This window comes from Microcaecilia unicolor, chromosome 5 (genome assembly GCF_901765095.1).
Source record: "Microcaecilia unicolor chromosome 5, aMicUni1.1, whole genome shotgun sequence".
Lineage (NCBI taxonomy): Eukaryota > Metazoa > Chordata > Amphibia > Gymnophiona > Siphonopidae > Microcaecilia > Microcaecilia unicolor.
The window spans coordinates 114,747,566-114,819,654 of NC_044035.1; the positions used below are offsets into that span (position 1 = coordinate 114,747,566).

At 43.7% G+C, this 72,089-nt stretch overlaps 1 protein-coding gene across 1 annotated transcript; it reads right to left on the reverse strand.

The window, feature by feature from the left end:
- Window positions 1–1,139: 1,139 nt before the first annotated feature.
- LOC115471275 (dual specificity protein phosphatase 13-like) lies at window positions 1,140–31,710 on the reverse strand. The gene is made up of 5 exons (XM_030204976.1): window positions 31,605–31,710; window positions 28,976–29,136; window positions 6,192–6,400; window positions 3,199–3,419; window positions 1,140–1,357 (listed from the first exon to the last, which is right to left on the reverse strand). The coding sequence occupies exons 1-5, from the start codon at window positions 31,708–31,710 to the stop codon at window positions 1,140–1,142; spliced, it is 915 nt and encodes a 304-aa protein (XP_030060836.1).
- Window positions 31,711–72,089: the final 40,379 nt, after the last annotated feature.

Sequence of the window (72,089 nt, forward strand, 5' to 3'; positions counted from 1 at the left end):
CATAGAGTGGTATGCACAAGTTCCTGCTTTTTGATATAATTTATCATTTACGACTATAGCTTAAGGAAATATGTCAGTTGTTATATATCATTTTGTTGCAAATATCACAATGCATTCATATAAATTCAATCTATATTCATTTAAGTCACGATCTTGCTTTGTTTTGGTAGACTTGTGGGTAACTACATAATGTTAATGGCAAAAGAACATAAGAATAGCCAGACTGGGTCAGACCAATGGTCCATCTAGCCCAGGATCCTGCTTTTAGCAGTGGCCAATTCAGGCCACAAGTAGCTGGGCAGAAACCCAATTAGTAGCAACATTCCATGCTACCAATCCCAGGGCAAGCAGTGGCTTCCCCATGTCTATCTCGATAGCAGGCTATGAACGTTTCCTTCAAGAAGTTGTCCAAACGTTTTGTAAAACCAGATATGGTAGCCACTGTTACCACATCCTCCAGCAATGAGTTCCAGAACTTAACTATTCTTTGAGTGAAACATTTTTTCCTCTTATTTGTTTTAAAATTTTTTCCATGTAATCTCATTGAGTGTCCCCTAGTCTTTGTACTTTTTGAAAGAGTGAAAAATCGATTCACTTTTAACCATTCTACACCATGAAGAGCCCTAACCTCTGTAACCTTTCCTTATATGGGAGGAGTTCCATACCCTTTATCATTTTGTTCACTTTTCTTTGAACCTTTTCTAGTTCTGCTATATCTTTTTTTGATAGATGGCTACCAGAATTAAACACCCCAAATTTTGGGCATGAGGATTTACATCAACTAAACCCAGGTATAAATCCCCATGCCTCAATTAGGAATGGATCCCTAGAATTCTATAACATTGCACACAAATCCTAGAACTGCCCACGCCCCTCCCATGGCCAAGCTTTCTTTTTGGATCCATGTAGAAAACTTTACGTGCACTTCTTTATAGAATAGCGACTATAAAGATGCACACATAAATTCCAATTGTTACCAATTAGCGCTGATAATTGATAGAGCCAAATTAGCACGTATTTTTGAGTGCTATATATAGAATTAGGGGGATTGCCTATATAAGAAGTTGAACACATGATTAAAACAAACATTTCCTCTTGGTACAACGGATGCACATTTTACTGCAGTGTGTCAGACAGTGTTATGGTTCCATGCTGTCAAAGGTGTTCCTTTCTTCATTTAAGCTGATGTCAAGATCACGCAGCTGTCTTAGGAATCCCATATTGGGGCAGATGTCTCGGTGAGAATTTACTATCTTGATGGCATTCACTAATGTTAAGTGTTCATGAATCATTAAATAGGCCAGTACCAAAGCTGCAGACCGACTCACTCCCATAGCACAGTGAACTAGGACTCTACCTGCAAAAATTCAGTAAGAAAAATCGTCAGTGTTTCATCTCTAACAAATGAAGTAAGATCAAGTCTGCACTGACTGCATGAGCTAAATCCAAAGAAAGAAAGGGTTTTCCATGGGTTAGGCCAGTTTTGCCCACTGCTTATATTTATTGCATGCAGGTACTTTCTCTGGCTCTAGTGGGATCACAATCCTTAAGTATTGTACCTGAGGCAATGGGAGGGTTAAGTGACTTGCCCAGAGTCACAAGGAGCTGCAGAGGGAATTGAACTGAGTGCCAACTAAGCGCTTGTTAACTCTAATAAACAAATCATTGGAGCCCATTAACTAATTATTTTGGGCACCAATTTTGGGTGTTCTTTACAGAATCCAGAGGTAAGTGGTTAGTTGTACAACAGGCCAGCTTATGGAACCTATTCTGTAGAGAAAAGTAGGCGACTACTTATCTTAACATAACAGTTCCACAAGTAACAGTGAACACGCATATATATGGGTACAAGCACTTACACCAGCCCTATAGTTGGTGGCAAAGGCTCATGCCTAGATATATGCATGAATGTGCATAAATTGTAGTATTCTATAATTTATGCACATACATATGTGTTCCATCCAAACTCTACCCAAGTCATGCTTTCTAACAAAGTAGGCACCATCAAAGCATGGTGTACTCTTACATTAGCTGGTATTCTATAAGAAGTCATTCACAGCTATCTAAAACTGAGGGTTATAGAATTACCCCCTAAGGGGGGAATTCTATAAATAGTGCTCAAAAATGGATGCCAGAAAAATCGGTGCTAAGCACTATTCTATACAGAGCTAGAGTTCTCTTACCACATGGCCTTGTTTGTCTGGGGTCTCTTTACCCACCGCAGTAAAAAGGGCCCTGGCGCATGGGGAAAACGGCTCCTGCCTCTAGCTCAGGGCCTTTTTTCCTGCAGCTTAGTAAAAGGACTCCATAGGTAGCAGTGACAAGTGCTGCCTATCCATATAGTAATGTTGAATATAAGTACTTTTTAAAATGGCGTGGCTGGTATTTTAAAAAAATGCTCATTGTCACAGCTGAATATTGACCTATATATTATCACAACTCAGTCCTCTCACAATCTAATTGCTTGGCCATGCTATTCTTTTTATAACTTCCTTCTATTGCAGCACCTGTTATTATTAGTTCAAGAAGTCCTTTTGGAAACATGCAAGCTCAGGGGCCCTTTTACTAAGCCGTGTAAGCGTCTACGTGTGCCCAACGCACACCAAAATGGAGATAGCTCCTGACTACAGCGTGGCTCTTGCGGTAATTTCATTTTTGGCATACGTCTGAAAAATAATTTTTATTTTCTGGTGCGCATCCGCTACGTGTGCCAAGTGGCATTTGATGCGCATAGGTCATTACTGCCCGGCTACCATGTGAGACTTTACCGCTAGGTCAATGGCTGGCTGTAAGGTCTCAGACCCAAAATGGACGTGCGCCAATTTTGATTTTGTCGCACATCCATTTTTGCCCCCAATTTTAAAAAGGCATTTTTTTTGCAGGCACGCTGAAAAATGGATCTGCATGTGCCCAAAACACGTGCCTACACTACCACGGGCCATTTTTCAGCACACCTTAGTAAAAGGACCCCTCAGTTTTGTAAATTTTAAGGCATCCTACTCTCAAATTTCAAATTCATCGAAATAAGGGAAACTTTTATGATAGATAAAATAGAACATTTTGTTCATTTATGAAAAAGATATTCTATTCTGTAACTTTTTAGGACAGTCATGAAACACTAATGAGATCATTTAGGCTTGTCGGTTCAGCTATAGTTCTTCGGTACCAGAAGTTCCTATTCGTTATAAAGTTCTTTACCTCCAGGTGTATCTAAGCCACGTTTTATAAAATTAGCAGCCTGGTAAAAGAAGACACTTATTTTAAATGATGGCTCATCATAAGCTTCGATTCCATAATAAGAAATGCAAAGGTCTTGATAGTATTGTGCTCCCGTGTTAACATTAAATCGCCCATCTGCTGCATTAACAATATGAGTAATTCCCAGATCTTGGAGAAGAAGTTTATTTTTAGCAGCCCACCTGTTGAAACAGAACATAATGTTTAATTATAAAATGGTTTTATTTTGAGTTACTCATTACCTAAGGAAAATCTTCCCAAACATGTCCTGGTGATGTCACAGTCAATCAGGTTCACGGGATATTCACAATTTTATTTGTTTGTTTATTTATTTATTTATTGCATTTGTATGCCACATTTTCCCACCCCTTTGGTAGGTTCAATGTGGCTTACATGTTTTTCAAGAGAGACTGTTACAGATTAACAGTTACAGATTAATGTGAAGAAGAGCACTTAGTACAAGAGATCAGCAATTGCGTAATCTGCATTTACAGTATATATGGGGCGGAATGGACATAATTGGCGAGATTGAGGCTTGCATTGTTGTTGTCCGTTTATGGGGTATTTCGGATATGTTTCGTTGCTCTCGAAAATTAGGCTGATGCTGAGGGAAAGAACTTCCTGAAAAGGCGTGTCTTTAGGTTTTTTCGGAAGTTCAGGTAGTTCGAGAGTTTCAGGTCTTTTGGCAATGAGTTCCAGAGTTGAATATGCATGAGGAAATTTGCATATATTGGGTCTCACTGTGGATATCCTGAAAATGTGACTGACTGTGGGGTCACATGAACAGCTCTGTAAAGCTCTCTTTAAAGCCAAAGGCATAACAAAGTGATTTACAACAGATATTTAAAATAAGCAGCTTGGACTGCTAAGGGGAAAGAGGATTAGTGGACAGGGCAAAAAAGGAGGGAGAGGGAACTCAAAGAGTGGTAGCGGGAGTGAAATATGACATAGTATTCAAACGATACAACAGGAGCAACTATAAGCAGCGAAATGCTTCCGTTTTGAAGATCTAATACTGAAGTGAGACGTAACTAAGACCATCAACAGCATGCAAATTAAACAAGTTTTGGTTCTGTTTTCAATGGATATTTGATAAAGACCTGCTTAGCGATGAGGGTGTCGGCACTGAATATTGCCAGTCCCCATATAACCACAGGCTCCTCCCCAACACCGTCACCAATACCACCCCTGACCTCCCCACCTTTTTTGTGAGCGGTCAGAGGCGATATTCAGCAGTACTGCCCGGTTTAGTACCGCTAAATATTATCAGGGGTTAAGTGGCCCCAGGGGATTGAAGTGGGCATTAGCCTCTCCTGCCTGCTTAAATTGCTTTGAATATCGGCCCCTGTCAGTGGCGTTCCGAGGGGTGCTGACACCCGGGGCGAATCGCCGATGCTCCCCGCCCCCCCGGGTGCAGCACCCCCGCGTTCAGCGTGACCCCCCTGGCAAAGGGACACCCCCCCTACCCCGGCGAAAGAACCCCCCCGGGTGCACGCCGCTGGGGGGGTGCCGCGCGCCGGTCAGTGTCGTTGGTTTCCATGCTCCCTCTGCCCCGGAACAGGAAGTAACCTGTTCCGGGGCAGAGGGAGTACATAAGTACATAAGTAGTGCCATACTGGGAAAGACCAAAGGTCCATCTAGCCCAGCATCCTGTCACCGACAGTGGCCAATCCAGGTCAAGGGCACCTGGCACGCTCCCCCAAACGTAAAAACATTCCAGACAAGTTATACCTAAAAATGCGGAATTTTTCCAAGTCCATTTAATAGCGGTCTATGGACTTGTCCTTTAGGAATCTATCTAACCCCTTTTTAAACTCCGTCAAGCTAACCGCCCGTACCACGTTCTCCGGCAACGAATTCCAGAGTCTAATTACACGTTGGGTGAAGAAAAATTTTCTCCGATTCGTTTTAAATTTACCACACTGTAGCTTCAACTCATGCCCTCTAGTCCTAGTATTTTTGGATAGCGTGAACAGTCGCTTCACATCCACCCGATCCATTCCACTCATTATTTTATACACTTCTATCATATCTCCCCTCAGCCGTCTCTTCTCCAAGCTAAAAAGCCCTAGCCTTCTCAGCCTCTCTTCATAGGAAAGTCGTCCCATCCCCACTATCATTTTCGTCGCCCTTCGCTGTACCTTTTCCAATTCTACTATATCTTTTTTGAGATACGGAGACCAGTACTGAGCATGGAAACCAATGACGCTGACCGGCGCGCGGCACCCCCCCAGCGGCGTGCACCCGGGGCGGACCGCCCCCCCACCCCCTTGGTACGCCTCTGGCCCCTGTATATTTTCCCTTACTGTTTCAGACGCTCATTCTGGACTTTGTGTGGACTTTTACAAGAGAGTAATTCTAAAAGTGTCAGTTTACACCAATGCCATATATATATATATGCAAAAGAATCCTTTCTCCTCATAGTCAAGGAGAAGAGGGAGGGCAAAGCAGAAATATTATCTGAGTAGCAGTGGTTTTCAGCCACTATCCAGACAATCTGTATGTTTAGTTCAGGCTTGCTGAGCGACAGGCTACAATGTATATTCAGTCCCATTATAATTTAAGCACTGGCATTTAAATTAAAACATTGACTACAGTGCTGAATGTTACCCCTCCTCCCCCAATGCCTGATAACATTCCAGATGTGCAGTTGCAATAAACAGAAACTTACTTTTCTGTTATTCTTTATTGATAGTGGGGTCCTTTTACAAAGGCTTGCTAGCATTTTTAGCGTGCTCTAAAAATAAGCGAGCGCTAAATGCTAGAGACGCCCATATATTCTTATGGGCATCTCTATTGTTTAGTGTGCACTAATCATTAGCGCATGCTAAAAACGCTAGTGCGCCTTTGTTAAAGACCCCCCCCCCTGTATATATTATTTTACAGTATCACAGAATTACTCTACATAGCCTAAACTCTCCTTGAAATCTTTGAAAGTGAATAATGGATCTTACGCATCTCCCACATAGAGGTTAGGCCAGACTTGGTCCACATGGTTATCAGAACCTCCTTTTTGCCAGAAAAGGCGCTGAAGCTCACACATCATTGGCGTCATGTAGTCTGCAACAGCTTTTCTTTTGCATAATCGTGAGCAGCAGTCCCTGGTTCTAAACATTCTTCTTTTTATTGGTGTGCTGAAAATGTCTTCGAAATGAAATATTTTCTAGAATACAAAGTTCTATAGATAAATAATCCTGCACAGCATGGATTTCTAATTAATAAGGCTACATATTACAGAGTCTTAGGAAATAAAATAGTGCTGGTTAGCCACCAACTAGATTCAGCACAGTAACTGACCATAGAAGCCTGCTGAATCCAGGGGCATAGAAAGCAGTCCATTTGGTGGGGGGGGGGGGGGGGGGGCAAAGTAGATTGGAGGGACCTTGCATTTTCTCTCTGCTATCCCCACCATCCTGTGCGGGTCCAGCAATGATCTCTGCTGCTCCTTCCCCCCCCCCCCCCCCCTATGTGGACTCTCAGTGTCTATCTGCTCCCCCCACCTCGGTAGTCCTCCAGTTCTGGCATGTGACCAGCAGAGGCAGTGAAACGGTCTGCCTATGACCACTCCTGCTGGGGCCTTTCCTCTGTCATGTCCCATCTCCTGTGATGCAACTTCCTGTGGGTGGACATGACAGAGGAAAGACCCCCTGCAGAACCATTCACAGGCAGTCTGTTTCACTGCCTCTGCTGGTCACATGCCTTGACTGGAGGAGCAACTTCCGGGGGAAGAGCAGAGAGAAACGCTGGATCCACTCTGGGAAGGAAGGGGGGAGCAAGCAGAAGTGAGCAGCTGTAGAGATCAATGCCAGACCTACATGGTGGGCGTAAGGGAGGAACTGCTATTTTAGCTACACCACTGACTGAATCTGGCATGGATGTGGGCACACAAATAAAAGTTTAGCCATGGTTATTTTCAACATAAAGGCCTTCCTTTGTGTGATGTACCCACTTCAAGTTTTTCCTGATGTTGCTCAGGCAACACTTTCTTCACCTTAAAATCATGGGTCCTTGCTCTGGAAACTTACTTTTTTTTTTAAGTTTCCATGCAAGCATCTTGTGACTTTTGAGGGTAATCATATATTTTTTAAATTCCATACATTTGGAACAATTTCTTTTGGGTAAATCTGGTGGTGTTAAGTAGGATATGATGGAAATATAATAGGTTGAATTATGAAACATATTATTCCTATTTCTTTTTTTTATTAATTTTAATTCCTTCTTCCTTTCCCCATACTATTTCCTGTTAATTTTGGGTGTTAATGTCATCTTTTTCTGTTTCTATTTTTGGAAAAATGTTTGGAAATTGAAAAATAAAAATAATATTTAGCCATGGTGAAATGGGAAATATAAATTGCTTTTATTTTCCATGCCTCCTCTTTCAGGTTTATGCCTGCAAGTACATTAATCCTCATAAGGTAGATAATTAAATTATTGGTGGTTTGACAGACCCCTTTGGGTGGATTTGCTTTGATTATTGCCCCCCTCAAAAATTTTCACATATTTTTTTTCAGATACTTTAAGACAAAGCAGTGAACATAATTGCCTTCCCTGACCAAATTCGGCTCCTAGAGGGCTTCCAAAAATACACAGATAAAAGTACAGATGTTGTTCACATGTAGATATATTTTTACCTGCATATGTCAGGGCCAGCAAGGGCCTGGTAATAGACATGTGCCATGCTGGACATGAGCCTCCCTTCCTCTTGGAGTATGTTCCCATTCCATACCATACCATACCAATACATGTCATATATTCCTCTATATCTCCATAGGATTCATTACAGATTACAAAGAAGAAAGCATCTTATTCAGATGGAATTACAAAAAAAAAAAACTACATTGATTCTAAAGGCCCTGTTTACTAAGCCACGTTATAGGCACATTAACCATGTACGCATGTTAGCGTATGCGCCTACAATATCTTTATAGTTGTCTACACAGTTAGCATGCGGGCTAATTGTAGGTGCATTAAAAACATTAATGTGCCTTAGTAAACAGGGTCCTAAATTTGTAAATCATAAAGTCTTCAGTTTTCTAAAAACAAAAAAAGACCATATATAGTTCTAAGTTGATATGGCAAATCATTCCAAATTTTAACTGCCAAATATTGGAAAGAATATATTAGAATTTTTTGAAAAGTTTACCATTTTTAAAAGAAGGAAACAACAAAAGATTAGTATTGATCCCCATGGGAAGTACATCTGGTAGATAATAACCTCAAATATTTTGACCAGCCAAATCTTTAAAAAAACATACAAATCATTTTAAACTTAATTAGTAAATTAACCGAAAGCCAGTGCAGCTTTCTGAAAAAAGGAGTCACTCTTTCAGATCTGCCAGTTCCTTCTGTGTCTTTGTGGGAAGGTTATGTCCTTTTTTGTCTTCCCTGCTTTGTCTGTCTGTTAAATATGTCCTGTCTGATTTACTCTGCTAGGGGGTTTATATGTTCTGTTTCTGGGCTGGTCCAGCACCGGGTCATTATAAGTGCATTGCTGCTTCTTGTTTCCATGTTTCTGTTCTGTGCCTTGGATTCCAGGTGCCCTTGAATCTCTTCTCTGTGTCTTAGATTCCCACTGACCATGTTTGTTGTTTTCCTTGAAATCTTGTCCTGTGCTTAGTCTCCTATGTAATCATGTTCCATACTTATATATCATTGATGGGCTAAATGGACTCCATTATAGGTAAGTGAAGTGTAGGGTGGCTGGAATCTTGCAGTAGGATGTGCATGCACAGATTCTCAGTGCCTCTACTGTAAGCAATGCAAATTTGTCTGTTGTCTGACATCAGTAGCTGCCAGGTAGAGCAAAACATGATCTTTGGACCTTTTAGTCTCTTCCAGAAAGAGAGAGAGTAGCTACTAGTACCCTATTATAATCAGAGGGAGGGAATAGTTTTGTTAGGAGTATAAAAGCCTATCTTAAATGTGAATAACTGTCTTTGGCTTTCTGCCTTCCCGGCCTCTGATCATACATGGGTGTAGTTTGGGGGGGCAAAGGGGGCAGTGCCCCCCAAACAGCTTGCCACCTCCTGACCCGAGTGCTGCGCCATCTCCCTCTCTCCATCCACCCTCTTCCCATAGCACTCCCACTCCTGTCCTCTCCTCTCCCCTACCTCTCCTCCGATCTGCAGTCTTCAAGGTGTCCGAACCAGTTCAGGGCCACCGGCAGTGTTAGTGATGTAAGCATGCTGCCTTCAGCCTACCCTGGAAGCCTTCTCTCTGCAGCATTCTGCCTAAGCGGGAACAGGAAGTTGTTGCAGAGAGAAAGCTTCCAGGCAGGCTGATGGCAGCGTGCTTACATCGCTAACGCTGCCAGCGGCCCTGAACCGGTCTGGACACCTTGAAGACTGCAGACCAGAGAAGGGTATGTTTTTTTAATATATTTGATTTTTATATGTGTTGAGTCTGATGGAAGAGACCTTGGGGTGTTGGTGTCGGACGATATGAAGGTGAAGAAGCAATGTGACAAGGCGATGACCGTGGCTAGAAGGATGCTAGGCTGCATAGAGAGGGGTATAACCAGCAAAAGAAAGGAGGTGTTGATGCCCCTCTCTGCAAGTCATTATTGAGGCCCCACTTGGAGTATTGTGTTCAGTTTTGGAGACCGTATCTGGCTAAAGATGTAAAAAGACTGAAAGCAGTGCAAAGAAAAGCTATGAAAATGGTATAGGATTTGCGTTGCAAGCCATACAAGGAGAGACTTGCCGACCTGAACATGTATATCTTGGAGGAAAGGAGAAACAGGGGTGACATGATACAGACGTTCAAATATTTGAAAGGCATTAATCCGCATACGAACCTTTTCCAGAGACGGGAAGGTGGTAGAACTAGAGGACATGAATTGAGGTTGCTGGGGGACAGACTCAGGAATAATGTCAGGAAGTATTTTTTCACGGAGAGGGTGGTGGATACATGGAATGCCCTCCCACGGGAGGTGGTGGAGATGAAAACGGTAATGGAATTCAAACATGCGTGGGATATACACAAAGGAATCCTGTTTAGAAGGAATGGATCTATGGAATCTTAGCGGACATTGAGTGGTGACACCGGTATTTGGAGAATAAAACCGGTGCAGGGCGGACTTCTATGGTCTGTACCCTGAGAAAGGCAGGGACAAATCAAACTCGGATATACATATAAAGTATTACATACCATGTAAAATGAGTTTACCTTGTTGGGCAGACTGGATGGACCGTTCAGGTCTTTATCTGCCGTCATTTACTATGTTACTATGTAAGAGGATTATTAAAGTTATCTTTGCACCATTGCTATTGTTGCATTTCTTTGGTTATCTCGACTGTTGTCTGTGCCATATCGTGTGCTGTGGAGGTTGGTTCTTCTGGTTTGTTATACATTTGATGGTATTGAGCGAATGTAGGGTAGTTCTAGCAGCTCCATTGTTTGACATTTTCAGTGGTTCTTTAGCGATAAGAGAGGTCCTGAAGGACTAGATATAGGTGAGTGTGGTTCCTCTTCTCAAAATGGAAATGTGGAACAAGCTGGAAACTAAAGACCTCAATGGGAAGCTAATTATTGGAATTCTTGCTAAAACAACACAGTTTTGCATTCCAGCAGCCAAGGCAGTATGGTTTTACTAGAGGTAGGTCTTATCAGATATGGATCTGACCAGTTTCTTTGACTGTGTAACAAGATCTGGATTGTGAAAAAGCATTAGATATGGTGTACTTCAACAAGACTTTTGACATGGTTCTAAATAGACAATCCATAAATAAACTATGGTGTGCTACAGGGATTGGTCCCTTGGGGGTTTTTTTTCCAACTTTTTTATAAGTGATATTGTGGAAGGGCAGTTAAGAACAGTTTGCTTCTTTATGGATAACATTAGAATCTGCAACAGAGTAAATACCCTGGAACGTGGAGATTAGATGAGGATGGATCTAGAGAAGACCGAGGAATGGTCTTGAGTCTAGCAGCCAAGATTTAAATGCTAAAAAATGCAGGGTCATACATTTGACCCCCAAAACCGTGAGGGTATATAGTACAGTATGGTAGTCACTTTAGAAGCTCTGTTCGCAGTTTATCTGTGTAAATACAGACATTTACATCTGTATCTTGGATACATATAGAAAACATAGTTTTAGAAAGCAAGTATTAATACGTGCAAAGGAAAGGAAGAAGACAAGAGAAGAGAGAAGAAATGGAAAAGCCAGCCTGGAAAAGAATTTAGGAGATGACTGACACATGGAAAGTGGAAAAGAGACTGGAACCACAATTAGAAAATTAAAATGCTCAGACAAGAAAAGAAAGCATTTTTATTTAATGCTTTTTAAGGACTTAATGTGCTTGCTTTGTGAAATGTACATTATTTTCTACTTTTGTATTTTGCAGCATGCAGGAAAAATACATTTCTGTTTCTCTTTTACCAATATTTGCACTGCTTAAAGAGTCTGACTTTCTTGAGGGAATCACTATCAGTTTTTGTGGGCTACTATTTTGTATCATGTGAGGGTCTGTCTACTTTAGCCTAGTGCGTGTGTGTTGTTCTTGTTGTTTTTTTAATAACCATAATGAATATTTATGAGATGTATGCAAATGAATATGCTAATTTGCCAAGCCACACCCTTTGCCCCCCCCCCCCTGAAATGGTCAAACTATGCCCATGACCCAAGGGAAGAGCTCTTCCCGCTTAAACCTTAGCCATATAGATTCCAGCAGTCTACAGACTTTATATTGTGCTATTGTAACTGGTATAAGAAAGTCAAGGAGTGAACGAGGAGCACATAAGTGGCAGAAACCACTTAGACATCTGCCCTGTTGGATGCCTAAGGAAATGGGAAACCCTCTATACTCCTTTCGAGAAAACGAGAAGAAAGGACAGACTGAGTTATAATGGGCAGTTCTATAAATTTTGCTTCAGTCACCTTAGTCTGGGAGCCCCAGAGCCAATTCTATAACGGCATCTTGGGGTCAAGATTTGGTTACGGAATACTAGAGTATATTGGCATTGGTGCACCTTCTTATGTCACATCAATGGCAGACGTAAACTGGCATGCCTAAGGGGGTCTTTAACAAAGGCACTGTTCCCCTGACAGCATTACAGGTATACAATTTATTTATTTATTTATTTGCATTTCTATCCCACATTTTCCCACCTATTTGCGGGCTCAGTGTGGCTTACAATACATTGTGAATGATGGAAGTACAATTGGTTGCGGTACGATTATGGGTTACATTATGAAGAGTTATGTAAAACAGAGTAAATTCAGGATATCATTTAGGAATAGAACAGCGGAATAAACCAGTGGTGAATTGAGAGGGGGACAGAACAGTATCGAGGGAACATAAAGGTCTAACATTTTTATCTGTGGGTAGGGTTTTAAGAATGGTGAGGATACGGGAGAAGAGACTTCAGAAGGGAGTGTATTGGTGCGTATCTATTAGTTTGTATGGACTTCATGTGTTTTGATCCTTGCCGTAGATTTTCTCAAAGAGATAAGTCTTCAGTAGTTAATAATCAAAGAACTCTGTTCTGGCCACAGAAATAGCTTCTGCTATTACCCTCCTTAAAGCTTCAACAGATCATATGTGCACCCACATACTGGACAGCAGTTAGACCTTTTACTGGTCTAATGGTGGAAAGCACTAATTAAGCAAGAGGCCATAAACATTAAAAAGTAATAACTTACATAACTTATTTTGCTAGGTACAAGAAATTCTACAAAGCTACAATGAATTCTTAGCATCAAGAGCTTAGGAGAAAATCTATAACTGTGCACATCCATTTAGGTCCCCTGAGGATGCATAGTGAAAGCCTATTCTATAACATAAGGCTCCAGTCCTGGGTTTACCCCTGTGCATGCTGGGAATTGTAGTCTTGTTTTTCTGAGGGAATGCAATGGGGAAATCTGAACTTCAAAGTCTGTGCATGCAATGGGGTAGACCTCGGACTGAATCAACCCTGTTCTGTGAATCTGGATCCAGTTGGCAGCCTTTCTATAATAGAATCTGGGCACCCAGAATCCATTGTAAAATATTAACATAACCTGGAATCAGCTTAGTTTACATTTACATGCTCACAGTTATACTGACCAAAGACGTGGTGGTGTAACTGGAGTCACAAAAATGTGGCAGGGACATGCACAACTTACAGCAAGCCTCGACAAATTTTCACTAAATCTAAGAGCCAGGAGCCAGAAGCTGAGACCTCTCTCACGTTTCCTTCCCCACCCTCAACATTGTCCACAGTGAATTTTATGTTTCTTGGGGGGTGGGGGTGGGAGAGAAGAGAGATGGGAATCCCCTGCCAGATCAGCAGTAGCTTTTTCAGAAACTGATTTACTAAGGATCTTTTCCTATTCTATGTCCCTGGGCACCAGAGTGCAAGTTCTAAGCGTCATGATGACCGGGCACCTGGGATTTGTCGATTGTCGAGTTGCATGTGTAAATGGAAGCCCTGCCCATTATCTGCCCTGCTCCACCCATATACACGCCCCCCTTGTATTTACACACTATGTCAGGTGAGCCATTACAGAAGAGTGCTTAGGCACCTTCCTAGCACTTTTGCGGGTAAGTGTACATTTACACATGTATGCTGGTAGTCTCTAAAGTTATGCACACAAGGGACGTGTAAATGTGGGCACCCAGTGTTAGAAATGCCCTTTTACCCTGAATTCTATATAGCGTGGCTAAAATTGCGCATGCAAATCCAGTTGTATTCTGGATTTCCGCATGCAATTTAATTGCTTTAGAAGCCAATCAGTGCCAATAATTGCCACTTAACAAGCAATTATTGACTAATTGGCGTTAATTAGAATTTATATGCACAACTTGCTAGGCATATTCTGTAAAGTGCAACGTGTAAATTCTAATGTGCACTGCCAAAAAGGGGGCATGGCCATGGGTATGGAATGGGCAGACCGTGGGCATTCTGCAAATCTACACGCAGGGTTATAGAATACACCTGCTGTACATCTAACTTAGGTGCCAGTATTTATACAAAGATTTATCTGGTATAAATGGACGTGTCTAGAGTTAGGCACAAACAAGGTCACTAAGCGTATTATATCAAGGCATGGTTTACAGTATACACCTAGGCGAAAATAATTTCGGCGACAATTTTTCAGGTGCCGTATGTAGAATCTAGTCCTTACTGTCTAAGTTGGTGCTTTGAGGCAAATGGCAGATAAAGGGAAGTGGCAAAGGTCACAGCAGTGGTACAAGCATGGCTTAGACTCATATATCCTGGTTCCTAGCACTTTAATCTTAGATATAAATGGAGACGCTTGTACAATCAGAAATCAGGAAGAAGCAACAGGTGTTTAATCACCAATCATTTCATATACATCAGTTGTGATATTTATATGCAGTAACCATACCTTCCATGTGCTAATCCCTTCCTTTTGAATGGCTGCAGATAATAACTCGGACGCATTCCTTTAGCATGCAATCATAACGGTGGCTCCAATTCCCCAGCTGGATTCCTGACTTTTGAGCAGTTTTGGTGTCCTCAGCATCGTGTAGGTGATTGGTCAATCGCATTATTCCTCTTTCTGAGATGTTACTAGCCTCTCATGAGGTCCTATTGTCTCGAAAAAAAGCTCCTTAATCTCTTTCTTTGAATGATCATCACAGTCGTGCTTTTTGATACAGTACATTCCGTGTGTATATTCCAAGAATGACACAGTGAGAAACATACAACCTAAATTTTAAAAAAGAAAAAAGAAAGAAAGAGAGGGAGATAGAAGCAAGAAAAGTCCTTTCCTAAAACACTAAACATAAAATGACTGAAGCAAGGTGTAAAGTTGAAGCTACAGGTGACATCACTCCTGTTTTGTCAGTGTCACAATTGGGCAAGCTTCAGGGAGCAAGTGCCACACAGAGGGAGTGGTACAGGAAATTACAGGACTCAGTACCTGGGTAGTGAGAAATAAAAGGACGCAGAACTCAGAGTGTGGCATGAACAGGGTTGAATGTGGCGTTGAGAAAGATTCTGGAATGAGAATGCATGCATCTGTGTTTAGTTCATATCCTCAGTAACTAAGTGAGAATGTGCTCTATTTCTCATGGATTGCCATGCAGATAAACATGATAAAGGGTCATACTGAGATAGCAATATGTGAATAGTGACGCCTTTCAAGAGTTTAATCAAGGTGCCTTAAAAACGAGATATATTTACTACATGGAAATCTTAGCAGTATAAAAGCAGACTTCAGTTTCACAGATAAATGTATTTTAATAGATACATCTCTCTTTTTTAACCACCTTTATTTTTCTACTTAATTTGGTATTGGCCTCTACTGTGGTGCCATGACATATATTTATTCTGATTTTACCCCACTTTTAATTCTCTCTTCATCCATTGCAGCGATGGTTTTGTATCAGGGGACCACAGAACATAGTTCCTTTCCTAAATCTGATGCATATCTGCCCTGTGACTACTCACTAGATGTCACCATTGCAAGATGACTGGGACTCATTTCCCCCTGAGACTGGGACTGCATATTACCTCTCAATATCTTGCACATTAGTTGGCGACAGCATAAGAAGCAGAAGCCAGTTTGGAGAATCAAACCCATTTCTTTTGCCTGGCAAAATGTAATACTGCTCATTGGGTCAGCCCCTTATTTCTTTTTAAAATTAATTTTTGCAACTTGCAAACTTAAATAAATTTGCCAAATAAATACCAAATTAAAGGGGTCCTTTTACTAAGGTGCGCTAACAGATTTAGAGCACGCTAAATGATAAGACACCCTTAGGAATATAATGGGCTTCTTATCAAACAGCTTGAAAAATCAAGGAGGCTTTGTACAGCAAAGAAGATCCTGCTTAAAAAGATGCCCTTTTCTGTGTCCTTTTGTTGGAAAACAAATGCCTACTTTCTTTCCTGTGAGAAAAAGGTGAAGAAACAGCTTTTAAAGCTTTTGAAAGAAAAAAAATTATAAGAAAAAGAAAAAATGTCTATTTTCTTTCCTGTGAGAAAAAAAGGTTAAGGTGCGCATGTGCGACTAAATTCTGCCGAGGCTGTAGGGACAGTGTTGGGATATTTTTGACATCACTTCCTATCATGTGAACCCATCCAATATGGCAGCTAGTAATGCAAACAGGAAGTGACGTGATGCATTCGTGGTGGCTGCCATCTTGAAAAAGGGGTATGACTATGATGTCACTTCTTGTGACATCACCAAAAGGGTGGATGTTGGGGCGGGGCTATGCAAATACGGCAGTGCAAGGGGTGTCTTTATGCAAAAAGGGCAGGGTTTGGGCGGGGTCATCATATCCGGTGACATCATCCCTGGCATGGGGTCTGGGCAGTGGCGTAGCAAGGGCGGGGCGGAGGGGGCAGTCCGCCCCGGGTGTCATCGGGTGGGGGGGTGCTCCGCTCCTGCTGCTCCGCCTTTAAAAATTTTTTTTCGAATCGCCGGAGAGTGGCAGGCACCTCACGTCTGCCCTGCTAGTAAAGAAGATCTCGTCAACGTCGTCGCCCTTCCCACATTGAGTCCCGCCCCCCTCTGAGGCAACTTCCTATTAACACGAGGGCGGGCGGAACTCAGTGTGGGAAGGACGACGACAACAATGAGATCTTCTTTACTAGCAGGGCAGACACGAGGCGCGCTGCCTGCCACTCTCCGGCGCTTCGAAAAAATTTTTTTAAGGCAGGACAGGGTAGGAGCAGCAGGAGAACGGATCTCAGCTGTCGGGTCGGGGGGGACTCAGAGGGGAGAAGGGGATTGGGGAGGGGTGGGGAGCTCAGAGGGGTGCTTAAAGGGGATTAGGGAGGGTGGGGGAGCTCAGAGAGGGGAGAAGGGGATTGGGGAAGGGTGGGGGAGCTCAGAGAGGTGCTTAAAGGGGCTTAGGGAGAGTGGGGAGCTCAGAGAAGGGAGAAGGGGATTGGGGAAGGGTGGGGGAGCTCAGTGGGGTGCTTAAAGGGGATTAGAGAGGGTGGGGAGCTCAGAGAGGGGAGAAGGGGATGGGGAGGAGTGGGGGAGCTCAGAGGGGTGCTTAAAGGGGATTAGGGAGGGTGGGGGAGCTCAGATGGGTGCTCAAAGAGGGGAGAAGGGGAGGGGGGAGGGGAGTGCTAAGAGGGAGAAGGGGTCTGAAGCTGGAACTGGGGTCTGACAAGGGGGCAGGAGGGAAAATGGGTCCATGCCTGGGGCAGGTGGGAGAATGGGTCTGGGGCTGAAAAGGGGGGATGCAAGGCATGTGGTGGATGAAGGGGGCTGAAACTGTGGGGACTAGGGGCTTTATAGGGGACAGGCAGAACTGGCTGGGGCTGAAGCTTGGGACTGGTGAGAGAAAAGGGCTGGGGTTGAAACTAGGGGCTGAAAATAGGACAGGGAGAAGTGGCTGGGGCTGAAGCTCGGGACTGATGGGAGAAAAGGGCTGGGGACTGGTGGGATAGTGGGACTGAAAAGGGGGGCAGGTGGGAGATGTGGGCTGGGGCTGGAACTAGGGGCAGGTGGAATAAGGGGGCTGGAACTGGGGGCTGAAAAAAGGGGGCAGAGAGAGAGGGGATAGAAGGGGGGAGCGTGAGGGAGGGCAGACCCTGGATAGATGGTAGAGGGAGGGCAGACGGTGGGTGGAAGGGGAGAGAGAAAGGGCAGACTGGGGCAAATGGTGGATGGAAGGGGCAGAGATAGAGGGCAGATGTTGATGGAAGGGGGAGAGAGAGATGGCAGACTGGGGCAGATGGTGCATGGAAGGGGCAGAATTGGATGGAAGGGAGAGAGGGCAGACAGTAGATGGAAGGGGCAGAGAGAGAGGGCAGACACTGGATGGAAGGGGCAGAGAGAGAGGGCAGACACTGGTTGGCAGAGAGAGAGCGAAGACAGATGCTGGATAGAAGGAAGACAGTGAAAAGATGAGGAAAGCAGAAACCAGAGACAACGAACTGTAAATATATATTTTTATTTTTTGTTTGCTTTAGGATAAAGTAGTATTGTAGCTGTGTTAATAAATGTTTATAATAGAACATGTAAATAAGGTAATCTTTTATTGGACTAATTTTAATACATTTTACTTTTTCGGAGAACAAAACCCCCTTCCTCAGGTCAGGATAGGACACTGTAACAGTACTATACTGAATTAACCTGAGGAAGGAGGTTTTGGCCTCTGAAAGCTAAATGTATTAGTCCAATAAAATGATATTATTTGTTTTATTTCTATTTGTTAGTTTGTAAAGTGGTGATTGGTATTTGTTAGTTTTTTCAAATTTACATCTGCTGTCTTTATATTTTGCACAGTACTAGAGGACATTTTCTGTTTCTGTGGTGTTGCATTGTATGCAGAGTCTGGCATCGGGGGTTCAGTTTAATTTTTGTCTAAATAGAAAGTTTATGATTACTTATTCTATAGTGGATTAGGGTGTATCTGTATTTGTGAAAAAGACATGGCTTTCAGTTGGCATTGACTGTGCAGGATCGACGATCTGTACTAATCTGTCTGTTTTCATTTTACAATAGGTGAATTGATGTTCTAGTGCTCACTGTAGTGTCTAAGATGCTTTCCTTTTCCTTGTGTGACTCATACAAATTACTGCTTATGGTATGGTAGAATTGCTCTATAGGTCCTGAGTGTTTTGTATTCTCGGTATGCCTAGTGCTGGATTTCGGGGGGGGGGGGGTGTTAAAAAATGACCAGCCCCGGGTGTCAACTACCCTAGCTACGCCACTGGGTCTGGGTGTGGTTTGGGAGGTTATGTTATGAAAAGGGGAGGGAAGTGGGCATGGCTTGGATGTGTCCTTAGTTCGAATTGGCTGAAAATCGGAAGTGAGTGTGGCACTTGTCATATTTGACGAAAGCTATGGACATATACTACCCCTGTGGATTGAAATTCCATGTGTAAAGGGGAAAAGGATTGTGATAGGAGTGTACAACCATCCACCTGGCCAGGATGAACAGACAGATGTAGAAATGTTATAAGAAATTAGGAAGACTAACAAACTGGGTAACACAATAATAATGGGTGATTTCAATTACCCCAATATTGACTGGGTAAATGTAATATCATGGCATGCTAGGGACAAAATCAAGGATTGCTTTATGGAACAGTTGGTACAGGAGCCAAGAGGAGGAAAAATTCTAGACCTAGTCCTTAGTGGACCGTGTGATCTGGTGCAGGAGGTAATGGTGCTGGGGTGGTTTGATAACAGTGATCATATTTGATAGCAGCTCTGGAGTAAGTACATAGCATTTAACTTTCTAAAAGGAGACTATGATAAAATGAGAAGAATGGTGAAAAAGAAACTTAGAGGAGCAGCTAAGAAAGGTCAAAAGTTTACATCAAGCGTGGATACTGTTCAAAAATACCATCCTGGAAGCCCAGGCCAAATATATTCCATGTATTAAAAAAGGAGTAAGAAAGGCCAAATGACATCTGTCAAGGTTAAAATGTGAGGTGAAGAAAGCTATTAGAGTTAAATCTTTCAGAAAATGGAAAAAGGATCTGACTGAAAATAATAAGAAACAGCATAAGGAATGGCAAGTCAAATGCAAAGCGCTAATAAGGAAAGCAAAGATAGACTTTGAAATAAAGATTGCGTTGGAGGCAAAAACACATAGTAAAATCTTTTTTAGATATAATAGAAGGAAGAAGCCGGCAAAAGAATCAGTTGGACCACTAGATGACCGAGGGGTAAAAGGGACACTCAGGGAAGACAAAGCCATAGCAGAGAGATTAAATGAATTCTTTGCTTCTATCTTCACTGAGGAAGATTTGGGAGAAATACCGGTGCCAGAAATGGTATTCAATGCTGACGAGTCAGAGAAACTGAATCAAATCTATGTAAACCTGGAAGATGGAATAGGGCAATTTGACAAATTGCAGAGTAGCAAATTGCTTGGACCAGATGGTATTCATCCCAGAATACTAATAGAATTGAAAAATGAACTTGCAGAACTATTGTTAGTAATATGTCATTTATCTTTAAAATCAAGCATGGTATCGGAAGATTGGAGGGTGGCAAATATAACAATGATTTTTAAAGAAAGGTTCTAGAGGTGATCCAGGAAATTATAGACTGGTGAGCCTGACGTTGGTGCCAGGCAAAACAGTAGAGACTATTATAAAGAAGAAAATTATAGAGCATATTCAAAAGCATGGATTAATGAGACAAAGTCAACATGGATTTAGTGAAGGGAAATCTTGCCTCACCAATCTACTACATTTCTTTGAAGGGATGAACAAACATGTGGATAAAGGTGATATTGTGTATGTGGATTTTCAAAAGGCATTTGACAAAGTATCTCATGAAGGACTCCACAGAAAACTGGCAAGTCATGAGATAGGCGGTAGTGTTCTATTGTGGATTAAAAACTGGTTAAAAGATAGAAAACAGAGAATAGGGTTAAATGGTCAGTACTTTCAATGGAGAAGGGTAGATAGTGGGGTTCTGCAAGGTTCTGTGCTGGGACCGCTGCTTTTAACACATCCTATATAATAAAAACCAACCTCAACGTTCTGAAGCTGACTCCCTGGCTTCAGTGAAGGGTTTAAAGCTTCTGAAGCTAAGGCTCCATCTCTGTAAGCTCCGCCCTCCAGTACTTCCGGGTTCGTCACAAGCAGAAGTGACCAACCACATGAGGTTTCTCGGCTTCAGAATGTTGGAGGTGCATTCTATTAAATAGGATTGGTCAGTTCCTTGAAGCACAGCCAGAGCTCAGCGTCCTGCACAGTAACGCTCAGACACCAGAGAGAGAGAGGGGGGGGGGGGGCCTGACACCAGAGAGAGGGAGGGAGGGGGGGCCTGACACCAGAGAGGGGAGGGGGGGAGGTATCTCTGTCACACACACACACTCTCTCTCACAGTCAATGTCTTTCTCACTCTCACTCTCACACACTGTCTCTCACACACTCTGTCTCACACTGTATCACATTCACTCTCTATGTATCACACAGTCACTCACACACTCTCTTGGTCTCATACACTCAGTCTCACAGAGAGTCTGTGTCTCACACACTCTCTCGCACACATTGTATCTGTGTGAAACACACTCTCTCTCTCACACACTGTGTCTCACATACGCACTTGCACACACTCTCATTCTCATACACACACTCTCTCTCTCACAGACACACTTGCACCCAGACTCACTCTCTCTCTCACACACACACACTCGCACATACACTCTCTCAAACATACACACTCCGAGGAAAACCTTGCTAGTGCCCGTTTCATTTGTGTCAGAAACGGGCCTTTTTTACTACTTAATAAATAATCTAGAGATGGGAGCAACTAGTGAGGTAATTAAATTTGCTGACAACACAAAGTTATTCAAAGCTGTTAAATCGCAAGAGGATTGTGAAAAATTACAAGAGGACCTTACAAGACTGTGAGACTGGGCATCCAAATAGCAGATGACTTTTAATGTGAGCAAGTGCAAAATGATGCTTGTGGGAAAGAGGAACCTGAATTATAGCTACGTCATGCAAGGTTCCACGCTAGGAGTCACAGACCAAGAAAGGGATCTAGGTGTCATCATTGATGATACGTTGAAACCCTCTTCTCAATGTGCAGCAGTGGCTAAGAAAGTGAATAGAATGTTAGTTATTATTAGGCAAGGAATGGAAAACAAAAATAAGGATGTTATAATGCCTTTGTATCACTACAAGGTGCGACCGCACCTCAAATACTGTGTGCAATTCTAGTCACCGCATCTCAAAAAAGATATAGTGGAGATAGAAAAGGTACAGAGAAGGGCGATGAAAATAATAAAGGGGATGGGACGACTTCCCTATGAGGAAAGCTAAAGTGGCTAGAGCTCTTCAGCTTGGAGAAAAGATGACTGAGGGGAGATATGATAGAGGTCTATAAAATTATGAGTGGAGTGGAAGGAGTAGACATGAATTGCTTGTTTACTCTTTCCAAAAATATTAGGACTAGAGTGCACGCAATGAAGCTACAAAGTAGTAAATTTAAAACAAATTGGAGAAAATATTTCTTTACTCAACATGTATTTAAACTCTGGACTTTGTTGCCAGAAAATGTGGTAAAAGCATTTAGCTTAGTGGGGTTTAAAAAAGGTTTGGATAACTTCCTAAAAGAAAAGTCTTTAAGCCATTATTAAGATGGGGAAAATCCACTGCTTATTTCTAGGTTAAAGCAGCATAAAATGTATTGTACTGTTTTGGAATCTTGCCAGGTACTTTTAACCTGGATTGGCCACTGTTGGAAACAGGATACCAGGCTTGATGGACCTTCGGTCTGTCCCAGTATGGCAATGCTTATATTCTTATGTGGAGGGACTAAGGCTTCCATCTACAGTGCCCTCCAGCTCTGAAAATGTTGGCGAATATGCTACTTCTGGAAGATATTCAAGTGTATCGTGGCTGCTATTTTGTTGTGTCTTCCCTTCTAGAGGTGATGCTCTACCATGGTTGCAATTTTGTGGTCTCACAAATCTGTAGTTACAGGTAAATACTTCTGGCAGATATTCCAGTGTATCATACCCAGTACTTTGTTTTATCTTTCCTTGTAGATACTGATCTGCCACAACTAATGTTGGCTGGTTCCCTTAATGATTTTAGACCTACCTGTCACGTTCACTAAACAGGAACTGGGTTTGTGAGCCCTTGGGCCACTGCCGAGGAGCAGCAGTGGCAGGCAAAACCACCCCACACCAGAAGCAAGGCAGAACAGACGTACTGGCAAATCCAGGCTAGGTCTCTGGCGGTCGGCCAGCAAGCAGAAGACAGGTCCAGGCAAAGGTTCAAAAGGCAGGCGGCAAGCAAAACAAAGTCCAGGTCCAGACAAAGGTTCAAAAGGCAGGCTGCAAGCAAAAACAAAGTCCAGGTCCAGGCAAAGGTTCAAAAGGCAGGCTGCAAGCAAAAACAAAGTCCAGGTCCAGGCAAAGGTTCAAAAGGCAGGCGGCAAGCAAAGCAAAGTCCAAGATCAGGCAAGGTTCAAAAGGCAGGCAACCAGCAAACACAGAAACAGGTCCAGACAAAGTCTCTCAGGCAGAAGTGCACAAGCATACAAGACCAAGGCCTAAGACGCAATGCCAAGGCAAAGCCAGAGAGTTTCAAAATGGCTAATAAGCCCAGACAGGAAAGACGCAGCTGCAGCAATCACCAGGAAGCTATGGTGGCTGTGTAGGCTCAATCCAAGCAAGCAAACCTGGCAGCCTGGAAGATCCGGACCGGACTCAGCTAAAATCTGGAACGGGTGATGGTCCATAGCAGCCACCTGTACTGGCCACCAGAGGGCGAGGAAAACACAGACATAACAGTACCTCCTCCTCAAGAACCCCCCTACCTCCACGGGGAATTCAGGTCTCCACTGGTAGCAATGGTGGAATCTACGGAGGAGCCTCAAAGCATGACTAATGGTAACTTGGCTAAAGCTGGAACCAGAGTCAAGACTGACATCCGGACAGGCATCAAAGCTGACCCTCGGACCGCTCTCAGGACCTCGAAGCAGACTCAGGCACCGCTTGGCTGGAACTCCACCTCGGAGCGGACTCCGGAACAGCAGGGCTGAAGCTCAAACTCGGAACAGACTCAGCATCCTCTGGGTTGGGATTCAAAACAGACTCAGGCAGTTGACTGGAACTCAGAGCAGGTTCAGGCACTTGGCTGGGATTCAGCGCAGACTCTGGAACCTCTTGGCTGGAACTCAGGGCAGGCTCAGAAACATCTTGGCTGGAACTCAGGGCAGGCTCAGAAGCTTGGCTGGAACTCAGAGCAGACTCCGGCACTTGGCTGGAACTCAGTGCAGGCTCAGGAACATCTTGGCTGGAACTCGAACTCAGCAAAGGCTCGGCTAGGAGTGCCACTTGAACAGGACTCCGGGGCTTGACTGGAAGCACCACCTGGACTGGAAGTGGCGGCTTGGATTGGAGTACCCCTCGGGCAGGAATCGGAGGTTCAGTTAGAAGCACCCCTCGAACTGGACTCAGAGGCTTGATTGGATGGGTCCCTTGGACTAGGACCGGAGGCTCGACCTGGAGTGCCACTTGAATAGGTCTCAGAGGCTCCATCAGAAGCACCCCCCGAGCTGGCCTCAGGGGTTTCACTGGCCATGCCACTTGAACGAGGACTGGAGGCTCGGCTAGACGTGCCACTCGAGCAGGAATCAGAGGCTCAATCGAAAACTTCCCTCGGACTGGACTCAGCGGCTTAACTGGAAGCGTTACTTGAACTGGAATTGGAGCCTCGGTTAGAAGCGTCTCTCGGACAGGACTCAGAACTTGGCTGGAACTGGAACTTAGCATGGACTCAGCAGCTTGGCTGGAACTCAGCGTGGACTCAGCAGCTTGACTGGACCTAGACTGGTAAAAAGCCCGCTGGATAGCCAAAAACTCAGGACTTCTAAGACGCTCTCTTTCAGCGTCGCCTTCAGGAGTATCCCGTAGGGCTGGATCCCCGAGAAGTCTGCAGTGGTAGTCGAGGAGTGTGATAGAAGGATCAATAGCAGAAACGGGGTTTACCACAAGCCCAAGCTGCCAGATACGCTTTCTCTCCGCTGAGGCCTCAGGAGTATTCTTCAAGGCAGGATCAAAAAAAAGTTTATCCCGATAACTCTGGAGCATTATAAAACTACTAAGGGCAGTCACAGTGGTGGGACCGGCATTCAAACTGGAACTAGGAGTTAAACCTGGGCGGCAAGCCATATTGCCAACCAGGGGAAAAATCATAGGCTGGAAACCCCGCTGGAGGGATGATCTTGCCGAGCTCATGGCCTTGGCATTCTGTCACGTTCACTAAACAGGAACTGGATTTGTGAGCCCTTGGGCCACTGCCGAGGAGCAGCAGTGGCAGGCAAAACCACCCCAAACCAGAAGCAAGGCAGAACAGACGTACCGGCAAATCCAGGCTAGGTCTCTGGCAGTCGGCCAGCAAGCAGAAGACAGGTCCAGGCAAAGGTTCAAAAGGCAGGCTGCAAGCAAAAACAAAGTCCAGGTCCAGGCAAAGGTTCAAAAGGCAGGCTGCAAGCAAAAACAAAGTCCAGGTCCAGGCAAAGGTTCAAAAGGCAGGCTGCAAGCAAAAACAAAGTCCAGGTCCAGGCAAAGGTTCAAAAGGCAGGCTGCAAGCAAAAACAAAGTCCAGGTCCAGGCAAAGGTTCAAAAGGCAGGCTTCAAGCAAAAACAAAGTCCAGGTCCAGGCAAAGGTTCAAAAGGCAGGCGGCAAGCAAAGCAAAGTCCAGGATCAGGCAAGGTTCAAAAGGCAGGCAACCAGCAAACACAGAAACAGGTCCAGACAAAGTCTCTCAGGCAGAAGTGCACAAGCACCCACGACCAGGGCCTAAGACGCAATGCCAAGGCAAAGCCAGAGAGTTTCAAAATGGCTAATAAGCCCAGACAGGAAAGACGCAGCTGCAGCAATCACCAGGAAGCTATGGTGGCTGTGTAGGCTCAATCCAAGCAAGCAAACCTGGCAGCCTGGACGATCCGGACCGGACTCAGCTAAAATCTGGAACGGGTGATGGTCCATAGCAGCCACCTGTACTGGCCACCAGAGGGCGAGGAAAGCACAGACGTAACACTACCCAAAAACTTGGGCATCATGAAGGTAGCGTGAGATAATGTGTGAGGTGCCCAACAGTGCTGCTGTCTGTAGATGGTTTGTTGTAATGTGTTCAAATTTTAGACAGTCCGAAATTCTTAGTGCCATAATAATAATTGGTACCACTATTTATTTCTTTTGCCACATGTTTGCAATTTCTATTTGTAACTCTCAATATTTTTTGCAACCTTTTTGAATTCCTTATCTTCCACATTACTGTCTCTCAGAATGGCTATGTCAATAAACCAAACATGGTTCTTTTCTTTTCAATGACAGTAATGTCTGAGATGTCACATTCTAGATGCCAGTCAGTCTGAATTTTGAAGTCCCTTAAAATATTTGCTTGGCTATTTTCAATAGCTTTCACTATAATTTAATGTTTCCAGTAGTTATTGACTGCAAATCCAAATTTTTGGTGGAGAAACCAATGTAATATTTCCCCAAATTGATTATGACTGGTTTTGTAGTAAGTCTGTGCTATTCTTACTCCTGGGGGAATTCTGCACAACTACGCAGTGCAGAATTTGGGCAGACTTTACATTTCCCCGCAGGGAAAAAGAAAGCATGCTCTGCAGGCTTGCTATAAGAGAAAAATTTTAAGTACATATGTACAAACGTAATGCCATACTGGGAAAAGACCAAGGGTCCATTGAGCCCAGCATCCTGTCCACGACAGCGGCCAATCCAGGCCAAGGGCACCTGGCAAGCTTCCCAAACGTACAAACATTCTATACATGTTATTCCTGGAATTGTGGATTTTTCCCAAGTCCATTTAGTAGCGATTTATGGACTTGTCCTTTAGGAAACCATCCAACCCCTTTTAAAACTCTGCTAAGCTAACCGCCTTCACCACTTTCTCTGGCAGTGGCGTAGCCAGAAGTCAATTTTTGGGTGGGCCAACAGGTTGGATGGGTGGGCACTAGACAGTAGTGTGCTGGTAAATGTTTAACAACAGGCTCTCTCCCCAGTCCACCTCTGCGCCCCCCCCCCCCGTCTACCTGTGCACCTCCCCTCAAAATTGCAGAGCTGGCTATAGCCGGGGAGAGAGCCTGGGGGGTGGGGGAGGGAATGCATTACTCTCTCCAGGAAAAAAAACATTAAATGATCCCAGGTTCCAATCTCATTCATGTTTAATGTGGGATAAAATGCCATAAATAAGTAAATAAATAAATATAAACTTTTAATGTTGAGCACCTGATTCTCAAAGTGGACATGTTCCAATCATTATAATGAAAATAAAATGATTTTTTTTCTACCTTTGCTGTCTGGTGACTTTGTTTTTCTGATCATACTGGCCCAGTATCTGATTCTGCTGCTATCTGTCCTCTTTACTCCGTTTCCAGGGCTTCCTTTCCATTTATTTCTTTACTTTCCGCCTTTCTTCTTCATTTCTTGCTCTGGGTCCTCCGCAGACTTGACTGTCCAGTGGATCCAGCTTCTGCCTATTTTCTTCATCCATGTGCAATTTTCTCCTCTCTTCCTTTTCCCTCATCTCATCTCCTTCCTCACTCTTCCCTTCCCTCCATCCATGTCCAGCATTCCTTCTCTCTCCCTTCCCTCTCCTCCATCCATATCCAGCAGCCTCTTCTCTCCTGCCCTTCCCTCCATCCATCCATGTCCAGCAACCCTCCTCTGCCCCCTGCCCTCCCCTCCATCCACCCATGTCCAGCAACCTTCATCTCTCCTCTTCCCTCCCCTCCATCCACCCATGTCCAGCAACCTTCATCTCTCCTCTTCCCTCCCCTCCATCCACCCATGTCCAGCAACCTTCATCTCTCCTCTTCCCTCCCCTCCATCCACCCATGTCCAGCAACTCTCCTCTCCCCTCCATCCATCCCCAGCAATTCTCTTCTCTCCCCTGCCCCCCACCTCCATCCATCCATCCATCCCCAGAAATTCTCCTCTCTCCCCTGCCCCCCACCTCCATCCATCCCCAGCAATTCTCCTCTCTCCCCTGCCCCCCACTCCATCCATCCATCCCCAGCAATTCTCCTCTCTCCCCTGCCCCCCACTCCATCCATCCATCCCCAGCAATTCTCCTCTCTCCCCTGCCCCCCACTCCATCCATCCATCCCCAGCAATTCTCCTCTCTCCCCTGCCCCCACTCCATCCACCCATCCCCAGCAATTCTCCTCTCTCCCCTGCCCCCACCTCCATCCATCGCCAGCAATTCTCCTCTGTCCCCTGACCCCCACCTCCATCCCGTGACTCTCCTCAATCCCATCCATGTGTCCAGCGATTCTCCTTCACCCCCATGCATCCTTCCCTCCCATTCCACCTGCCTGCCCTCTCTCTGACGGCAGCGCTTCCCAGACACTGCCTACCGCCGCCACAATCTACCTCCGAGTCCTCCCTCTGTCTCACTCTCAACAGCAGCGGTAGCGATTCAAACACGCTGCCTCCTGCTTCTAACCCGGAAGCGTCTCCTCAGAGGAGATACTTCCGGGTTAGAAGCAGGAGGCAGCGTGTTTGAATCGCGATGCTACCACTGCTGTTGAGACTGAGAGTGAGACAGAGGGAGGAAGTAGATCGTGGCAGCGGTAGGCAGCGTCTGGAAAGCGCTGCCGTCAGAGAGGAGGCAGTTGCAGGATCAGTGCTGCCTGCTCCCTCCGCTCCGCTGCTGGGTGGGCCTGAACCCAAACTGGGTGGGCCTAGGCCCATCCAGGCCCACCTGTGGCTACGCCCCTGTTCTCCGGGAACAAATTCCAGAGTTTAATAATACGTTGGGTGAAGAAAAATTTTCTCCGATTTGTTTTAAATTTACTACACTGTAGTTTCATTGCATGCCCCCTAGTCCTAGTATTTTTGGAAAGTGTGAACAGACGCTTCACATCCACCTGTTCCACTCCACTCATTATTTTATATACCTCTATCATGTCTCCTCTCAGCCGTCTCTTCTCCAAGCTGAAAAGCCCTAGCCTCCTTAATCTTTCTTCATAGGGAAGTCGTCCCCATCCCCGCTATCATTTTAGTCGCCCTTCGCTGCACCTTTTCCAATTCTACTATATCTTTCTTGAGATGCGGCGACCAGAATTGAACACAATACTCAAGGTGCGGTCGCACCATGGAGCGATACAACGGCATTATAACATCCTCACACCTGTTTTCCATACCTTTCCTAATAATACCCAACATTCTATTCGCTTTCCTAGTCGCAGCAGCGCACTGAGCAGAAGGTTTCAGTGTATTATTGACGACGACACCCAGATCCCTTTCTTGGTCTGTAACTCCTAACGTGGAACCTTGCATGACGTAGCTATAATTCGGGTTCTTTTTTCCCACATGCATCACCATGTAGATGTAATCTGCTTGAAGAGCTGATTCTGTGGGCCTACTGGAAGCAGAAGCAGCTGCCTGGCACTTGACAGAACAGGCCTCCTGGCCAGTCAGAGACAGAATTGTGCAGCTGTCAGAGGATGAGAGGAACTGGTGCTTGTGCAGGTCTGGATAAAAGGAGGAGTCGATGCAACAGATTAGGATTAGGAGCCAGCACTTCAACTCTAAATTAGCTAAATTCAGAGCAGGACCTCGGGAGTGGATTAAGTTTAGAATTGGGGAAGAATAAGTCTGGGAAGAGCAAGATTGCTGAGGAATCTAGTAAAGAAGCCTATGGGAGAAGATAAGAGAGAGAGAGAGAGAATGCAATAAGGTAGAGGATATGTGGGGGTGGGGAGGCCAAGCCAAGCAGAGAGCTTTCATGTGTAATGGGGTCAGTACAGGGGTAAGGTAAGACTGCACGGTGCACTTTAAGTTTGAAAAGAGAGAGAGTTGGAGAGATAACTAATATGGGGAAAGATTTGGGGAGAGAATTTGAAGCGGGATTGAGGGCTGGGGAGAAGGACAGAGCTATAGATAGAGTCAAGTCCGAATGGGGGGAGAGAACAGAAGGGTGAAAATTTAATGCTGCAGTGACCAAGCCTGTGGGAGAGATGGGCAGAGTGACAGAATGAATTGTATGGGACTGAGTGTTATGATGTAGTCTTACTCCTAGGGAAATTCTGCCCTCAAAAAGAACTAAAATTAAACCATTTTTAGTAGTAATTTTGACAGAATTGTATTTTAAATTAGATTTCACGCAATACAATGATTCATTATTTTGACAAACAAAACATGCAGAATTTTTAAATATTGTGTGCAGAAATTTGCATTGTTCATGCCGAAGTTTGACCTTTTTGTTTTTGCACACAGTTCCCACAAGAGTAAATTTTCCTGATTCCAGTTATGATCAACTGTTTCATCTTTGGCTTTGTATAATTTCTATTTACTATCTTTGCATGTCTTTTCTATTTTGGCCTTGATATCATTTGTGTGTAGTGCTTTGTCATGTGTAGTAAGAAGCAATCTTTTCATGAAATGTACAATCAGCTGTGATTGTGAAGCTGGGAGGTTTTCTGTTGGTGAATGGTGAACTGATAATGCACTAAGATGAACTCTGATCAAAAAGCTTTGAAACTAGATGATATAAATTTTATTAACCCATTAGTGCCCAACGTTCCCATATGGGAACAAATCAATTTGTTCCCATATGACTTATTATGGGAACATTGGGCACTAATGGGTTAATACTGCAGAATCATCGTAGGCGGGCACATGACAGGGTCATAGTCATTAGTAGAACACCAGATGGCAAACTGCTTCATTGTAAAGCATATGCTCATCTACTGAAAGCCTTTCGAGCAACTAGCAAGATGTCTTAGACAGACTGAGGAATACCAAGAGTAGCTAGTAGAAGGAGATTTCTGAGTTTGCCTTCACCTGGTATGATCTGGTGGTTAGGAATCCTTTAATCCAAGGTGCATTTTTCCTCTTATTCCTACCTTGCCAAGTATTCTTAGTAGAATTTGGTGGTCCACCATTTCGAATGCGCTCAACATGTCGAACTGGAATAGTAGGATGTTGTTGCCTCTTGCTATTTCATGTTTGAATTTGGTCAGTAATGTGATTAGAACTGTTTCAGTACTATGGTTGGCTCTGAGTCTCAATTGAGATTTGTGTAGTATTGAGAAGTTATTGATGCAGTCCGTTATTTGTTTGACTACTAAAACTTCCATCACCTTGGTTGTTAGTGGTATTGAGGCAACTGGTCTGTAGTTTGTGATATCTTTGGTTTTTTCATGGGGTCTTTTGCGATGGGTGTGAGTAGGATGTTTCCCTTGTTCACGGGGAATATTCCTTCACCAAACACGAGGATGTGAGGTCTTCAATATATTGGTTGGGGGGGATGTTTTCATAATATATTAGGACAGGATGAGGATGAGTGGACCTCGTTAGGTGAATTTCAAGGACATCAGTGATTTCAATGTCTCAATATTATCGGTGCAATGATCCAATGAAGTGCGATGTTAATGTGCACTGGCCTCCACCTGGCAACCAGCATCATGAGCCCTTGGCATTGAAGTCAAGGATGAATCCCTCTTCTTCTTTGGGTGGGACTCAAATGATGACTGGTCCCTATGGCTACTATCAGTGCTCAATGCTGAGGGTGAATGGTGCACTCTCAATGCCAATGCATCCCCAACATCCAGTGCAACTCTAGGACTCATTAATACCAATGCTTCCAATGACAAATTTGATGAATCAGACTTTTCAGTGACAAAATTCCATTTCACTGCTTTACTCAACCTCCAAGACCTCTCTTGGACATCTGTGAAAATAATTTACAATTAGAGAGATAATGGCTGGATCCCAGGCATTGCACGCATCAGATCTGGGTATCCATAATGGATATAGCTTTGTTCACCAGGTGCACTTTTTAAAGCTGCTGGAGCTTTATTTTTTCAGGGGAGAAAACCAAGAGAACTTGAAAATGGCCAAAAAACCTTGCTAAGATGCTAACAGGGAAAAAGGAAACACATGACAGCAACAGAAGCATAAGAAACTACAAACAGAACTTTTTAGCTAAAAACATTACCTTGAGGCAAACTCCAGTGACACGTGTCCAACCAGCTCCTTGGAACGACAAAGTCTGAGGTGGTTAGGAGCAACTGCAGCAGGTAGATAGGAAGTAGATAGCCCATGCTCAATGTAACCAAACTTTTGATAACTATAGTTTTTTTTAAAACACAATTCCTCCCCTCTAGTTAGTTCTGATGCCAAAAAAAAAAGCATCTACTATGGTAGGCTAGGCATTTATTTTATGTTTTAAAGTTATATGGGATTGAGGGGAAGTTTTTACAGCTACACAAAACCTCTATGCTAATTGCAAAGCAGTGGTGTTAGTGAATGGCATCCCCTTGATGGATTTTCCTCCCACATAGGGAAACCACAAAAGGGTGACCTCTGTCACCCCTTTTATTTTGAACTTTTTCTCACATGAAGTAACACAATGGCATAGGAGGTGTTGCAGTGGACGTACTGCCTTTACGTATGCTGCTTTCATGGATGAGATATTAACATACATCATAAACCGCAGGCCTCAAAATGCTTTGAAAGAGTTTCAAAAATGTTCAGCCTATTTTCAGGTCTTAAATCAAAACTTTCTAAATTAGACGCCCTACTGATTCTTGAATCCACTGAAGAGCTCTGGGACACAGGCTTCCTGCTTCACTGGTCATGTGACTCAATGTGCCACCTATTTTCAATAGTTTTGAAAATCCCAAAGCTGCTTAAAGAAATGCAGGGACTATAAAGGGGATTATAAAATATTTCCACTTTTATTAATAGGGAGAATCTATCTAAATTGTATGATTATTATCCCTAAATACATTTATTTATTACAAATGCTCTCTTCTGTATTTATGTTCATTATTTTTATTCAATTATATATTATACAACTCATAGAGCGATAATACAGGAAACTGGAAATACAACATAAAGAAATATTCAAAGTTATCAATAACTGAAATCAATTCACCACTTTTGTCCACTATACGTTAGGTAAATTAGATCCAAGAAAGGAAAAACCATTCTTAACACTGTATCTAGGAAATTAATTACTAGGTTAATGCTACCCAGGTAGCCTACTCCAAGCTATCCTACAGTGTACATCTGTGACTAGACAATAACATTAACCTCTTCTTTAGACAGAAATAAGTATTCTAACTGCTTGGGATCAAAGAATTGAAATTGTTTAGATTGAAATAATATACAACATATGTAAGGAAATTTAAGTACAAAATTTGCACCTATTGCCAAAGTCCTTGGGCATAAAACCGAAAAGGCTTTATGCCTTTTCTGTGTTTCTCTGGACAAATCAGAATAAATTCTTATTTTAGATCCCAAGAATAGAGAGTCCAAATGGCGAAAGAAAAGTTTCAATACTGCATCTCGGTCCATTTCCAGAGCAAAGGAGACCACCACAGTAGTTCTCTGGGTAATTACCTCTAATGAGGATTCCAATAAAGATGTGAGGTTCATAGCATCTCCTACTTGGGTTTGAGAAATTCCAGGTAAAGATTTTACATTACTTTGTAAATACTGCGCCCGAGTTATAGGAGGCAATGAGTCCCCAGACATTCCTAGGATTTCAACCAAATATTTTTAACCATTTCTCAGTATAATTAAAGGTGTGGAGGAGTGGCCTAGTGGTTAGGGTGGTGGGCTTTGGTCCTGAGGAACTGAGTTCAATCCCCACTTCAGGCACAGGCAGCTCCTTGTGACCCTGGGCAAGTCACTTAACCCTCCATTGCCCCATGTAAGCCACATTGAGCCTGCCATGAGTGGGAAAGCATGGGGTACAAATGTAACAAAAAAAAGGTGATCTAGGAAAATTTATCAGCCTCAAATTAAGCTTCCTAGATTGATTTTCTAAATATTCCAAACAACAAAAAGTAAAGTTTCTGTCTTTAATTGAGACTTGTCCCACAGTTTCCAATTTTTGAATTTTTTCGTCTAGAAGTTTCACTTCAGAGTATTGTTGAGCAGTTACCTGTGCCTGGATAAGGGCTGCTTCAGACAATACCTTAATTTCACTAGTGTTTTTAGTTATCAATACTTGTAAAGAAGACTAAATGTTAAATGTCAGGTCCCAGAGTGACTCTATTGTCACTACGGCTGGTTTTACCATGGTCCCCGAAAAAAAACCAGGAAGGGGAGCATTAATAGACTGTTTCAAAGTGCTCACTATCTGTGATGGGAATACTTGTACTGCTATTTGTTCTTCCAGCCTGCTGCTCCTAGTCGTTTCTCCCAGCATGGGCAGGTTCCCTCCCTGCACATTCAGGTCCCCTGCTTTCGGAGCCTGAGCTGCAGGACTTGACTCCACACTGTTCCTTCCTGGCTGGGAGGGGGGGGGGAGCCACACGTTGGACAGGGCTCAAGGAGACCCCGTCGACACTGCTGGCCAGCGCTGTCGTGCCGGCTCCGACAGCAGGAGAAGAGTCTTGCCTGGGATCAGGTGCTAACCCGAACTGATCCAAAGTCATCTGATGGTGAAGTTGGGTCCCGGTGGAGGTCGAGGGATTCTCCCGCACCTTCCCTCTCCTTTTCCCCATTATCTACGGAGATCTGGAGCCTTTCCCAGCAGTACTTTGATCAGGTATCTGGGCGCATCTGGTGCGATTAAACACTATGCCGCCATCTTGGATCCTGCCTCTCTCTTTTGTATTTAAAGAAAAAAAGATTTGAACACTGTCAGTTGCTAAAGCTAACTATCATACTGGCCAATATTCAGTCTGTGGAAGGCAGGCTGGTTAAGTGCCGCGATTGGCGCTGAGCCCGAATATTCAATGCTGGCCCATTTCCAGTAAGCAGCACTGAATATGCAGTTTCTTTTTGGCCAGTTTAAACTTAACCAGCCAACTTAATATTCAGCATTGTCCGGTTACGTTTGTAGTGGCCAAAGGTAGGACCGCTAATTAGGCGGTCTGATTTGGCTGCAGCTATATTATGTGATATAACTGGCTAGCCATGAATATTTAGCAATTCGCTGGCTAACACTTAGCCAGCGAATTGCTAAATATTCATGGCTAGCCAGTTATATCACATAATATAGCTGGTTAGCAGCTATGCACTAAGCGCTGTTATTCAGAGGAGATAACCGGCTATCCTGCACTGAATATTATCACTTAGCCGATTATGTGCTATTTAATTGGCCAAGAGCCATTCATGGCCGATTAAATAGCTCTGCGTATCAGTCAGACAGTGTCTAGATGAGATCAAGGATAAGTAGCATTCCTAGCTATTAAATTAACTGGCTTTCCTTGCACATGCAGACTTGCAAAATCTGTCAATTACACGTGAAAGTGGTGTCACACTTAAGTAGCAAAATCAGCACTTGTAGAGTAAATGCTGCTACTTAACACACACAGGGCTAGATTCTATATATGGTGCCTGAAAAATCCCTGTGGAATAAATTTCCGCCTACGTATATGCTAGAAGCGGTGCCTAGATTTAGGCACGGTATATAGAATATGCTTAGTTGCTGTCCCAGCACCTAAAACTATGTGCATCAATTTACACCAAGAAAAACATGGCATAAATACTGGTGCATAGATCTAGGCGCAGAGGGGCATATTCTATATTTCAATACTTTTTATTGATGAAGTACCAATGAAAACAGCAGGTAATCAACACTCTCAACACATTCCGCTATTGAACAAAGACCAAGGAGAGTGTAAGAGAAATAACAAGTTCTTCATCTCCATTTTAACATTCCCTCCCCCTCCCCTCTATAGCATCTATTGTGTTACACTTCAAACAAACTTACTGTATTATAGAACAATTGAATCTAGTAATTGCAGTAAATACAACTGTCTGACTTAAACCTGGAGTGCTTGGTGTCTTATAGCTCTCCACCAGTCTCAATTTATCCTTCTGCTATAAACAAACCCCTCCCCCCCTTCCCAGTTCTTCCAAAGAAATGTGGTTGATACAGACGACCTCTTAGCTTAGTCCATAGAGGGTACAGTTTTGGTTTTTTTCCAGCCTTTCAACTTATGAAGAATTTGACGCTTGGACGTAGGATGGAGTGTGTTCCAATATTTCCCCCAGATCTTTGTGAAAGTTCCTGAGTCCTTCTCCTGGTCAGTTAGGGGAACCGTGCCACAAAGCTCCAGATGCAATAATTCGGTCATCTTAGACCTCCACATGTCTCTGGTCGGAGCCTGCTCGTCTCTCCATTTGAGCAGGATCACTTTTTTCCCCACCAGGGTCACTCTCTGCAGAAATCCAATAAGTCCCGATGGCACAGGTTGCCCTACATTAAAAATGTCAAACACCACCAGAGCGTTAGTCGTTATTCTCCGTCTCCAGTATTGTCCAGATTCTGCCATTATTTGTATCCAAAACTGTTGAGGGGCATATTCCATAACAGTGCACATACATTTTGGAATGCCCAAGAAATGCCCATTTGCCTGCCCATAACCATGCCCCTTTTTGGCTCCATGTATTAGAATTTAGGGACTGTGGGTTACAGAATATGCTTAGCAAGTTATATGTGTAAATTCTAATTACTGCCAATTAATGCTGATTATTGCTTATTAAGTGCTGTTAATGCTGATTGACTTGTTAAGCCAATTAAGTTACGCACATTGTTATAGAATATGCTTGGATTTCGTCATGGAATGCTAGGCACGATATATAGAATCCGGCGGACGGCAGCTCCAGTAATGCTATCCTTTCTTATGTTCTGACTCCAAACAAACAAGCAGGGTGTTTCTTATTAAATATGGTAATAATCAATCATCTAATTCTTACTAAATATGGTAATTATCAGTCATCTAATTCTTAGACCCGATAGGGTGTACGTAGAGGCGTCCCTTTAAAAGTCAGCCACCATTTTAGATTCCTCCCCTGTCACAAACGAATCAACTTCGGAAGAAACAGGTAGGTCGTGAGCTCCTATATGCTGTCAAAATTATGCGGTCCAGAATCACGAAGCGCTGATGAGTCCTCTTATAACCAAAAAAACTTTTTCCCTGTTTTTTTAGGGCATCCTCCAATTGGCTAGCAGTTCATCTCCTGACGAAGCTATTGAGAAACGGAGGCTCTCCATAGAGCGAAGCAAGTGAACCACAGAACGAAAGCCATAATACTGATAAGTGCCCGTTTTCCACAGTGTTCCTTCACATAATTATAAGAAGCAGTAAATCGCAATAAACAGGGACCATATCATTGGAGGTTTTTCTGACTAATGAGGAAGCTCGCCCGGCAGATAGTGTAACAATACACAAATAAAGCCAAGCAACTGAAGTCTTTTCCTCCAAGATCACACAAGAACATAGAGGACTCCAACTTGTAATTATTAACGTTAGAAAAGGATTCACTAACAAGCACCGTCATTCTTTAGAAATAATTATAAATTGTTACCATTGTGTGTGCCATTAAATACATATGTTTTCTCCACAGCCCTAAATCAATTTTACAAAAGATTCCATGTTCAATAAGCCTTTAAAAAAACATATAGAAAACTTTCACAGTCATTTTTCCAACCTAAGGGTCCTTTTACTAAGTTGCGGTTAAACATGGTCTTAGCACGCCCTTACATTTTTACTGCGGCTGTCAAGTGGCTGATGTTCTATTTTTATTATTAATGGCCGTGTGTTAATGTGGCCACGTGTTAATGTTATCATTAACGTACGGCCCTTTTTTTTCATTATTGCATGAGCACTTACTGCCACCCATTTTATAGACAGTAAGGACTCACACAATATCTATGTGGTAACCAGTTAGTGTGTGGTAATGTAGATGTGCTAATTGGTTAGCACAGGAATGCCCACTCAAAAAAAAGAAACTTTTTTTTTTAGTGTGCGGTTAGCATGTGCACATTTGGAAGTTACAACAGGATGCCTGAGTACATCCCGTGGTACTCCAGTTTTATATACATTAGGTGCATTTAGCACCTAACACAGCTTAGTAAAAGGATCCCTAAATGCCATATACAAATGTGGGATGTAAATGTGATATTACAAGAAATGCAGAACAGATTCATTGTGAGAACTTTCACAGAAGCTTATAGGACTAGATTCCATATATCATGCCTAAAAAAATCAGCACTGAAATGAAATATGCCTAGGCATATTCTATAAAGTACACTCAATTTTAGGCATACTTTATAGAATAAGTCTAAATTTCCGTGCGGTTTATAGAATACGCTGAGCTCCCATCCGTGTGACTAAATTTAGTTGTGGGCAGTTATGCCAAGTAAAATTATGTGTGGACTGGTTGTATTCTATAACCACGCGCATAGATTTTAGAAACGTTCATGACCCACCCATTCCACGCCCATAGCCATGCCTCCTTTTCAACTATGTGACTTAGAATTTATGCTCATCACTTTATAGAATACGTTTAGACAGTTCTGCACGTAAAATCTAATTAATGCCAATTAGTGTCAATAATTGATAAGTGGCAATTATCGGCACTGATTGACTTGCACACGCAACTTAAGTCACGCTATATAAAATCTGGGGGATAAGGCTGAAAATATAGCTATAGCTGTCCTTGTCAAATTGCTTAACAGTTCTAGATTTTGGTTGTAAGATAAGTACCTCCCCTTAAGATAATCCTGTTAGGTAGATTTAGCTCATACCTTTTATAAGAGTAGTTCAAGGTACATTGGGTATTTTCCTGTCCCCAGAGAGTTTACAATCTAAATTTATATCTAAGGCAATGAAAGGTGAAGTAACCTGCCTAAGATCACAAGCCATGGCAGTGGAATTTGAACCTGGCTTTGTTGGTTCTTATTCCAAAGCTGAGAGGAGCTAAAAAGAACTAAGAGGAGGAAAAGACCTCAAACCATCCAGGTGCTGGGGCCTGCTCCATGCCCAATGTCAAAACATCTTCAAAAAGGTCTACTTGATTTACAGAGCACCGATGATATCTCCCTTGAGAAAGCAGGTGGGCAAAACGGGTCCCCGTTGGGAGTATCTGCACCGGGCATTCAACAGCCTGACAAATTCAGAAGTTAACCAGCTTATTTTCGAAAGTGATCGCCAGCCATTTCCCGACATAAATCGGGAGATGGCCGGCGATTTCGGAAAAGCGGTGAAATCGGTATAATGGAAAGCGGCATTTTTGACAGCATCGCCGCTTTCCCGTCGCTTCACTGGCGAAAGTTCAAGGGGGCGTGTCAGTAGATTAGCGAAGGCGGGACATGGGCGAGCACGGGCATGGCTACCAGATGGCCGGCTTTCGCCGATAATGGAAAAAAAAGCGGCGTTAAGCAGTATTTCGCCGGCTTTACTTGGTCCTTTTATTTTCACGACCAAGCCTCAAAAAGGTGCCCCAACTGACCAAATGACCACTGGTGGGAATCAGGGAGGACCTCTCCATACTCCCCCAGTGGTCACCAACCCCCTTCCAAACTAAAAAAATAAAACTAAAAACCTTTTTTGCCAGCCTTTATGCCAGCCTCCCACCTCCATGACAGCAGAAGGTGTTGTATCCTCCGACAGCCTTTCCCTGGTTGCGATGTGGCTCTCGGGTGAGTGTGACACCTTTTCTGTTAGGTGCCCTGCAGAGTCACATTACCAATGCATTGTGTTGGGTGTAGGGTACTGGGCTCTACTCCCATGGTGCTTTTCCCCCTTGCCAACCAGGTCAGAGTGTGCCCTGTTTTGTTTCCTGTTGTAGTCCATGCGGTAGTGGCCATTTTTGTAAGCCAGTTTTAGTTCCCTTTCCTGTGTTACCCACGTTAGAGAACGTAGTTCTTACCTGGCATGGTGCTGAAAGAGGGCATTCTACACCATTGTGCCAGCGCTGACCTACTGCTAATCTTAGTACCAGGGGACTCTTTGCCAGTGGGGCACAACCTCTGATCTGCACTTAACTGTGACTAAACGTGCTTATTTCAAGAAAGGACTTTTTCAGAGAGATTAGTCTTCAGGTGTGAACTGGTGTGCCAAAGTTATACAGCAGCAATAAGTCCTAGAGGCTGTATGCAGGTCCCTGGAGCAATTTTAGTGGGTGCAGTACATTTGTGGGTAGTGGGTTTTGGGGGTGGGGGGGCTCAGCTCCCAAAGTAAGGGAGCTATGCACGAGGGAGCTTTTCTGAAGTCCACGGCAGTGACACCTAGGGTGGCTGGTTGGTGTCCTGGCATGTCAGGGGGGGCCAGTGCACTAAAAATGCTGGCTCCTCCCACGGCCAAATGCCTTGAATTTGGCCGGAGTTTGAGATGGCCGACATAACTTTCCATTATCGCTAAAAAACGAAGCCGGCCATCTCAAACCCCAGCCAAATCCAAGGCATTTGAGTGGCCGGAACGGTATTGTCGAAACAAAAGATGGCCGGCCATCTTTTTTGAAAATACGGGTCTGGCCAGCTGTTTGCGGCACCGCCAAAATACATCACCGGTCATGTATTTCGCCAGCGCCGTTCGATTATGCCCCTCCACATGACCTTAATTATTATCTATATTGTATAAGTTTACTTTTTGAAGATGTTTTAAATGAGCAAGTGGATAAAATAAAAAAAATGTTGGTTCTTGATAAAACAGCACAGTGACGGAGGAGGTTTTTAGGCCAGTGATGAATAAAGGTCTGGAGAGTGCTTTGAAGACATTGGGCGTGGAGTAAGCCCCAGCACCCGGATGGTTTGAGGTCTTTTCCTTCTCTTAGTTCCTTTTAGCTCCTCTCAGCTTTAGAATATATTCCCACCTCAGGCACAGGCAGCTCCTTGTGACTCTGGGCAAGTCACTTAACCCTCCATTGCCCCATGTAAGCCGCATTGAGCCTGCCATGAGTGGGAAAGCGCGGGGTACAAATGTAACAAAAAAAATATGTATATATACCGTATTTTTCGTACTATAAGACGCACTTTTTGCCCCCCAAATTTGGGAGGAAAATGGGGGGTGCGTCTTATAGTCCGAAGGTAGAGATTTCCCTCCCTCCCGCCCTCCCCCCGAGTTCGGGATCGCCCTCCCCCTGGCCCTGTCACCACTTCTCCCTACTCACGTCACGCGATCTTCCCTGGTGGTCTAGTGACGTCGGGGCAGGAAAGAGCCCCCTCTTTCCTGCCCAGCGCGCTGCTCTCTGTCCTCCTGTATGCAGCCTGACGGTCTCGGCGAGATTCAAAATGGCCGCCGAGACTTCAATTCTCGGTGGCCATTTTGAATCTCGCCGAGACCGTCAGGCAGCATACAGGAGGACGGAGAGCAGCGCGCTGGGCAGGAAAGAGGGGGCTCTTTCCTGCCCCGATGTCACTAGACCACCAGGGAAGATCGCGTGACGTGAGTAGGGAGAAGTGGTGACAGGGCCGGGGGGAGGGCGATCCCGAACTCGGACAAGATGCACCGGAGCACCTAGGTTTTAGAGGAGGGAAAAAGGAAACATTTTTTTTCCTATTTCCCTCCTCTAAAACCTAGGTGCGTCTTACGGTCCGGTGCGTCTTATAGTCAGAAAAATACGGTATATATATATATCAGTAAAGTGTGTCTACAGTCCATGATTGATTTGACAGTTTAATATTCTGTAGAAGAGTGAAATATTTCTAGAAGTGATCTTTGTTTCTTGGTTCTTAGCCCAGGGGCGTAGCCAGACAACAGATTTTGAGTGGGCCTAGGAAAGAAGTGGGTAGGCACCAAGTGTTCTCTCCCCCACCCCCCAACCACCACCCAAAAGATATCTCAACTGGTGAGAAAACGCTTCTTTCCATCTTTGGCAGTCTTCAGCAGGCATGCATTGAAAACTGAGCATGCGCAGGTGCCGTTATTGTGGAGAGTAGTGTTTTCATTACCATCAGGGGGAAATCTTGAGCTGGCCGAGCTTGGGATCGCCACCAGCTACCGCTAAACGTGTGCTACTGTTGGGCGGGCTCTGGCCCACCCAGGCCCACCTGTGGCTACGCCACTGTCTTAGCCTGCTGCTCTAACCATTAGTCTACTCCTCCACTCCTTTTCAAAAGGTGTCTCCTGAAAACAAGGATAAGAAGCAGTCATATTAGAAAGTAAAACTATAGTCGTGAACTAGATATCTTGCCGAAGTGCCTAATATAACTCAATGGTATATTGTTTTGTATTCGTTGACGTCCTTTGATAGATGTTTTCAAATTTATGAGTATCATAGCTAGACGTCTTTCCACATAGAGCAGGAAGGTCAGTATTTAACATGCAATATAGGTTCTGTAGTTACATTCAGATTTTTCATACATGGCAAATTGATTAGCACTGTAATTGATCCATTGGTCACTGTGAAAGGGAAAGAAGGAAAGGAAATTATGAAAAGGGATGAAGATCGGGGCAGGGGAGGGAACAAAATAAATATTGAAGACTATTTCTGCTGTAACTCGTAGTGTATTTCAGAAAACTAGTATATTATGCTATATTTCTATAATTATTTCAATAAAAATTAAGAGGCCCTTTCACTAAGCTGCGTTAGGCTATTTTTCTTGCATTAGGTGCACAATAGCACCTAACTCAGGATGAGCTAAAGTGTTCTTCTTCATTAGTTTTGTCATCTGCATGTGCTAAGCGCATGGTATTTATTTTTGCCTATTTTGGGGGGGAAGGGTCTGCCAAGGTGGAGAGTGGGCCTGGATGTGCTAATCAGCTAGTTCACTGATATTTTTCTCATGCTAACTAGTTAGCATGCTCATAAGGCAGGAGCGCTTTGTGCCTCCGAAATAGGAGGTGGTAAGTGCTCTTGCATTAATATTTTTCAATGCCTGTCCACTAATGCTATGAACACATGACTAGAATGCAACAAAAAGGAAAAGCCCTTTTTAACAGCCATGCTAGAAATGGACATAGCGTACGGGAAAGGCCCAGAAGCCGAGCCAGGGGGAGCGAGAGCGGTGCGAGAGTGGACTTCCGCTGGCACCGGCGCGTATTTTAAATGCAACATGTTGTGTACAAAATAGGCACCGGCACTGGCAGAAGTCCATTTGGCGAAGTGTCTGCTCCCCTGGTACCCCCCTAGCTACGCCACTGGAAAGGCCCACATAAAAGACGCATTAAGTCCATTTAGAAGCGCAGCGTAGTATAAAAGAGAACTAGATCTTCAAGGGTCTCAATAAAAGGAGGAATTGTTTTGGTCAGAGGCGGAAGGAATCTGGACATGGAGCAGGTACTCATAAAGAGATAAGTGCTGGGAAGAGAGAGAGAGAGAGAGAGAGAGAGAGAGAGAGAGAGCTGGGAATGGAGAAGGGAATTTAAGGGGTCCTTTTAAGTAGAGGAGTGTGGTAGCCGTGTTAGTCCACTCTTAAGGTTATCAATAGAAATCAAACAAAATAAAACATGGAAAAGAAAATAAGATGATACCTTTTTTATTGGACATAACTTACAAAGGCGTGCTGAAAAATGGCTTGCGGTAGTGTTGGTGCAGGTTTTGGGCGCACGATCCGTTTTTCAGTGCTCCTGTAAAAAATGCGTTTTTAAAAATTTTTGCCAAAACTGGACGTGCGGCAAAATGAAAATTGCCTTGCATCCATTTTGGGTCTGAGACCTTACTGCCAGCCATTGACCTAGTGGTAAAGACTCACATGGTAACCGGGCGGTATTTACCTATGCGCACCAAATGCCACTTGGCACGCGTCCATTCCGCGCGTCCGAAAATAAAAATATTTTTCAGACGTGCGTATTGGACGTGCACCAAAAATGAAATTACTGCAAGAGCTGTGTGGTAACTCCATTTTGGTGCACGTTGTGTGCGCATAGACACTTATGCAGCTTAGTAAAATGGCCCCTAAGAAAGAGAGAGAGTGAGTGCTGAGGAGAGATTGAGAGTGAGTGATGGATGTTGACAGGGAGGGGGCTGTGGTCATTTCCCAGTGCCAAGGCTAATAAGCAAGTCTCTGCACTGAATTTGAACAGGTCTCTGCTAGTACTAACTGACCATTTTTTTAAAGCAAGCCAGCTGTATTTTTCATGTTTTTTCCTGCTGCTTTGCTACTGTGCTTCTTCTCCAGTCATCCTGTCAATCTGCTGAAAACATATTTCTAAAATGCATCAAACATTATTATTTTTTCCCCGGCATCTGTCATTTGCTTTAATGGAGGCACTTGTCTTCTTCACTTGCTTGCTTGACCTTCTTTAAATTGCAACTATTTAGGAGTCTTAAATGTTAAGAGGGCACATTTCATAATGTACCGTACTTCTGAACATCTTGTCTCGTTAAATTGATAATTGAGTGTAGTAGAACAGGAAACTCAAAATTTATAGTGTTAGTTATAGCCCAGATTTTGATTACTAACTACTTTGGTGTTGTTGAAAGAAAGTGTTGATTACCCATTCTTGTAATAGCAAATAATTACATTACATTATGTAGTTGTGTTTCTCTAATGCAGGTTGAAAGCCTGACACGCTGACATAAATTTTTACTGTGTCTCAGAGATTATAATAAAAGGACCTCTGGGGGAGGAGGCAAATCACATGCACTTATAATTGCAACAGTAACTCTGCTATCTACACTGACATGCTGTTTCAAGTGATTTTTATTACTTTATTCTTCTGAGGTAACAGCGTGCGTTCAAACAGTAACAAAGCAGATGGGTGCAATAACAATAAGAAGGTAGTGGAAAGAAACATGTCTTTTCACCCCAAAGGAATAAAGGTCCAACAAAAAGAAAGTCACTGCACTAAAAGGAAAGTTGTTACAATATAATACAATAAGTATTTCTACTCCGCAAGGTCCCATAAGAGTTCTATGCGGGTTACAAGTCAAAGAAGCTAGGCATTCCCAGGAAAACTGCAATTGAATCTAATCTACTATAATAATTTGCACCTCCAACGTTCTGAAGCTGACTCCGTGGCAGACTTCAGTGAAGGGTTCGTAAGTCTGTCACCATCTCTCTCTGTCCCGCCCTCTTGTCAAAACGTGATGACGTTGAGGGCGGAACAGTGCGAGGGAAGGGCATGCTGCAGAGTTGCCAGGCAAAGGAACGCGACGTCACACACATGAGGGTGTCGTCGTCCCTCCCTCCCTTCCTCCCTCCCTCCCTTCCAGTTCCAGGCCCCCTCCCGCCGATTTTTAAAAGTCATCTTCACTTACCAAGTCAGGGTTATGGCGGCCGGCAGCAGCGGTAAAACGCATGCAGGCTCGGCCCTTCTCTTTCTCTCAGCTGTGGACCTGCCCTTGTGGAAACAGGAAATGAGGGCAGGACCACAGCTGAGAGAGAGAGAAGGGCCGAGCCTGCACGCCTTTTACCGCTGCTGGCGGCTGCCATACCCCAACGAGGTAAGTCAAGATGACTTTTAAAATTCGTAGGGAGGGAGCCTGGAACTGGAAGGGAGGGACAACGACCCTGGAACTGAGAGGGAGGGGGGACCCTGGAACTTGGAGGGAGGGAGGGAGGGAGGGGGGACCCTGAAACTCAGAGGGAGGGAGGGAGGGGGGACCCTGAATCTCAGAGGGAGGGGGAGACTGAAACTCGGACGGAGGGGGGACCCTGAAACTTGGAGGGAGGGAAGGGGAACCATGAAACTCGGAGAGAGGGAGGGGGAACCTGGAACTCGGAGGGAGGGAGGAGACGACCCTGGAACTTGGAGGGAGGGAGGGGGGACAACGACGACCCTGGAACACGGAGGGAGGGGGTACACTGGAACTGGGAGGAAGGGGGGCCCCTGGCACACACTCTCAATCTCACACACACACTCTCTCTCTCATAGACACACTCGCACCCAGTCTCACTGTCTCTCTGTCACACACACACACACACACTCGCACATTCACTCTCTCTCTCTCACACAGTCACTCTCACACACACTCTCTCAAACATACACACCCCAAGGAAAACCTTGCTAGTGCCCGTTTCATTTCTTTGAGAAATGGGCCTTTTTTACTAGTATTATATATTTACACTACATTGTTAAAATACTTTGTTAAAAAGGTAAGTTTTGAGAGCTGTTCTAAAGGAATTATAATGAGTAAGTTTTCTGATACTCAATGGTAAAGAATTCCACCAATAGATGGATTGGAATAAAAACTAACCATTGATTACTTACTTATAGACTATCTGTTTTGGACTTGGATATCGCTGCAATAAAGGAAGCCTGTCTGAAAGAGCCCTGTTCTTGTAAGTGAGATTTACAAGGCTAACCAGATACTCTGGAGAGAAACCATGGATGATAAGGAAGGTCATGGTACACAGTTTAAAAACAATGCGAGCCTTAACTGGAAGCCAATGCATGTTCAATAGCAGAGGGGAAGCTGATTCAAATCTAGATTATGAATATATCAGCCGAGCTGCTGAATTCTGTAGTGTTTGCAGTTTTTGTAATCAATCCTTTGGATAGCCCTACAACTATAGCATTGCAATAGAGTGAGATAGAAGTAGTTTGAGTGACAAGTCTAAAGGCAGTGAAGTTAAGACTAGATCTAATCCATCACAATTGCCTCATTACATAAAATACCTTACTTGTCACTGATTTGACATGTGATTCAAATGTGAGATGTTCAGCAAAAATTACACCTAAGATTTTCAATTGTTTTTCTAAAACATAGTAACATAGTATGAAATGGCAGTCTGCCTAACTGTCACACTCATTATCAATTCATGATTAAATCAACAATGAATGTAATATAAAATACTTGATCACAGTTTTTCTTTAGCGTTTCTGGGACATATCATAGAAGTCCACCCAGCCCTGTCCTTACGTTCCAACTACTGGAGTTGCTGTCAAAGCCCACTCCAGACTATCTGTCTTGTAATTTGTGGGACACAAACCATAAAAGTCTGCCCAGCACTATAGTTGCTGACAAAGCCCTTTCCAGCCCATCCTAAACCAGATTGCCATATATAGGACACAGGCCATATAAGTCTGCTAGGCACTGGCCTAGTTCATCATAGCTGGTCGCCATCTAAGCATCACTTGACACATCAACACATACACACGCAGCCATTTAAGTTTAGGTTTTTTTACACCACCATTTTCTAGTTAGAGATCTTCTGTGTTCATTCCACACCATTTTGAATTCTGTCATCGTTTTTTCTCTACCGCCTCCCTCGGGAGTGCATTCTAGGGTTCGACCACCCTTTCTGTGAAAAAGAATTTTCTGATATTATTCCTATCTACCATTCCGAAACCTCAATTTATACACTCTAGTTTTACCGTTTTCCCTTCTCTGCAAAATATTTGTTTCTATATTAATACTGTTCAAGTATTTATTTAAATGTCTGTATCCAATCTCTCCTGTCCCTCCTTTCCTCTAGGATATACATATTCAGGTTTTCCAGTCTCTTCTCATACGTCTTTTGGTACAAACCCATACCATTTTTGTTACCTTCCTCTGGACTGCTTCTAGTCTTTTTATATCCTTAGCAAGATACGGCCTCCAAAATTGAACACGATACTCCAGATGGGGCCTGGCGTAAACGTAGCTCCTCCATTTATAGAGTTTTTTGAGGTAGGGTTTGAAGAAACTACCTAAAACTAGGAATTTAGGGCCCTGTTTACTAAGGTGCACTAGAAGCGTGTTAGCGTTTTTAGCATGCACTAAGCATTAGCTCGCTAACCTTACAGATGACCATAATATTCCTATGGGCATGTACATGGATTGCACATGCTAAAAATTAGCAAGTAGCACACCTTAGTAAACAGGGCCCTTAGTTTTTTTATTATTCAATTTTAATCCAAAAGTTGTAGTCCAACTAGTAAGGATGTCTGTTGCCTTTTTGATTTGTTGAAAAATCTGAGATGTACTATCAACAAAAGGTATCATAACTTTCCTTTTCTTTACTGTATTTAGCTCTTGAAGAGAACTAAAGATTTTAGTATCTGTAAAGGCTGCCATCACAAGGGAAAGAAGTAGATGTAGACATGATAGATGCAATAATATGGCACTGTTAAGCAGGGACTTGAATTTTCCAGATGCAGATTAGAGAGCGACAGATCAACTAGAAGTAGAAGGAAACTGGAATATGTATTTAGTTATTTATTTTATTTCTTGGGATTTATTAACCGCCTTTATGAAAAGATTCACCCAAGGCAGTGTACAGCAGGTACAGTCTAACATAAAACTTACAATTTTGTTAACAGCATAACAATAGCGAATCCACGGTACAAAGAGCCTGAAAAGGAAATGATGTACATAGAAACATCAAAATCTTGAAAATAAAGGGACATCGCCATGAAGGAAATTCAATAACGAGGTGCTGAAGAAGCGTTGTTGTATCTTTGAAATGTCAAGATCCAGGGGAGTGCAGTTAGAAACTCTGTCAGAGGCAAAACACTTTAAAGGACACCAAAAACTAACAGTTTCTAACTAGCACATGATAAAATATATGGCAATTATATTTTTCATGTTATGTTACACGTTCCACGTTATTTAAGATTGTTAGTTTGTGGCGCGTTTTAAAGTGTTTTGACTCTGACAGTTTTTAGCTGCACTCCCCTGGCACTTGACATTTCTAAGAGGCCCTTTTACTAAGTGGCGGTTAGCCCACCACAAGTCATTCTGGAGCTACCGCAGGCCCAATGTGGGCACTGGTGGTAGTTCTACCCCCAGCGCATGGCATTTCTGGCGCCAGCGGATATATTAAAAAAATATTTCCGTAGGGGGTTACCCGGTGGTAAGTGCTCCGCTCCAGCATGGCCATGTAGTAAGAGCAATCGTAGCTACATGGCCATGACTTTTTTCTGCCTTTTTACCTGCTGTGGTAAAAAGGGCCTCAGCGCATGGCAAAAAAGGCCCCCGCTGCTAGCGCAGGGTCCTTTTTACCACAGCTTAGTAAAAGGACCCCTAAGGTAGGACAATGCTTCTTCAGGACCTTGTTATTGAATTCACAATCCCTTCATGGCAATGTCCTTATATTTGCGAGATTTTGGTGTTTCTATGTACATCATTTCCTTTTCAGGCTCTTTGTACTGTGGATTTGCTATGTGGCTAGAGTTTTGATTTTCACATTTTAAAGCACCATCGTTAAGATTTTATTTTATATATGGCACAGTTTGTGTCTTGTCATAGCTCTTTCTTAAGCTTGTTCTTGACTGGTTCACCTTCACATAGGGCCCCTTTTACTAAGCCACTTAAGCCCTACGTGAGCCCAACGCACGCCAAAATGAACTTACCGCCCGACTACCGCGTTCCTCTTGCAGTAATTTAATTTTTGGCGTGTCTGGAAAATATTTTTTATTTTCGTACACGTGTAGTGGACGTGTGCCAAGTGGCATCTGATGCGCATAGGTCATTACCACACAGATTCCTTACCGCTAGGTTTATGGCTGGCGATAAGGTCAGACACCCAAAATGGACGCGCAGCAATTTTGATTTTGCCGCACGTCCATTTTTGAAAATAAATTTCAAAAAGGTATTTTTGGTATCTACGCTGAAAAATATTTCTGTGTGCGCCCAAAACCTGCGCCTACACTACCACAAGCCACTTTTTGTCGTGGCTTAGTAAAAGAAGCCCTTAGATTTTTGAGTTTATGTCAGTAATGGAAGCGCATTCACTGGACGCTCCTATATACATTGCAAACAGATTTTCACTTTTCACAGCCACTGTGGTGCTTTCTGGAGATTCTTTCTTCTTTTTTTATTATTTCTTATAAACTTTGTATTATAACTGTTTGTCTATTAATCAGCCATCCATTTTCCTATAGCTAGTCATTTTCTTCTTCTCTCCTTTCTGAGTCACGGTTCTTGACTCATGTTTTTTTTTTTTCAAAAAGAACATAGTAAGGGATTCTTCTAGTCTCATCCTGCACTTTAATTAAATTTGCACTGCTTTTTCACATCACTGTACAGCCGCTATTTATTTTTAATATTGCACCAATGTAGATATTGAACGCAATTTGTTCCCCGTTTGTTTCATAGTTGACGACTGCGCTTGGTCCATGATACACTGTTCTCCATATCTTGTTATGCGTTGTTGACAGGTACAGTTCCAAATTTTATAGTACACCACACACTTACTTTTAGATATATTACACACTTTCTATTCTACTCTGGGTGTTTTACTTAGAATATTCTTGGGTGCTTTTTGGTGAATTGTGGCTCTCATTTTTTCTTTTACCTCTTGTAATTCCTGTTATGTTTCTTCTGCAGTCCTCTGACACATATAATTTTAATGTTTTGCGTTCTGTTAAATATTACAATTTTCATATATCTTACACATTTTTCTTGGATTCAGTTATTATCACAGTTCTAATTATTTTTATTATTTTATTTTTATTGTATTAATATAGACCCCTGAGGAAGGCTTGATGCCGGAAACACGGCCCATTTTGGGCCAAGATTTGTCCAGGCATCTTGTACTATTTGGAGACTAAAGGATTTTTAGATATCTAGGGGCATCTGCTCACAATTTATTTGCTCATTATTTTCCCTGACAACACAAACACATATTCTTTTGAGTACTTGAAATGACCCATTTTTATTGTGTTGACAAATTTTCTAAGTTCCCTAAAGCATTTCATCATCGCTGTTCATTCTGGCCAGGCAGATGATAGTATAACCCCATCACTCAGCCTTGGATTAATCATTAATCAAAATAAATACATGCTCAGGGCACCAAAGGAAGGGGAGCATCACGGAGTTTTTTTCCCCTAGCTATCATGCCTTTAAGTCTTTCACTGCTGTCTGCCACATCCATTATCCAACATGAATTTCAGTGTTTTTCTAATCATTATATATATATATATATATATATATATATATATATATATATATATATATACTGTATATATATATATGATGATTTATTTGATATAATAATGATATTTCTCAGCACTTATTGAGTCTTATGTCTTGTCAGTTAAGCAATGGCAGGGCCGAGGGCACTATTGTTGGACTGTGCTTAGGGCATCAGTTGGCCTTAATTCAGACCATTATTAGACCATGGAGAGCAGTTTAAAGTGGATTCTTGCTGAAATGGGTCACCGATATTCTTGTTGAAATAGTGGCTGGGTAAGTGCTTACACCTAAATGTTAGGCACATATATACCCACTGTGACGAAGTACCTAGGCAAACCCTAGTTCCCCTTAAGAACACTTCCTCACCAGGCCACCATAAGAATAGGTATAATAGTCTGCCTGGCCAGGAGAGCGGGGCTGAAGCAGAAAGCAGAATAGAACAGGGAAGCCACGAGTAAGAGAGATCCTCCCAGTGTTCCAAACTGGGTTGCAATACCTGAGATGAGGCTCAAGGACAGGGCCGGTCAAACCCAGTAAGCGGGGTAAGCACCGCAGGGGGGGCGTCTGCCTTCAAGGGCGCTATGGGGGGTTTATATCTTTAATTTACCTCCGTCCCAGCAGCCGCGTCATTTGAAAGCCCTGCCCGTCTCTAGCCTTCCCTCCCTTTGTGAGTTTGTTCCGCAGAGTCCCGCCTTCTGATGTCATTTTCTCGAGGGTGGACTCTGAGGGAACGAACTCACGAAAGGAGAGAAGGCTAGAGACGGGCAGGGCTTTGAAATGATGCGGCCACTGGGACGGAGGTAAATTTAAAAAGACTTAAACCATGCAGGGTGGCAAGAAGAAAAAGGGGGATGTTGGGGGGGAGAAGAGAGCGGGCAGGTGGCCATAAATGGGAGGGGGATGGGGTGAAGGAGAATCACTGGACAGGGGCAGGGTGGGAGAAGAGAGAAAGGAGATGCTGGGGGGGCACCAACTCATAGTCTGGAGGGGGGCGCCAGAGACCCTAGGACCGGCTCTGCTCAAGGAAGCAGAGCAGCCTTATAGGTTATGCCTCCAGAATCTATGTATTAAAGACTGTCAAGGTAGGAAGTTCTCGGGAACAACTTTCAAGACTCAAATATACCCTGAAATTCCTTAAATGGCACTTAAAATTGCACATGCAAATTTAGGCACATATCCAATTTGCGTGCACAATTTAATTGAATAAAGAGCCAATTAGCTTTGATAATTGGGTGCTAATAATTAATTAACAGAACTAATTGGCTTTAATTGAAATTTGTGCATGCATTTTCAGTGTGGATTCACGCATAAGTTTTACATGCTGTTCTGAAAAGGGGGTGTAGTCGTGGGAGGTCATGGGCTGATCAGGGACATTCTGAGAATTTATGCACGCTATTATAGAATAAGGGAGATCTGCGTCTAATATAGATGCAAGGATTTATACAAGGGTTTTCTTAAATCCTCGTGTCTAAAGTTAGGCGCTAACCACTGGATTCTATATAGTGTGACTTAAGTTGCGCTCACCAACCAGTCGTATTCTGGATTTGTACACAACTAAATTAGTTAACAAGCCAGTCAGTGCTGATAATTGCCACTTAACAATCAATTATTGACACTAATTGGCATTAATTAGAATTTACAAACAGAACTATCTAAGCATATTCTATAATGTGATGTGCGTAAATTCTATATTACATAGTTGAAAAGGGGGCATGGCCATGGGCTGGTTATGGGTATTTTTAAAATCTATGTGCATGGTTATAGAATACACTCAATCAATGTGTAATTTAGGCGTCGGCATTTACACCAAGTTTTATTTGGCGTAACTGCCTATGACTACATTTAATCTTACAGATGGGAGCTCAATTTCTCTCTATATAAAACACACCTCCAACATTCTAATTAAGCCTCACTTTCCCAACGTTCTAAAGTGAGGCGGCAGAGACCACTTTTTGACCATCAGTGTTTGCCCCGCCCACGCGCTGCTGATTGGCTGTGCCTCAGGTGATGCACACAAAGTACGGTTCCACCCGCCCACGCGCTGCTGATTGGCTGTGCCTCAGGTGATGCATACAAAGTACGGTTCCACCTCCCAAACACTCACATGGACTTAGAAACCACCAAGCCTTTGAATGGGACCGGTGCTGCAGAGGAGCAGGAGTGGGACAGCGAAGAAAATGCAGCGGCGTTCAGGAAAAAAACAAACAAACACACACGAGTCCCGCCCCTTCCTGAGGAGGGGGTAGCTACCAGCACGGGGACCAACCGCGAGGAAAGCGCGGACGAAGAACGCCACTAAACAACCACTACATCGCGGACCTTACTCTGCAAGCTGTTCATGCGGTGAGTCTCCAAGCCGGCGTTCAGTGCCTACAACAGAGACTTCCAAACACATGCGCCCTCAGCCCCGCCCCCCCTACAGAACGCCACCCACATTCCACACTAAAACCAAACCAACCCCCCCCCCCCCAAAAAAAACCACCCAAACGGAAACCTCCGGCACCCAACCCCCCCTAAAAAAAACAGATAATAGCCCACCTGAGTGCCCAGCTGAAATCAGTGCCTACAAGGAGACCTCCAGACACATGCGCCCTCAGCCCCGTCCCCCCCTACAGAACACCACCCACATTCCACACTCGAAAAAAAAACCATATCTACTCCTACTGCCTGCCTGCAACGGATCCCTCTGGTTTCAACAAAAATACAAGTGCCTACAAATACCACATCAGAGTGCCCTGCTGAATTAAGATTACTGTATCACACTCACACGCAGAGAATCACCCCCTACCAGCCACAAAAAAAACCCACATCTAATATGGACAATCAGCATCACTCACTAACACACATACATACAACCAAACTGCCCACCACCCAAAATGCCACACACTGCCATGGACAGACAACATCTTGCTTTCACACTCATACCAGTGGCGTAGCCAAGGGTGGGCTCGGGTGGGCCCAGGCCCACTCGCTTTGAGCTCAGGCCCACCCAATAGCAGTACACCTATGATGTGGCTGGCAGGGATCCCCAAGCCCCACCAGCCAGATCTTCGCCTGCAGTGAGTAGTGACTGATACATACTGTTCGCACCGGCGCTACAGCCTACCCTCTGAGGTATTCCTGCTCATGCGGAAACAGGAAGTTGCATCAGAGGGAAGGCTGTGGGGCCCACATGAGCAGTGTGTATTAGTTGCTGCTCGCTGCCAGTGAAAATCTGCTATTTAAAAATATGCAGGGGAGGAGGGGAGGACGTTTGAGAGACCATATGGCATGCAGGCGAGAGAGAGAGAGAGACCAAATCACTTGTGAGACAAGGCAGAGTTCTTCTGCCCACCCATCTTGGGCCCAGGCCCACTCAAAATTGGGTGTCTGGCTACGCCCCTGACTCATACACACACACTCCCTCCCCCAACCCCCTTAATACAAAAACTGAAACAGTAAAAACCTACATCTCTCTCTTACAAACACCCACAGAATCCCATAATCCCCCCCCCAAAAAAACACAAACACTCATACAGAACAACCCTACCCCACAAACACCCCCCCCACAAAATGGCACACACACCCACAGACACCCACAACCCCCCTCAAAACCACAAACACTAATACATAACAACGCTACCCTACCCCACAAACACCCCTCCCCCCCAAAAAAAATAGCATACACCCATAGACCCCCACAACCCCCCCTCAAAACCACAAGCACTCATACAGACTTTACAACTTTAAAAAAAAACTCTTTTCCTTTTTAAAAAAAAATATATCCCTTAATATCAAACAGAAAAAGAAAACAAAAAAAAAACCACATGCTAGCGCCCGTTTCATTTGTTTTGGAAACGGGCCTTTTTTACTAGTATTCTATAAACCACATGGAAATTTAGGCTTATTCTAGGCATATTTTGTTTCGGCACCGATTTTTTTTAGGCACGATATATAGAATGTAGTCTAAAGTGTATTCTACAAATGGTGCCTAACTTCCAGCGCCTTTTATAGAGTAGCATTTAGAGTGTTATTTTTTGGCCCTATTTATAGAATTTGGTCCATAGTGTGTCCAGGTTGAAGGCAGGCTTGTGTTTATCTTTATTTGGAACTGCCATACCGTGTTTGGGATGTGGCCAGAAGTCAATCCTAGTAAGACTGCTTCCTTTTGATTTTGAAAGAAACATTGATGGCACTGTACTAAGCTGTGAAGCAACAGGCTTTTGTATAAGTGGAAGATAGTCATAAAGAATGTTTCTCTTTACTTTTATACCCTGTCTGGCTGTTTCTTTGAAGCCCTGGAGCCAGCCTCCACCCATGCTACCACACCCAGTTAGGCCTGTATACTATAAAGGAAAGTGGGCACCTATGCTTCTTTTTAGAATAAGCTCCTACCAGGCTCTCTTTTATAGAGCTGTTCTCTTTGGGTGCTGGGATGCTGCATGCTAAGTGCGGATTCTATAACAGCAATTGTGTACATAATTGCCCTTTGTTCCATGTAGACATTCCTAATAAAGTGCAATGGAACAGGGGCGTAGCTACGGGTGGGCCCAGGCCCACCCATTCTTGGCTCAGGCCCACCCAGTCCTAGTCTGCGAGCCAATCGCAGACCTGCTGTTATTTTTTTCTTACCCGCAGCGGCGAACGGACGGCCCTAAAAGCAGCAAGCAACCAGGCTCGTCGACTCCGTCTTTCCTTCGCTTCCTCCCTCTCAGCGTCCCGCCCGCTCGAAAGGAAATGACATCAGAGGAAGGCGGGACGCACGCAGAGAGGGCAGGAAGCGAAGGAAAGACGGAGTCGACGAGCCTGGTTGCTTGCTGCTTTTAGGGCCGTCCGTTCGCCGCTGCGACTTGGGGAGTGGAGTGGAAGTGAGCCAGCAGCCTATCTATTCCACTCCCCCGTGCAGCCATCGCCGTTCAGGCAAGTTAAAGCAGGCAAACCTGTGAGCTGCCTCAAGCTGCATCCACGTTGTCGTTGTTTGAGACAGACAGATGGGAGATGCTGTGAAGGGGGAGAGAGGGGGAGGGAGATGCTGGATAGAATGGGGAAGGGGATGGATAGAAACAGGATGGGCAGGGGAGAGAGGAGAATTGCTGGACAACAGGGATTGCTAGAGGGGACAGGGGAGAGAGGAAATTTGCTGAAGATGGATGGAGGAGAAGGCAAGGGAATGGAGAGTTGCTGGACATGGAGTGGAGGGCAGGGGACGGAGGAGAATTGCTGGGCATGCATGGATGGAGGGGAAAGGGGAGAGAAAATTTGCTGGAGATGGATGGAGGAGAAGGCAGGGGAATGGAGAGTTGCTGGACATGGCGGAGGGCAGGGGAAGGAGGAGAATTGCTGGGCGTGCATGGATGGAGGGGAAAGGGGAGAGAGGAAATTTGCTGGATATGGGTGGATGGAGGAGAGGGCAGGAGAGAATGGAGAATTGCTGGGCATGGATGGAGGGGAAAGGGGAGAGAGGAAATTTGCTGCAGTTGGATTGAGGAGAAGGCAGGGGAATGAAGAGTTGCTGGACATGGAGCGGAGGGCAGGGGAAGGAGGAGAATTGCTGGGCATGGATGGAGGGGAAAGGGGAGAGAGGAAATTTGCTGCAGTTGGATTGAGGAGAAGGCAGGGGAATGAAGAGTTGCTGGACATGGAGCGGAGGGCAGGGGAAGGAGGAGAATTGCTGGGCATGGATGGAGGGGAAAGGGGAGAGAGGAAATTTGCTGGATATGGGTGGATGGAGGAGAGGGCAGGAGAGAATGGAGAGTTGCTGGACATGGATGGATGGATGGAGGGGAGGGCAGGGGAAAGGAAAGGAGACTTGCTGAACATGGATGGATGAATGGAGGGGGCAGGGGACAGAGGACATTTGCTGAATATGGGTGGATGGAGGAGAGGGCAGGGGAGAATGGAGAGTTGCTGGATGGAGGGAGGGGAGAGAAGTCAGGGAGGAGATGCGCATGGGTGGAGGGGAGGGAAGAGAGGAGAAATGCTGGACGTGGATGGAGTGGAGGGCAGGGAAGAGAGGAAAAATGTTGTACAAGGATGGAGGGAAGGAAAGACAAAGGAAGGAGATGCTCATGGATGGAGGGGAGGGAAGACAGGAAGTAGATGCACATGGATGGAGGGGAGTGAGGAGAAATGCTGGATATGGATGGAAGGAAAACTGCTGAGTTGAGGAAGGATAGGGACAGGGCTACAGATGGTAGACAGGACACATAAGGACACAAGAGGATGGTGGACATGGTGAGAGAAAAAATATGAGATGGAAAGAAGACACTGCATGAAACAGAAGACACTGGGACCAAAGCGAATAGATCAAACTACAAAGGTAGAAAAAAGTATTTTATTCAGAATTTATTAATTGGAATATGTCAGCTTTTGGAAATGTACATCTGTGATATTTTGCATGTAAGTTTCAATTTTTCTGGTATTGCTGCATGCTGAGTCTGACTTCTTGAGTTAACTTTCCAGTTCAGTATTTTGCCTTCATATTTTTTGATTTCTAGTTCCTTATGTCATGTCCGTTGTGTCATGTGTTGTTCATGTGTGATCAAGGTGCAGTATTCTGATAGCGTGTAGTATTTGCAGCCCTTTTTGTTTTGCTTTTTTTTTTCACGAGGTAGTGTATTGGTGTTTTAGAGCCTAGTGTAATTACAGTTCTGCCTTTTCAAGCATAAGGTTGTAGCTCGTCCTGTCCTTGGAATTAGTGCTGTTATGGTTTAGTAAGGGTATGAGTGTGTTTTTGCACAAGTTTGTGCATAGCATTTTGCAGTGGAGCGATTGTGGGATAATGTAATTATATTTAAAAATATCAATTTTTCCATTAAGTATGTATGTGGTTATACTGATGCAGGGCAGCTTTTGGGCAGACTACTTAGAAATCCATCATCAAGTGAATTCTAAGGCATTATTTTGTAGGATCCCAAGAGACACTGCTCATACTTATATAGACAGTGCGTGCCCACCCATATTAGCTCTGGGCCCACCCAAAATCTCAGGTCTGGCTACGCCACTGCAATGGACAGATGTGTGAACTTTATATAAAAATAGAGATGTAGATATTATGTTGAGTATATTTTGTTAGGTTACATTTATAGACCACAGAAAATGTAATATGAGAGTATCATCCTATATAATAAAACGCACCTCCAACATTCTGAAGCTGACTGCATGTCTGAGGCTGCTCTCTGTATCCATCTCCTGAATTGACATCATGTACTTCCGGGTTCGTCACAAGCAGAAGTGACCAACCACACAAGGTTTCTCGGCTTCAGAATGTTGGAGGTGCATTCTATTAAATTGGATTGGTCAGTTCCTTAAAGCACAGCCAGAGCTCAGCGTCCGGCACAGTAATGCTCAGACACCAGAGAGAGAGAGGGAGGGGGGCCTGACACCAGAAAGAGGGAGGGAGGGAGGGGGGCCTGACACCAGAGAGGGGGGGGGAGGTATCTCTGTCACACACACACACTCTCTCTCTTACAGTCAATGTCTTTCTCTCTCTCACTCTCACACACTGTCTCTCACACACTCTGTCTCACACTGTATCACATTCACTCTCTATGTGTCACACAGTCACTCACACACTCTCTTCGTCTCATACACTCAGTCTCACAGAGAGTCTGTGTCTCACACACACTCTCTCTCTTGCACACACTGTATCTGTGTGAAACACACACTCTCTCTCTCACACTGTGTCTCACATACACACTTTCACACACTCTCATTCTCACACACACACTCTCTCTCTCACAGACACACTCGCACCCAGACTCACTCTCTCTCTCACACACACACTCGCACATTCACTCTCTCTCTCTCACACACAGTCACTCTCACATACACTCTCTCAAACATACACACTCCGAGGAAAACCTTGCTAGCGCCCGTTTCATTTGTGTCAGAAACAGGCCTTTTTTACTGGTAGATACATAATACAATAGTGCAATAATCACATTATAGCATATAGATAGATAGATAGATAGATAGATAGATAGATATTTAACTTACCTCACAAATATGAACCCAATAAAATAATTTAAAAAAAACATTAACAATCTAGTGCAGGGGGTTCTCAAACTACAAACTACAGTCTGTGAGTGACTGTTGCTGGCTGCAGCTGACCTGGCCCATGGAGGAAAATGTTAATTTATTTTCTTTTTCATGCCTAGTTCTCTGGGGGCCCTTTTACAAAGGTCTGTAAGGACCTAAATGTGTCCAGTGTGTGCCAAATCAGCATTACCGGCTGGCTACCGCATGCCCCAGGCGGTAATTCTGAGTTTGGTGTGCACCAAAAACACGCGATAGAAAATATTTTCTATTTTCTACTATGTGGTGCATACCCGGCGGTAAACAGCAGTGGACACGTGCTGCATGGCTATTGTCCGGGTAGCGCTTGAGACCTCACTGCTAAGTCAATGGCTGGCGGTAAGGTCTCAAGCTGAAAATGGACGCTCGATGGATTTTATTTTGCCGCACGTCCATTTTCCGGCCCCTTAAACAAAGGCCCTTTTCCAGGATGCAGCAAAAACTGGCCTGGCATGCACCCGAAAGACACACTCATGCTGCCACAGGCCACTTTTTGCCACAGCTTAGTAAAAGGGCCCCTCGGTGATTTGAAATGTCCTGTATGGCCACTCTCTTGAAAGGTTTGAGCAGTCCTGACCTAGAGGCATAACTCAACTCATCCCACTCTCATGTTGTTTGAAGACAAATAATAATAATCGCATATTTATTTTCCTGCCTATAATATAAAAATATATATATATCAAGATTTATGTCTGCTGTCCATAGAGTCAGAAAATGAGGACTTCTTCTAGACAGGCTGAAAGCCTGAACATTGTAGAAAGCAAAAACAATGTTTTTTTCATACTTTCAAGATTATGTCCAATTTTAAAATATAATGCAGCTGACATGGAGAGAACCATTTATTTTCATCTGAAGAGAAGCCAATTTAAGGAACAGCATTTTGCGTTTTCTTTTTTTTTTACTCTGCTGCATATTTACAGTGCAAGAAACAATACTTGCAAGATTGAAATGTTAAGTGAGCTTTTACTGAAGTGAGACATAAAGTATACACTAATGACTTCTTTATGGAAATGATTCCCTCCATGCCATGTGGATTGGAGAATAATATGATATATCAGATTTTCAAGATGGAAAATAAATGTAATGTGATTGTAAAATTAAGTTGTTATTACCCGTAGCCTGGGAGACAGTACTCTTTCTATATTAATACATTTTCTGGTAGTGGAAAACTAATTTAAAGAAAGATATGTTTTAGATAAGACAAAAGATAACAATATAGTAGATCCCAAAGGAAAATCTATTCAAAGAACAATTGTTGATAGAAACTTTCAAAGGGTAGTCGTATCAATCTGTTGAAGCAAAATGACAGACGGGTGGCACCTTATATTTTAACACACTTTACCCTATAGCCTAATTAGATTGTAAGCTCTGTCGAGCAGGGACAGTCTCTTCATGTTCAAGTGTACGGCGCTGCGTACGTCTAGTAGCGCTATAGAAATGATTAGTAGTAGTAGTAGTTCATGCTTTAAAATAAATAGGTTAGTCTGTAAGGTGCCGTCTGTCTTTGCCATAATTAATAAGTAGCATTTCACGTTCTGTTTGATCCTTCCAAAATCAGGACTCAGGAAAATTTGAAGGGAAATGTTTTTCTCTGAATCTCGTAAATAAATATGGTCACATCACACAGCACTGAGGCCACCTCATGTATCTCAGAAAAGTTTTTAAACATCTGTCCTGTACCTTCGTACACGGACCTTCAATAAGATAAGAGCATGACAGTATCGGCTTCCACACAAGGTGCACAACTCTCAACATCCTTTCCCCAGTACGCAGAGTCTCTCTCATAAAGTTACCTACCTCTCATGCTGGGATAAACAGGCACATAGAGTATGTATCTAAAGTTAAAAACAGCATGCTCAAAGCTTTTTAAACAGGCATGGTTGCTTAGGCAGTGTATGGTTGGGGGGAAGGTAAATGAGTGAATAGGTGCAGGTATGAGTAAGTATGAGTGGTAGGAAGATGCTGAGTGTATGCTGGGAGGATATGAGTGGATGGAGGACTGAATTAGTAAGTAGATGGGCATTGATAAGTAGTGGGGGGGGGGCCTTAGTGATTGAGTGAGTAAATGGGTTATAGTGGTAGATATAAAGTGAATGAATGAATTGGGGTTATGGGTGACAAATAGGCTGATGACTCAAAGGGTGGTGAATGTAGTGCTTTACTTGCCGCACGGCCATTTCCTGCAGTAAAGAAAGACTTCCCTTTTACCCTCTGCAGTAAAAGGGGGCCTCAGCGCACGTGAAAAATATGCACCGACACCAGCGCAGGCCCCCTTTTGCTGCAGCTTGGTAAAAGGGGTCATTAGTGAGTGCAAAAGAAGCTGAATGAGCCCTGTGGGAAAAAGGGAGTGAGTGTGGAGGATGATTAGAGAGTTCTGGAAGGAGGGTTTGAGTGCTAGGGAGATGGAGTCAGCATCTATTCTTCTCCTGATCTTGTACTCCTTTTCCTCTCATCCTCCTTGTCCCATCATTCCCACAGGGCCAGCCAAAGTGTATCTGATGCCCTAGCCACATCTTCAGGTGTACCCCCACAGAGGTGACACAAAGCCCTACATGCCTCACCTGGAGTCCAGTATCCCCCCTTCCCTTCCCTTCCTTAGCTCCTGGGTCCAGCATCTCCTCATCCTCTCCCAAGGTGTACAGCTTCTCATCTCCCCTTCCTTACCTCTCCCCAGGATCAGCATCTCATCTCATCTCTTCCTTCTTTCCTTCCTTCTCCCAGGCTCAACCTGCAATGAGACTTGGTGCGGTGGTGGACCTTTCAGAACCTCACTGAGTCTCAGTGTAGACTTCCAGTCAGATGAGGGTGGTCATGGCAGGGATTGAATGTAGGCCTGTACTGGAAGGCCCTGCATAATGCTGAAAGCAGCATTGACGTGCTACCCTCCTGTTGCATGGGCACTGCAGCATGCCACCACACCCAAGTTCTACCACACTAAGTTGACCCCTTGTCCACCTCCTGACATCCCTCTTAATTCTCCCTTCTCATTCTTTATGCCCCTTCCTCTTCCTTTCTTTCCCCCTCATCTCTTTCCATTTCCTTCTGTTTCCTAGCTCCCACTCTCACATTCCTTTTACCTTATCATCACTGCAGCTCCATGTCTACTCTGCCTCTTATGCCAACTAGGGTGGGAACATCACTGGTACTTACCTTTCTTGAGCTGCCACAGCTACTTGAGTTTCTTTGGCTGACTCTTCTCTTCTTGTATTACCAATCTCTGCTGCAGCCTTTTGTAACAGCAGGTGCAGAACCCTACCAGCACCTCATATATTCTCCCCCAATGGCTCTCCTCCACATCTTTCAGCTACCCTGCTGCTTCTGATGCTGCCGGTTCCTTCTCTCCTCCTCATACTTTTTCCTCATACATAGGTTTGTTTGCACATGGACACTATGACTTGTTGCAAATCACATCTAAAATATGCTTTCTCACACTTTCTCCTTCCTCTTGCACTCACTCTACATGCCCCTCTCCCATCCTTGTCCCCTGTCTATACCTTCTGCACTCACTCTACACCCTCCTCAACCAGTTCTATCACCACTGTGGAAGCGCTCTCCTCTTAACCAGTAAGAATTGGCTGCCCACTTCTTCATTAACTGTGCTACCATGGGAGCTGCCCCCTCATCAGCCAGTGGATCCCTATCAGCCCCAACAGAGGCACCCTGTTTCATCTAGCTGTATCAGGAGGCAAACCTTTCTTCGGTTGCTGCTGGGGTTATTTTCTGATCTGGAGAACTAGCTGGCTTTTCCCCATGGGGACGGTTTTTATAAAGGACCATAGTATGACGGTGAAAGGAGAACTGCCAAGGATTGCCATCCAGAGTGGACAAATAAATGAAGATGAGTTCATTTATATATATTTTTGTAGTATTTTTATAGCCAAATATGGACTCATAAGATTAGCTTGGAACAGTTCTTTTGTTACAAAGATACCTACAATGGTTCTTTGATTTGAATTTGTTAGGGGATTTTTTGGAAACAGTCATTTTTCTCCCGAGGTGGGAGTTTTTTCACTTTTTCTTCCCCCCCCCCCCCCCCTATTCTTAAGAGAACCCAATGATAGGATTAATGCTCCTTATTGTTGTATGTTAGATTTTTAACTGCATCATGTGGAGCTTTTGGCTTTTAGCCTTTAAGGTTTCATTTTTTTAATATGTTTTGTAACTAGTCCTAAGGTACTGCTGTGTGGTTGCCTTTATATTCCAGCAAATTCTTTTTGGTATATGATAAGAAAGCTATCTGTGTCAGAGGTGGTATTTAGGGGTGACAATACGGAGGAATAGAAAGAACTCTTTCAGTGAACCTGGGAGATGTAATAAGCCAAATCATCTGGATCAGATGGCATACATCCCAGGGTACTGAAAGAGCTCAAAAATGAAATTGCAGTTCTACTATTGATGCTCTGTAACTAGTCATTAAAATTGTCCATAGTACCTGAAGATTGGAAAGGGTCAACATAGCACCAGTTTTTAAAAAGGGTTTCAGTGGTGATCCAGGAAACTACAAACTGGTAAGTCCTGATGTCAGTGCCAGACAAAATGGTGGAAACACATAGACAAACATAGTTTAATGGGACAGAATCAAAATGGATTCAGCCAAGAGTGGTCATGTCTCATCTATTTGTTACATTTTTTTGAAGGTGTGGATAAAGGTGAGCCAGTTGATGTAGTGTATCCAGATTCTCAGAAAGCTTTTGAAAAAGTCCCTCAGGAGTGACTCCTGAGAAAATTTAAAACTATGGAATAGAAGTCAATGTTCTGTTGTGAATCAAGAACCGGTTAAAAGATAGCAAATATAGATTACAGGTTAATGGCCAATTCTTTCAATGGAGGAAGCTAAATTGTGGAGTGCCACAAGGATCTGTACTAGGACTAAAGCTTTTTTTTTTTTTATTTATTCTTTTATTCATTTAAACAATATTTACAAGAAACATCTTGCTTAGGAAAGTATCGTATAAGTAGGAACTATTGTAAAAGGAAAATATTTCTCAAAAACAAGCATATAAATCTATACACTTTCAAATTTATACGACACTCAAGTCCATAATGGGAGATCCAAGATATCAGGTAATCTAAGGGGAGAAATAATATAGGAAAAAAGTTGCCAGGTAAATCATTCTCTGCTAAGAAATTATACATTATTCTTTAAAGCATTCTCCATTTTAACTGAGGCTACTAATGCTGACAGATGTTCAGGTTCAGTAAATACATATTTCTTCCCCCCAGCCTTATTATGCACTTGCAGGGGTACCTTAAAAAGAAGACACCCCCCAAGTGCAAAATTTCTGGCTTAAGGAGTAAGAATTGTTTCCTCCGTCGACGTGTCTCCTTGGAGACATCAGGAAATAACAATATTTTGAGACCCAAAAAGGGATTCTCTTTATTACGGAAAAAAAGGCGGAAGATCCAATTCTTATCAGGAAGTAGGGCAACAGTCGCCACCAAAGTAGCGGCTGTGACCAATTCAGAGTCAGAAGTCTCAAGCAAAAGAGAAACATCAATAGGTTTTTCAGTCTCTTGATTCAAGTTCCTTTCTGGGACATAATAAACTTGGGATAAGGGTGGAAAGTCCTTTTCCTGAACATTCAAATTTTCACGAAAATAGCGTTTCAACATATCAAGAGGAAAAACATTTGGAATCCTAGGGAAGTTAACGAATCTCAGGTTATGATTTTTAGTATAATTGTCAAAAGCCTCTGATTTATGCCTGAGATTAGTTACTTCTTTTACCATCAAAGTTTGTAACGTTTCCGTCTTCATAACCCTTTGGTCAATTTTTTCCATTTTCTCATTTAAAACTTTAAACTCTTCCTCTTTTTTTTTCAGGTCACTTTCAATAGTCTTTACTTTAGGCAAAAACTCTTCATTTTGCTTAAGGAAACATTGTCCCAGGTTGGACATTAAATCCCACAAAGTGTCTAAAGTCACATTCTTTGGCTTGGCTACTAACTCTTTAGGAAGTTCAAACCTTACTGAAGACTGTAAATCTGCTGCACTTCGACCCTCAGTTTCTCTCTCCTCAATAAATGATGATGATATGGGCAAACTTCCCTCCATTCCTTCCCCCGATGGTAGAGACGCTTCTCCCCGAGGTTCTTTCGGGTCCCCTGCTCCTTCCGAGGGAGACCCCGTCGGGTCAAAGAGGAAGGAACTGGCGCCAAGCGGTTGAGGAGGAGGAGTGCGTGCAGCGGGGCTTAAGGTAGTTTCCAGTCCGGGGGAAGCCAAAGTCTCCCGTTCGCCGGCGTTCCCAATCGGAGGCGTTCCGCCTTCTTGTATAACTTCCCGTGGCCTCATGAATCGATCCAAAGGACCAGGTAACGGGGGTAAATGCGGGGAAGCTCTGCCCGCGATTTTCCCACGGCGTTTAGGCATCGTAGGAGCGAGGTCTAGGGCGTCTTAGCAGGGCGCAGCCATCTTGGATCACAGCCAAAATCGAGTAAAGGCTTCTTCAGGACTAAAGCTTTTTAATATATTTATAAATGACCTGGACATGGGAATGATGAGTGAGGTGATCAAACTTGTAGATGGCATGAAATTATTTAAAGTTGTTACATCTTTTGTGGACTGCATGAAATTGCAGAAGGATCTTGGGAGGCTGGAAGACTGGCATTTCAAATAGCAAATAAAATTTAATATGGACATGTGCAAAGTGATGTACATTGGGAAGAATAACCCAAATTATAGCTACATGATGTTAGGTTCAACCTTAGGAGTCACCACCGAGAAAAAGGATTTAAAGGTTGTTATGGACAATATATTGAAATCTTTTGCAAGGTTGCAGTGGCAGCCAAAAATGCAAACAGAATTTTAGGAGCTATTAGCAAAGGAATAGAGAATTAAAGAGAGAATATCGTAATGCCTCTGTATCGCTCCATGGTAAGATCACATCTTGAATATTGTGTGTAGTTCTCGTCACAGCAACTCAAAAAAGATGTGGTGGAACTGGAAAAGGTACAAAGAAGGGCAACCAAAATGATTAAGGGGATGGAATGGCTCTCATATAGGGAAAGGCTAAGGAGGTTAGGGCTCTTCAGCATGAAAAAGATCCGGCTGAGGATAAATATGATAGAGGATTATAAAATCCTGAATAGAATTGGATAGGTAAATGTGAATCGATTGTTTACTTTATCAAATAGTACAAAGACTAGGGGATACTCCATGAAGTTATACTGGCACACATTTAAAACAATAAAAAATATTTTTTCACTCAACATATACTTACATTTTTGAACTCAGTGCCAGAGCAAGTGGTAAAAGTTGTTAGTGTAGCTGGGTTTAAAAAAGATTTGGACAAATTGTTGGAGGACAAGTTCATAAACCATTATTAAGGTAGACTTGGGAAAAGCCACTGCTTATCCCCAAGGTTAAGTAGTATGGAATCTTGCAACTTTATGGGACCCTGCTGAGTATTTGTGTCCTGGATTGGCCACCGCTGGAAACAGGATATTGGGCTTGATTTACTCTTGGTCCTACCCAGTATGGCAACTTTTATGTTCTTAAACCCAAGAAAAATCATGGAAGTGACTAACATTCACCATCTCTCTCTCTCTCTCTCTCTCTCTCTCTCTCTCTCTCTCTCTCTCTCTCTCTCTCTCTCTCTCTCTCTCTCTGCTCTTCCTTTTCCAATATCTTGCTCTTAAACAGTGATTTTGTTTCACTTTATAAAGTTGCCTCAGATATATTCTAACAAGATTTTTCTTGTTGCTTTTTTATATTTCCTGTACAATGCAGTAGTGTTTCAGTAATTTAGATAAGATGGCTAAATTATATTGCAAAACTGTTCGTATTATTTTATTAGATGTTATTATTAACATTTCCGTTTTGTATAACCTCTCCTACATGTGGTTTTCAGTATAATAAAATAATACACATAGTAGATTGTTACTAAATGCTGTATTATTATCTCTTTGGAAAGAATTAATAGAGCATAATATTTATACAAGAATGTAATGATGGGAAAGCTTATCATAATTACATTCTAATACATGCTTGTACCAACAATATAACCCCTCCCTCACCCCCCATCCAAGCAACTGACTAGAGTTTCTGTTACAACACAACAAAACCTGCTTACTAGCAATATGAGAACTTCAGGTTTCCAAAAACTGAAAGCTAATCTTTCAGTGCCCCCTAGTGATACTGGTCTTTGATTCTTGAGTAAGAAAATTAGCATGGGCCTGGGAAACTGTTTCAACTTGGAAAGCCTTTCTTATTTTCTGTTATTTTAGAACTCTTACAGTGATTTGATCAGGGCCGCCGAGAGTGGGGGGCAGGGGGGCAAAATACCCCGGGCCTCCAAGGGGGGGCCTGGCGCCAGGGTCAGGCCGCCGGCGCTGCAATCCCCGGACTCACCTGCCTGCCTCCTCAGCTCCGGGCCTCCTGCATTCAAAGCGGCAGTCGCAGATCGCCTCTCGTCTGGCCTTCCCTCCCTGTGTCCCACCCTTGCGGAAACCGGAAGTTACATCAGACAAGGGCGGGACACAGGGAGGGAAGGCCGGAAGAGACGCGATCTGTGACTGCCGCTTTGAATGAAGGGGGCCCGGAGCCGAGGAGGCAGGCAGGTGAGACCTGGGACTGCAGCGGCGGGGGGAGCAACGGGGGGTGGCAGCGGCAGGGGGAGCGACTGGGGGGTGGTGGTGGCAGGGCAGCGGGGGGAGGGGGGCGGAGGTGGGGCGGCCTTGCCCCAGGCTAGTCTCTCAGTGGCCCTGGATTTGATAGCTAAAATTTGGCAGATCAAAGCTTAGTGTGCTATTCTCTGAGTGGCTGTCCTTTTTCAAAATGTATTCATGGTGGATTGAGGATGAAAAATAATATGACCAACTGTAAAAAACTGTAATTAATCTTTTTTTTTTAACATGATCCATCTTTATCCACAGCCAAATGAAGCACACCTAACACTGCAAACAATAGCAAATCGATGACACTGAAGAAGCCTAGAAATGAGAGCTACTCTGCTTTGTAAAATGTTCTGATGACAAAAAGAGAGGAGAACTACTGCTGCATTACTCCTCCTACCACTTGGTCAGTGTGGGAGAGGGGAAAAGATGGAGAAGTGAAAATGCTGGGGGAGGGGGGGGGGGAGAAAGGGGATGGTGGAAGTGCTTTTGTGGAAAACACTATGAAAGAGGAGCTGAAAGTTTGGGTTTGGGGATGGGGAACTGTATGAAAGAGGGGCTGAGGGAAAAGGATTACGTAAAACAGTGGTTCAAGGTTGTATGAAAGGGGCAGGGTGATTTGAGTGTGTATAAAAGAGGGGCTGGGGAGAATGGTTGTGAGTATGTGTGTTTATACTATAGAGCAGTGATTCTCAACCTAGTCTTTGAGACACACTGAGCCAGTCAGTTTTTCAGGATACCCACATGAATATGCATGAGATAAATTTGCATGCACTACCTCAATTGTTTGCCAGTATCTCTCATGCATATTCATTGTGGCTATCCCGAAAATCTAACTAACTAGATGTGTCCTGAGGACTGGGTTGAGAACTCCTGCTATAGAAGAATAAGAGATGGTCACTGGGAACAGGAGCATAGCCAGCATTGGATTTTGGAGAATGTCCGCCCCCGAGTCCACGCCGCTGGGGGGGTGTCGTCTCCGTTGGTTCCTTGCTCCCTCTGCCCCGGAACAGGTTACTTCCTGTTCCGGGGCAGAGAGAGCAAGGAACCAATGTAGCCGACGCAGCTCCCAGCGACGTGGACTCGGGGGCGGATTGGCCCTGCCGCCCGCCCCTCGCTTCTAGTAGTAACAATGCACTCCGGGGGGGAGGGTGCGTGCTGAGGGGGGGGGTGCCGTGCTGTACCCGGGGGGGTGCGCAGCGGTGACCCGCCCCGGGTGTCAGCCGCCCTCGCTACGGCACTGGCTGATGGGGATGCCCAATTCCTGCCAGTGGATGAGATCTGCTGCTCAAACTGCCCAAGCACGAAGAAGCTAGCAGCATCTTTTCTACCTTCCATTGTCTGCATTCTGCATATGCTCAGTTCATGCGTGAACCGAGCATGTGCAGAGTGCAGACATCAGTGGGTAGAAAGGAGGCCACTGACTTCTTCCTGCTTGGGCAATTAAGGCAGCAGATCTCGCCCACTGTCAGGGATTGGGCATCCCCACCAGCCATTCGATAGCTACTCCAGTTGTGAAGGAGGCCTGAGACAAAAGAGGGGATGGGGACTAGGTTCCCAAGGCCCCTCATGGCTATGCCACTGGCTGGGAGGCAGAGAAAGGACTGTGGATGATAAAACTGAAATAGGACCAGAGACAGGAGTGAAGAGACAACAGGGCCAGAGCTGGAGAAGAACTTCCTAGCTAGTGAATGATGACAGATAAAAACTGAAAGTGGCCTATCTACTTTGCCCAGTACAATACTTTTGTTTAGGGTTGTAGCTGCCATCTCCCTTCCACGGATTCCCCTCCAAAATCCCTGGATCTTTTTCTCTCTCCTTTAGTTCTCCCCCAAGATTTCTGAACCTCTCTTCTCTCCCTCTCCTTTTTCTCTTCTTTTCTCCCCCCACCCCTTATCACCCCCTATCCTCAATCTTCCTTCCTACCTTAACCTGATCTTCCCTCATTCTTCAATGCACCTCTCTTCTCCACATCCTTAGATAAAGGCTGAATTGAAATTGTGAAATAAATACCACCTTGGTTTCTTCTCCTCGTCCCTAAGATATCCTCTGTCTCCCTAGTATCCCTACCTGAGATCTTTCACCCATACAACTCCAAAAGAAGAAAATAAATTATATAGACTCAAATCAACATTTTAAAATTACTTTATTTGTATTAAGAAAACATTTATTTTCATTGTTTAATATGTAAACTAGTTCTAATATATGCAGCACCACTTTTCTTGACCCTTGTCCCAGAATCTACTTCCGGGCTGCTGCAGGAAACTAGGGGCTAGGTATATAGTGATCACTAACTGCATTTAAGAACAATTGGAACAAAAATTGGAAACTATAGTCCCTTTAAAGCTATTGTAAGCTAAGGATAGAGACAGTAAACCACTTCTGTAGGTAAAATAGTGCTCTTTACGCATGAAAATAAGCTATTATAAACTGCCTAGCAGAAAACCAATGAGGCACACTGTATAGGATACCAAGGATCAAGCAAAGAACAGTGAAGTGGAAGTTGGGTGGCACAAGATTCTTTATTCAAAATACAAATGACCCGACATGGATCATGTTTCAGCAGACATATATGTGGATAAAAAAAATTGCCATCAAATATACATAGTTATCATATTTAGGGGCTCATTTTAGAAACAGAAAAAAGTGTCCAAAAAGTGGCACAAAACGGGAGATGGACACTTTCTTCAGGATTCTATATATCGCGCTGAAATTTCCACGCATAAATCAAAATGTATTCCAAAACAATGCACATACCCTAATTGGTTAACAAGCTAATTAGCATTGATAATTGGATTTTAACAAGCAATTATCAGCACTAATTGACAATTAGAAATTACACACACACTACTTGCGAAGCATATTCTGTAATGTGGTGCACGTAAATTCTAAATCACATAGTTGAAAATAGTGCATGGCCATCGGCGTGGACTGGGTGGATTATGGACATTCCTAAAATCTGTGTACATTATAGAATACACCTAGTCCATGCCTAATTTAGGCATTGGGATTTACACCAGGTTTTACTTGCCATAACTGCCCGGACTAAATTTAGTCACACAGACCAGCGCTCAGTGTATTCTATAAAGTACATGGAACTTTAGGCTTATTCTATAAAGTACGCCTAAACAAAGGCACACTTTATAGAATGCGTTTAGGAGAATTTCATTTTGGCAACAAATGTTTAGGTCTGAATATAGAATCTAGTCCCTTTTGTTCAAAATGTCCAAATTGCTATTTTCGAAACACAATTTAAGATGCTTTTCTATGCAGTTCATCTGCAGTGTGTCCAAATCAAAGTAGGAAATTTAAAATGAATCAGAGAAAATATTTCTTCACTCAACATGTAATTAAACTCTGGAATTCGTTGCCAGAGAATGTGGTAAAAGGAGTTAGCTTAGTGGAATTTAAAAAAGGTTTGGATACCTTCCTGAAAGAAAAATCCATAAGCCATTATTAAGATGGACTTGGGAAAATCCACTGCTTATTTCTAGGATAAGCAGCATACAATGTACTATTTTGGGATCTTGCCAGGTACTTGTGGCCTGGATTGGACACTGTTGGAAACAGGTTTCTGGGTTTGATGGACCTTCAGACTGTCTCTGTATGTAACACTTATGGCACACTGCTCTCACAATGACAAAATAACCAAGAAAAAACCAATTTAATTCTGCAAACATGATAAGAACTGACACAAAATGTAAATTCTTCTGGCTGCCCATCCATAGACTATCTGACCAAGTACGATCCAAATGGAACAGGACCTTTGAAATTTTGTACGTTGCTTAAAATGCATATCTTTAAGATGGTTATACCCAATGGCATCCAAATGGCAGATGAAATTTAATGTGGACAAATGCAAGGTGATGCACATTGCAAAGAAAAATCCAAATCATAGTTACCTGATGCTAGGGTCCACCTTGGGGGTCAACGCTCACGAAAAAGATCTGGGTGTCGTTGTAGATAATACGCAGAAATCTTCTGCTCAGTGTGCGGTGGCAGCCAGAAAAGCAAATAGGATGCTAGGAATTATAAAGAAATGGATGGTGAATAAGATCAAAAATACTATAATGCCTTTGTATCGCTCCATGGTGTGTCCACACCTCGAGTATTGCTTTCAGTTCTTGTTGCTGTATCTCAAAAAAGATATAGCAGAATTAGAAAAGGTTCAAAGAAGAGTGACCAAAATGATAAAGGGGATAGAACTCCTCTCATATGAGGAAAGGCTAAAGAGGTTAGGGCTCCTTCAGTTTGGAAAAGGGGAGATATGATTGAAGTCTACAAAATCCTGAGTGGTGTAGAAATAAATCGATTTTTTACTCATTCCAAAAGTGCAAAGACCAGGGGACACTTGAGGAAGTTACATGGAAATACTTTTAAAACAAATAGGAGGAAATATTTTTTCACTCAACAAATAGTTACGCTCTGAAACTGTTTACCAGAGGATGTGGTAACAGCGGTTAGCGTATCTGGGTTTAAAAAAGGTTTGGACAAATTCCTGGAGGAAAAGTACATAGTCTGCTATTGAGATAGACATGGAGGGGCATAATCGAATGCAGATGCCCATCTCCATGGGCGACTATCTACGAGGACAGGTCCACGAAGGGGCGGGACAGACCATATTTTCGAAAAAGATGGGCATCCATCTTTTGTTTCAATAATACGGTTGGTGCCGGGCAAATGCATCGGATTTGAGCAGATTTGAGATGGGCGGTATCGGTTTTCAGCGATAATGGAAACCGAAGCCGCCCAGCTCAAAAACGAACTCCAAGGCATTTGGTTGTGGGAAGGGCCAGGATTCGTAGTGCACTGGTCCCCCTCACATGCCAGGACACCAACCGGGCACCCTAGGGGGCATTGCAATGAACTTCATAAATTACTTCCAGGTGCATAGCTCCCTTAGGTGCTGAGCCCCCCAACCCCCCCACAAAACCCACTCCCCACAACTATACACCACTACCATAGCCCTAAGGGGTGAAGGGGGGGCACCTACATGTGGGTACAGTGGGTTTCGGGTGGGTTTTGGAGGGCTCACATTTACCACCACAAGTGTAACTGGTAGGGGGGGGGGGGGGGGCCTGGGTCCACCTGCCTGAAGTCCACTGCACCCACTAACAACTGCTCCAGGGACCTGCATACTGCTGTCATGGAGCTGGGTATGACATTTCAGGCTGGCATACAGGCTGGCAAAAAAAGTTTTTAAAGTTTGTTTTTTGGTGGGAGGGGGTTAGTGACCACTGGGGGAGTCAGGGGAGGTCATCCCCGATTCCCTCCGGTAGTCA

Excerpts from the sequence above, each read along its gene's own strand:
- LOC115471275 (XM_030204976.1), bottom strand. The coding sequence starts at position 31,710 with ATGGGCTATCTACTTCCTATCTACCTGCTGCAGTTGCTCCTAACCACC. Across the intron at positions 29,137-31,604 it reads TCACTGGAGTTTGCCTCAAG|ACCTGCACAAGCACCAGTTC; the intron begins GTAATGTTTTTA and ends CCTTTTATCCAG. Across the intron at positions 3,420-6,191 it reads AACCTCTATGTGGGAGATGC|GTGGGCTGCTAAAAATAAAC; the intron begins GTAAGATCCATT and ends CTGTTTCAACAG.